Source organism: Eschrichtius robustus, chromosome 17 (assembly GCF_028021215.1).
Source record: "Eschrichtius robustus isolate mEscRob2 chromosome 17, mEscRob2.pri, whole genome shotgun sequence".
Taxonomy (NCBI): domain Eukaryota; kingdom Metazoa; phylum Chordata; class Mammalia; order Artiodactyla; family Eschrichtiidae; genus Eschrichtius; species Eschrichtius robustus.
The window spans coordinates 29,006,316-29,078,404 of record NC_090840.1 but is presented as its reverse complement, the minus strand read 5'-3'; the positions used below and the strand labels follow the sequence as shown (position 1 = coordinate 29,078,404).

Below are 72,089 nucleotides of genomic sequence, written 5' to 3'. Positions count from 1 at the left end.
CACTACAAATAACTCAGTTTTGTTTCTCTTTATGGCTGAGTAATATTCCATTGTATATATGATAACATTAACTTTTAATAGGAGTCATTAAAGGAAGAGAAAGAGAGAAAACAATAGATAGTCCCACATTGCCATTCTTCCCAGCACTCATCACACTTATAATTACAGATTGATGTTTGAGATTTCCATGAGGTCACAGGCCTTGTCTATCATTTCACTGCCACATTCCAACTGTCTGACACATAGTAGGTACTACACAAATATTTGTTCATTGATACAGACAACACATTTGTCAGTAGGTAAGTTTGTTTTGTTTTTGTTCTGAGTGAAATTTTATTGTTTTTGGGGAAGAAAAAAAAAGAGCAGATTTGTGAAATTATATAGAAAATGTCTGCCAGAATTCTAGTATGGTAGTAGCAAGGCTTACACAGACAACCCAATGGTTGTCTATGTAAGTTCTTTATTAATTTCCAAAATCTTCCATTTCCTAAACTTCTCATACGGAACAAGTCCAATTAAAGAAACATTACCAGCAAGAATAGGATGGATTGGAGTTGGGCAAGACAGGAGGAGGGGTAAACCAGTTAGCGGACAGATGAAAGCAGCCCTCTGGACCTCATTTTCTCATGTGCAAATTGATGATACTTTTTTGAGACTATTCTGAGACAACAATGATTTTTAAAGAATATTCTAAGACACCAAGTATTAAAGAATCAGAGGCAGAGTCCACATTCAATACATCTTGTTGACTCTAACGAGTAGAAATACTGTCCTTTAGAAGAGATATTTCCAGGAGAAAGAGAGAAAGTTATCTCAAGTTTACATGAGAACTAGGATATAGAAAACTTCAAGATCCCATTTAAAAGATCTTGCTAAGGGACTTCCCAAATCACTCTACGTGAAGAAAGTTCTTCAATCCTTTTCCAGTTTACTGGAATAAAGATCTTTTCTCGTACACTCTTAACCAGATTGAGTTAAGAACCTAAGTCTTATCAGTGCATGGCTTCAATTTTGAAACATCTTTCTCAATCTGTGACCTGATGGTCTTAGATTTGTTACAATTCCCTTCAGGACCTTGTTAATGGGAGCCTCTGGAAAAACAGGCTTAGAGACCAAACACTGGCTCAACCCAACCTCTTTCAAGGGACATTTCAGAAGTAACTACAAAAAATAATTTTAAAAACCTACACATTTCACTCTGTGGTGTAACATTTTAAAAGTTCACTTTTAATATTTTATTTAGATCTTAAAAGTGAATATCAGGTGAACTAAGGAATATTGAGCTCAGTTCTGCCACTGCTCCTTACTGACAGCATAAATGGCAATTAGATCATCAGGTCCTGTGTGTCTCTGTGACACCCACAGACTATGAGAGCCAAGTATATAAAGAGTCAGTGTGGAAAAGACGATTTGGACATTATAGTAACAAAGCAACTGAAAGATTATACTCTGCTGAAATTGACTCTAAGCAAATGCCTTTGTGGTGCATTAAAGTCACCATAGCATTTTTTCCTTACTTCCTGAACTAATACGTTATCCATAAGAAATGGACCCTGTTAACAAGAGCTAAGTCTTTAACTAGCAAAGTTTTTAAAAGCTGGTAGTAATCACACTGAGCTCTGAATTTGAGTGGGCGTGCCGTGTTGAATGCTCTGGAATGGAAACCTTGCTCTGATAATCCCTGAGCTAAAAAAACGACGCAGAACACAAAAGGCATCCCGACTACGGGAACTGGCAACGCTCCCCTTTTCTGTAACCAAACGAGTACGATTCGTCATTGCTGAACCATCTTCACTTCTACTCTCCCCATCAGCATTTGCTGCCTTGTAGCATTGTATCTTGCTGGTCTTCTCTAAGAAGAATTTAGAACGCTTTTTTTTAAAGGAGACCCAGAATATCACGCTAGTCTTCTGAATATATGGAGACTAGGAGATATGATGCTATATATGTGCAGGAGAAGCATCCCCTTTCATAAACAGAACTGTGAAGTTGCCATCATCTGGCATTTTCCAGGATGTGTGTGTAGAGGATGCAGTGTTGTAATACAAGTTCATTTTGTAAAATACAAATCATCCTAATGAATGAATAAAACTTATCCATAATCTTACTACACAAAGACCACTACTCAGATTTTGGTACACAATCTCTAGATAGACAAAATCAACCTGGAGAGAGAGCAAGAGAGAGAGAAAGGGAAAAGGGAGAGAGAGAAAGGGAGGGAGGGAGGGAGGGAGGAAGGAACGGAGGACAAATTGAGACTTTATGCTTTTATGATTTGCTTGTTTTGTTTGTCAATAATTTTTTAATGTTCTTCCATGTCAGTTAATAAATTTCTATAAGGTAATCTTTAATGACAAAATAGTATTCTAGTAAGTCATAGTATTCTAGTAAATGCTATAATTTATCCTTTACAGTTAGACATTTGAGTTGTTGTCAATATTTTTTTTCAGGTGACTCTGAGGTGATTGTATTGAACAACATGTACATAAATATTTACACACTGGCAGTTTTTTTCTTGGCATAAATTTACAAAAGATGAAAGAGTAGGCATATTTCAAGCTTTTTTCCTCTGAAATTTGCATAATTTCCTCTGAAAGGCACACCTGGTGTCCTAGGGTCAGTGAGGAGTCCTCTTCCATATGGGATCACAGTTGTCATTGCTCAGGGACAATCAACAAAATATAGGCTCTAATGCTTTGATAAAGAGAATCTCCTTAGGAAAAAATAATATCGGGTTTTTGCTCTCATTTGAGGGAAACTTGAGATTCCCTAAATCTTGCAGACTGGCCTTAGCACCCACAGCAGATCCATTGGGCCATGTCTGATCATCTGTGGCAGTTGAAGGTGGCTTGGGGAAATGAGTTTCCTGTCTTTAACAGGGTGTCAGGAGCTCCTACCTGCCCTAGGGGAGAAGAAGGGGATATTGTCATTCTTCATTAAGTGGGATTTAAGGAATCCAAATCCATCCTCTCTCTACAACAAAGCCTAAAGTCATAGACCTGACAATTTTGAACCATGACTTATATTCACAGAGTGCAGCTGCTTTGCATTTTCTCTATCATGTTTCCATGAATACACCCATGTTTTCTATCTTACATAATTTTTATAATCCTTTATAAACTGTATACCTCTTTATGTACACTCCCTTCTCGCCCTCTTTTATTTACCACATACACTTCCCTATTGCACAGAATTCCTACATCTATATTTTATTTCCTGTTCCTGAGTCTCCTTCCAGATGACCTGGCTCTTTCTAAGAAAGGGAAAGAGCTAGACCACTAATGATCTGGGAGTAACTTGGGGAGTAGTAGCAAACATCATGGAAAAACAACATAAATTATTTCTGTTCATTGCAGTCAAAACTTTCAGCAATTGCTTTGAGTTTAAAAGTTCATTTACACAAAGCCACAATGAGATACCACATCACACCTACCAGGATGGTGTTGATGAGGGTCCGAGAAATTGGAACCCTTGTACATTGCTGGTGGGAATGTAAAATGGTGCAGCCGCATTGGAAAAAAGTTCGGCTGTCCCTCACAAAGCTAAACATACACTACCATATGATCCATCAATTCCATAACTAGGTATATACCCAAAGAACTGAGAGCAGGGACTCAAATAGATACTTATATGCCAATGTTCATTGTAGCATTATTCACAATTGTCAAAACGTGGAAACAACTGAAGTGTCCATCAACAGATGAACGGTAAACAAAATGTGGCATATATATGCAATGAAATATTATTCAGTCATAAAAAGAAATGTTCTGATACATGTTGTAAAAGAATAAACCTTGAAAATATTATACTAAGTAAACAAATCAGACACCAAAGAACTCTACTACGTGAACTATCTAAAATAGACAAATTTGTAAAAACAGAAATCGACAGATGAATGGATAAAGAAGATGTGGCATATATATACAATGCAATATTACTCAGCCATAAAAAGAAATGAAATTGAGTTATTTGTAGTGAGGTGGGTGGACCTAGAGTCTGTCATACAGAGTGAAGTAAGTCAGAAAGAGAAAAACCAATACCGTATGCTAACACATATATATGCAATCTAAAAAAAAAAAAAAAATTGTTCTGAAGAACCTAGGGGCACGACAGGAATAAAGACGCAGACGTAGAGAATGGACCTGAGGACACAAGGAGGGGGAAGTGTAAGATTGGACGAAGTGAGAGAGTGGCATGGACATATATACACTACCAAATGTAAAATAGATAGTGGGAAGCAGCCGCATAGCACAGGGATATCAGCTCGTGCTTTGTGACCACCTAGAGGGGTGGGTTAGGGAGGATGGGAAGGAGACGCAAGAGGGAGGAGTTATGGGGATATATGTATATGTATAGCTGATTCACTTTGCTCTAAAGCAGAAAATAACACACCATTGTAAAGCAATTATACTCCAATAAAGACGTTAAAAAAAAAATAAAAGAAGTTACAGGGACTGAGAGGAGGGAGGGATGAGGAGTTATTGTTTCATGGTTACAGAGTTTCTATTTGGGGTGACGAAAATGTTTTGGAAATAGTGGTGATGGTTACACAACATTGTGAATGTAATGAATGCCACTGAATTGCACACTTAAAATGACAAATTTTTTGTATATTTTATTGCAATGAAAAAACTCAAAACTGTAATGCAATAAAAAACTGAATTTTACACTTGAAATGGGTGAATTGTATGGTATGTGAATTATGCCTCAATCGTACTTTTTTTAAGTTCACTTATAGAAGTTCTCCCTCTCTGCATCTGAATTACTGTGGTTAATAAGAAAGCACAGGTAAATTTCAAACATTTTTAATACTTTTTCAATTATCTTTCAGTGGCTTATTTTCCTCTTTCCTACCTACAGCTCCTGGTAGTATAGAAAAATGCCTTACCTGCACTATGCTATACTTTGACTATATTTACTTACAAGAGTACACATTTCTCTATGTAGCTGCTTAATTTACATTACCTGAATAAAGCAATAGCTGATACTAATGGTTTCCATCAGAGCTAGGCTTCCTGCTGTGAAAAGGGTATAAACCATTCTCAATGATGCTAAGCAAACATTAGCTAACCTAAGGCTGAGATGACTCCAACTTTTTAATTTTTTAAATATTTTCAAAAACAGTTTGGGGAAAATAGTAGATATACATTTTTGCACCATAGGTAGAAAACAAAACACAACTTTTGGAGGAAATCTTTATTGTGTTTCAATACTCAAGGATATGTAACAAGACTAAGAAAGAGAATGACCCAGTCTTACGGTAAAAAAACATCTGTTTTGAGGATGAGGAGAACCTGTAGGGCATCGTGATGGGCTCTGAGCCCTTTTTCCCCACTTTTTGGATGGACCATTTAACATCTTACCTGTAGTTTCACTTAACTTTTACCCACAGTTTTTCTCATATAAAATAAGAATGATACAAATCAGGGTAGTTGTGAAGATCAAATGAAATATTTTGTAAAGTGATCAATAGCATCTTAGTTCTCAGCAATGAACAAGTAATGTCAAGTAAAAATCAGCTAAAAAGATTTTGTTTGATCATTTCCAGATTTCCTGGGCAGTGGCTAAAGATTTTATTTTCTCCTTTTTCCAACACAACTCTTTTTTTTAAATTAAGTTTTATTGGAGTACAGTTGATTTACAATGTTGTGTTAGTTTCAGGTATTCAGCAAAGTGAATCAGTTATACAACTACATATATCCAATCTTTTTAAGACTCTTTTCCCATATAGGACATTACAGAGTACTGAGCAGCATTCCCTGTGCTATACGAGGTACTTATGAGTTATCTATTTTATACACAGTAGTGTGTATATGTCAATGTCAATCTTACAATATATCCTTCCCCCCCTTTTCCCCCTTGGTAACCATAAGCTTGTTTTCTACATGTCTGACGATATTTCTGTTTTGTAAATAAGTTGATTTGTACTGTTTTTTTAGATTCCACATATAAGTGATGTCATATGATATTTGTCTTTATCTGTCAGACTTAGTTCACTCTGTATGAAAATCTTTAGGTCCATCCATGTTGCTGCAAATGGCATTATTTCGTTCTTTTTTTTTATCTCTGAGTAATATCCCAATGTGTATATGTACCATATCTTCTTTATCCATTCCTCTGTTGATGGACATTTACATTGCATCCATGTCCTGGCTATTGTAAATAGTGCTACAATGAACATTGGGGTGCAAGTATCTTTTCAAATTACGGTTTTCTCTGGATATATACCCAGGAATGGGATTTCTGGATCGTATCGAAGCTCAATTTTTAGTTTTTTAAGGAACTTCCATACTGTTCTCCATGGTGGCTGTATCAATTTACATTCCCACCAACAGTGTAGGAGGGTTCCCTTTCCTCACACCCTCTCCAATATTTATTGTTTGTAGATTTTTTGATGATGGCCATTCTGACCAGTGTGAGGTGATGCCTCATCGTAGTTTTGATTTGTATTTCTCTAATAATTAGTGATGTTGAGCATCTTTTCATGTGTTTTTTGGAGAAATGTCTTCTTTGGAGAAATGTCTGTTTAGATCTTTCACCCATTTTTTGATTGGGTTGTTTGTTTTTTTTGACATTGAGCTTCATAAGCTGTTTGTATATTTTGGAAATTAATCCCTTGTCCATTGCTTCATTTGCAAATATTTTCTCCCGTTCTGTGGGTTGTCTTTTCATTTTGCTTATGGTTTCCTTTGCTGTTCAAAAGCTTTTAAGTTTAATGAGGTACCATTTGTTTACTTTTGTTTATGTTTTTATTACTCTAGGAGGTGGATCAAAAAAGATCTTACTGCAATTTATGTCAGAGAGTGATACTATACATAGAAAATCCTAAAGATGCTACCAGAAAACTACTAGAGCTCATCAATGAATTTGTTAAAGTTGCAGGATACAAAATTAATGCACAGAAATCACTTGCATTCTTATACAGTAACAACAAAAGATCAGAAGGAGAAATCAAGGAAACAATATCATTTACCATCTCAACAAAAAGAATAAAATACCTAGGCATAAACTTACCTAAGAAGGCAAAAAGAGCTGTACTCAGAAAACTATAAGATACTGATGAAAGAAATCAAAGATGACACACACAGATGGAAAGATATACCATGTTCTTGGATTGGGAGAATCAGTATTGTCAAAATGGCTGTACTACCCAAAGTAATCTACATATTTAATGCAATCCCTATCAAATTACAAATAACATTTTTCACGGAATTAGAACAAAAAATTTTACAGTTTGTATGGAAACACAAAAGACCCTGACTAGCCAAAGCAATCTTGAGAAAGAAAAATGGAGCTGGAGGAATCAGGCTCCCTGACTTCAGATTATACTACAAAGCTACAGTACTCAAGACAGTATGGTACTGGCACAAAAACAGAAATATAGATCAATGGAACAGGATAGAAAGTCCAGAGATAAACCCACACACCTGTGGTCACCTAATCTATGACAAAGGCAAGAATATACAATGGAGAAAAGACAGTCTCTTCAATAAGTAGTGCTGGGAAAACTGGACAGGTACATGTTAAAGAATGAAATTAGAACACTCCCTAACACCATACACAAAAATAAACTCAAAATGCATTAAAGACCTGAATGTAAGACCGGACACTATAAAACTCTTAGAGGAAAACATAGGAAACAGAACTATTAACTCCCTCCAACTGAGCGACACTACTGAATGGGAACTACCTGCCAGCAGATGGCCCCCATGAAGAATCACAATGAACTGTGCACTGCATCCTTCTCTATGAGTCAGACTCAACTCTTCTTGTCAGATATTTATAATTATTATCATAATGCATTCCTGTGTAAGTTTTCTATTGCTTCCTTAACAAATTAACACAAACTTGGTGGCTTAAAACAACACAAATTTGTTATCTTACAGTTCTCTAGGTCAGAAATTCTACATGACTCTCATTAAGCTAAAATCAAATTATTAGTAAGGCTGAGTTCCTTTTTTGGTAATTCGAGGAATGAACCTGTTTCTTTAACATGTTTCTAGCTTCTAGAGGCCACCTGCATTTCTTGGCTCATGGTCGCTTTCCTCCATCTTTAAAGGTCACAGAGAAACAAATGGCCAACAGGTATATGAAAACATGCTAATCATCAGGGAACTGCAAACTATAATGAGATACCCCTTCACACCTGTTAGGATGGTTATTATCAAAAAGATGAGATAACAAGTGTTATCGAGGGTATGGAGAAAAGGGAATCCTTGCACACTGTTGGTAGGAATGTAAATTGGTACAGCCACCATGCAAAATAGTATAGAGTATTCTCAGAAAATTAAAAATTAAACTACCATATGATCCAGTAACCCCATTTCTGGGTATATATCCAAAGGAAATGAAATCAGTATCTCAAAGACACACCTGCACTCCCATATTCATTGCAGTATTAGTCATAAATAGCCAAGATAATGGGCAACTGAAATGTCCATCAATGGATGAATAAAGGAAATGTGAATATTATTCAACCATAAAAAATAAGGAAATTCTGCCATTTGTGACAGTGTGTATGAATCTGGAGGACATTATTTTTTGAGGACATTATTTTGTTTTGCTGAGCGAAAAAAGTCCAAACACAGAAAGACAAATACTGTATAATCTCACTTACATGTGAAATCTTAAAAAGTACAGCTCAAAGCAAAATACAGATTCAATGCAATCTCTATCAAATTATCAATAGCATTTTTCACAGAATTAGAACAAAAAACTTTACAATATGTATGGAAACACAAAAGACCACAAATAGCCAAAGCAATCTTGAGAAAGAAAAACTGGACTGGAAGAATCAGGCTCCCTGACTTCAGACTATACTACAAACATACAGTGATCAAAACAATATGGTACTGGCACAAAAACGGAAATATAGATGAATGGAACCAGATAGAAAGTACAGAGGTAAACCCACGCACTTAGGGATGGACCTAGAGATTGTCATACTGAGTGGAGTAAGTCGGACACAGAAAGACAAATATCATATGACATCGCTTGTATGTGGAATCTAAAAAAAGGGTACAAATGAACTTATCTACAACACAGAAATAGAGTTACAGATGTAGAAAACAAACCTATGGTTACCGGGGAAAAGGAGGAGGGGTAAGTTGGGAGATTGGGACTGACATATACACATTACTATATATAAAATAGATAACTAATAAGGACCTACTGTATAGCATAGGGAATTCTACTCAATGGTCTGTAATACCCTATATAAGAAAAGAATCTAAAAAAGAGTCATTATATGTATATGTATAACTGATTCACTCTGCTGTACAACTGAAATTAACACAACATTGTAAATCAACTATACTCCATGAAAAATTTAAAAAAAAAACCTACACACCTACGGCTCACCTAATCGATGACAAAGGAGGCAAGAATATACAATGGAGAAAAGACAATCTCTTCAATAACTGGTGCTGGGAAAACTGGACAGCTACATGTAAAAGAATGAAATTAGAACACTCCCTAACACCATACACAAAAATAAACTCAAAATGGAATAAAGATCTGAATGGAAGGTCAGATACTATAAAACTCTTAGAGGAAAATGGGCAGAACACTCTTTGACATAAATTGCAGTAAGATCTTCTTCCATCCACCTCCTAGAGTAATGAAAATAAAAACAATACTGAACAAATGGAACCTAATTAAACTTAAAAGCTTTTGCACAGCGAAGGAAACCAGAAACAAAACGAAAAGACAACCCTCAGAATGGGAGAAAATATTTGCAAATGAAGCAATGGACAAGGGATTAGTCTCCAAAATATACAAACAGCTCATGCAGCTCAATATCAGAAAAAACAAACAACCCAATCAAAAAATGGGTGAAAGATCTAAACAGATGTTTCTCCAAAGAAGACATACAGATGGCTAAAAAGCACATGAAAAGATGCTCAACATCACAATTATTAGAGAAATGCAAATCACAACTACGATGAGGTATCACCTCACACCAGTCAGAACGGCCATCATCAAAAAATCTACAAACAATAAATGCTGGAGAGTGTGTGGAGAAAAGGGAACCCTCTTACACTGTTGGTGGAAATGTAAATTGATACAACCACTATGGAGAACAGTATGGAGGTTCCTTAAAAAACTAAAAATAGAACTCCCATATGATCCAGCAATCCCACTCCTGGGCATATATCCAGAGAAAGCTGTAATTCGAGAAGATATATGTACACCGATATTCATTGCAGCACTGTTTACAATAGCCATGTCATGGGAGCAACCTAAATGCCCATCAACAGATGAATGGATAAAGAAGATGTGGTACATATATACAATGGAATATTACTCAGCCATAAAAAAAGAATGAAATAATGCCATTTTCAGCAACATGAATGGACCTAAAGATTGTCATACACAGAAAGACAAATATCATATGATATCACTTGTATGTGGGATCTTTAAAAACGGTACAAATGAACTTATCTACAAAACAGAAATAAAGTTACAGGTGTAGAAAACAAACTTATGGTTACCAGGAGGTAAGGGGTGGAGATAAATTGGGAGATTGAGATTGACATATACACACCACTATATATAAAATAGATAACTAATAAGAACCTCCTGTATAGCACAGGGAACCCTACTCAGTACTCTGTAATGGCCTATATGGGAAAAGAATCTAAAAAAAGAGTGGATATATGTATATTTATAACTGATTCACTTTGCTGTACACCTGAAACTAATACAATATTGTAAATCAAATATACTCCAATAAAAGTTGTTTAAAAATATAAAGCACATAGAAGCAAAGAGTAAAATGGTGGTTTCCAGAGGCTGAAGGATTGAGGAAATGAGAAAATATTGGTCAAAGAGTGCAAGCTTTTTGTTATAGGATGAATAAGCTCTGGGCATCCAATGTACAGTATGGTTAAAAATAATTTAATTAATAATACTGTATTATACACTTGAAATTTACCAAGACAGTAAATTTTTAGAGTTCTCACCACCAAAAAAAAAAAGGTAACTATGTAAGGTGATGGATGTGCTAATTAACCTGAGTGTGGTAATCATTTCACAATGTATATATATTAAATCATCACTTTATACATCTTAAAAAACTTAAATGTATATAATTTTTATTTGTCAATCATACTTCAATAAAGCTGGGGAGGGGAATTATAAAAAATTTTTAATTAATATTATAAATCACAAAATGTAGCATCTCTCTGACCTTGCTTCTTTGGTCACATCTCTTTCTCTAACCACAGCCAGATATGGTTCTCTGCTCTTAAGAATTTATGTGATCAGATTGGACCCACCTGAATAATCTGGGATAACTTCCCAACTCAGTGTCTCTGCCTTTATTCACATCTGTGACATCCCTGTTCCCATGTGAGCTAATATATCCATAGCTCTGAGCGTTCAGATATGAGCATCTTTCAGGGCCATTTTATAACAATGAGGATATACATCTCTATGCAATGTCTGCTCTGAGGATGCTTCTCCCTACATCTATCTCATAGAGCGCTCTGATCTCAAACCCATAACCTAGTCCAAATAAGCCTTGGTTTAAGTTGTATTCTTCCATTACCAAGCCAAAACTTATTGTCATTACCCAGGTCAATTTTTACAGCTTTGGGAAAGCTGACAAGGGAGAGAAGAAAGACAATACATTAAATAGTTGAAAATAATACCACAGAACTGGTAATTAATAAATATTATTACTTACACTATGAAGAGTTTACTGTGCCTTTGCAAAAAAAAAAAAAAAAAAATCTTAATAGACTCTTCTGATGCTCCAGTAACCCTGGGTCTATAGTTTTGCATTTGCACATCTGGAGCCAATACTCACCCCTATACTCCCAAGGAGACTTCCTCCTACAGTAGAGGTGACATTTGTTTCTACAGTATCTTCAAGAGCTTGCATCTCACAGTGTTGTATTGTACCACATCCTGATAAAATAGATGCAACATTGTATTATCTCTCTTAATTAGAAAAAAACACCTCACTCTCAAGAGATGAACAAAGAAAACTGATAATACAGGTAAGAAAACTGTAAAATGTCTTAAGAGTTCCTTGCTGTTCTAGAACATCAGCTCATATACCACGCAGGTGTTAATGAGCCATTTGCTGGAAAAACATTTGGCTTCCAAAAATAGGATCTGGTTTATTGAGTTCATTTTCTTTTCTCTTGGTTTTTTGAATGATTGAATGTCCTCCTTCTTAAAGGCAAGGGCTGAACTGCTTTTCCTCCTGATGTTCCCTTCTAGTCTTATAATTCTATGCATCTAGATTTTCCTCCTTGTATAGTGGACAAATGATTGTTGCCTCTGCACAAGTCCTTTTTTTTAATTTATTTAAAAAATTTTATACAATTTTTTAAAGTTACTTTCTATTTACAATTATTACAAAGTATTGGCTATATTCTCCATGTTGTACAACACATCCTTGAGCCTATCTTACACCCAACAGCTTGTGCAATCCACTTTTTCACCCCTTTATTGCCCCTCCCTCCTCACTGTTAACCACTAGTTTATTACCTATATCTGTGAATCAGCTTCTCTTTTTTTATATTCACTAGTATGTTGTAATTTCTAGATTTCACATATAAGTGATATCATACAGTATTTGTCTTTCTCTGACTTATTTCACTTAGCATAGTGCCCCCCAAGTCCATTTATGTTGCTGCAAACGGCAACATTTTTTTCTTTTGTATGTCTGAGTAGTATTCCATTGTATATACACACGACATCTTCTTTATCCACTCATCTGCCGATGGACACTTAGGTTGCTTCCATATCTTGGCAGTTATAAATAATGCTGCTATGAACATTGAGGTGCATGTATCTTTTCAAATTAGTGGTTTTGCTTTTTTTGAATATATACCCAGGAATGGAATTGCTGGGTCATTAAGTCCTTTTATAGTAACCTCTGACCTTTACTAAATTCCAGTTGACTATCTCAGGTTGTCCTTTTATATGTCAGGGTTCATTAATAACTGGGACTCCTTGTCTCACACTGCCAAACTAGAGGAAGGCTCTAGCAAACACTCACTCCAAGCCTATAAGGTAGGGTTATACTGAAATCAAAGACTAATGCAAGACTCTCTTCTAGTTATCTGGTTAAACTCTCACTTTACCAGAAGAAGGCTGAAGATGTTTGTGGAGGTACTATTGCTTTGCTGCTAGGACTCCTGTAACAGTAGAGAGTCTCAGCAGGGTTCTGGCAATGAAGGATGCAATCTCTTTCTCTCTCTTTCTGTCTATCTCTCTCTCTCTCTCTCTCTATTTCTAGCACCACTGCTCTTCTCCCTGGCATTACAAAAACACCCAGGACTGTGCCCCTGCTGGTAAAAGAAAGAGGTATTACTCTTAAACATATATTTTCTGAGTAGTACAGGCCAGAAATTAAATATAGTTTAGATGTTTTTGCTACTTACACTCTTAACATACCACTACTTACTCTAAATTCATGCAGAAGAAAATCCAAATTTAAGAACCTTTTTCTATATCAAAGTATAACTACTCTCCACTTGCCCTCTACCCTGCCTCCTTAAGGAGCCCATGTGTGAACTGCTCAGCCTCAGGTTCGAACGGGATACCACTGACCTATAAAGGAAAGGCAGGGAACGCCTCTCAGGACAGAACTAGTGGGCACAGGAGGGCAAGAGAGAGGCAAGCTGCAGCTTGAGAGAAACAGGAAAGGTATTTGTGGGGAACAGCTGTCATGGTGACCGGGACTTGGGAAGAGATGTGCCTCAAGAACATTTCAGCAGGATTTTGTCTGTGTTAGATGGTATAATTCCCTGGAAGGTACTTCGGTAAGACCTACATTATGTCTCAAAGTAAAATTTGTGCTTGTTTTAGGTGCAAAAAAAAAAAAAAAGAACCTTTTTCTATTTTGCAAAATAAATAAATGAATATATTCCACACGTATATGTCTATCTCCCTCACAAGGCTGTAAACCCCTTTCAGATCAGGAGCAATGACTTAGTCATCTTCCAATACCAGTGCTCATCACAATGCCTGGCACATAGTAGGGACTCAGGAGAGAATGGTTGAATAAATAAACAACAAATATTAGTAAACAGCCATTACTTACTTTTTATTAATTCACCAGTAACTATAACCTATTTATAAATAAATGAGTTTGTTCAAAAATATTAAACAAACGCTATGTGTCTGAACTGTGTTAGTTCTGGGGGTAAAAACATGAAATGGACACACCCCCTGCCCCAGAAGAGCTGCAGTCTGCCAGGAGTGGAAGAGGTAAATACAAAGAATTGTATTATAAGGCAGGCATGCTACAAAAAAAACACATGGTAACAGAGTTGAAAAAGCTCTTAGTTCTGCACAACAGAGAGAGATGGTCAAAGGATTCTGAGAGGAGGCTACATTTGTGCTGGTACTTATAGGACAAAGAAATAGAGAAAGGGAACTTAATGGAAAAGAAGAAAGCATGAACACGAGCAAAGGTAGCAAAGAGCAGGGGTTGCTTAGATCTTGGCAAGTTGTCTGAAGAGTCCAGACGCTGGGGGATAAGGGTGAGGTGCTGGCCAGGCACGAGTGGCAGGAAATGAGGCTGGAAAAGGGGGTTGGAGACAGAGAGAGTAAGCTTTTGAAGGCAAAACCTCTTGAATGTTAAGATTCTGTCGACTGTGTAGTCCTCATCAGAGGTGTGTAGTCAGAGAAGAACCACCAGCTCTGTGTGGTAAAGAGATGATCAGTACAGCGGTGAGGCATTGGACTGAAGGCAAGACAGTGGGAGGTGATGACAATAAAGACCTGAACTTGGGCAATGGGTGTGAGGAAGAGTTCCTGCTTCCAGAGGCCCTCATATTGCACACAGGATTCCCAGGGTCACAGATCTGTGTGAATGTGTGAAGGGGGGTATTCAATGGACCCATTCGTCCAATCCCTACTGCATCCCACAGAACCAAACTTAAAATGAATTTCTCTATGCAAAAAGGCAAACATATGACTTTTGCCAGTTAAAATCCTGGCATCTCCTTGCACACAGATTTAACAAAAAAGACATATTCTTTCCTTGTTTGCTCCACCCTTAATCCTAGTATCTGTGTGACACCATAGACTGAATGTTTCTGCTTTATGAGAAGAGAGTTTAGCACCGCAGGGCACTGTGTGACATTCTTCAACCATTTACCACCACCCTGCCATGGATGGTGTCATGTGGAGGTGAGGAAATAGTACAATTTTTCCTCCCATCCTATTTTCTGCCTTGCAGGCAAAAAAGCCTGCTGGAGGGTTTATATTTGACTGAGGAAAGTAAACTAGTGCTTTTGGATAAAAAACAGCCTTTATCCTTCATATTATACAATACATTGTAACCTACTGCAAATATGGAACTTACAGGCATGGAGTTACACCCAATTTATTTGGTCCCTTCAATTCTCCACTGCATGATCCAATTTATAAAAAGTAAAACAAATTATCAAAACTTTATAAAAGCAAGATGCACTACAGAGTCATTGTTTTAAACCAAAAATGGCAAAATAGTCTGAGTGATATTGGCGTGGAAGTAAGAATATGAGTGATCTTTTTCTCTTTTTTTTTTCTTGTCTTTGATAAATGATATTTTAAAGCCACTATCTGCATGTGGTAAATGCATTAACATTTTCCCAATAGAGCCTGTGAATGAGCTGCACCAATCAAATTCTGCCTGTCTAACTTTCAGAGGCAAGATATCTTCTGGGGAAGTCCAGTTGCCCAAGGTGGACATCCCTCTAGGATGGCCCTTCACAATTCCAGGAGGAACAGGGTCTCCTACCTTTTCGATGGTCCCTGAATAACCTTTTAGGAACGGCTCCTGACAGTCTTCTACTTCCACAGACTCCTTGGACAGAGTTATACCATTTTCGCATGGACCCTCTGGCCACCCTACCACAGCCAACCCAGCTCAGCCATGGTCAACTTCCAGCTGGAGGCACCTCTTAAATTAGGCTATTTTAAACACACTAATTTATGTTGCTGATTTTTGTATTGTTTGGGGTTTTGTTTGATTTTTGTTGTTGTTGTTGTTTTGTTTTTTAAAGCTATTACTTTTGGGTTGTGGGCAAACTGCATGTGTGCTCACGTTGCCATTGGCAGTGTAAATTGTAAACTGCCTTAGACAGGGCCACTCGGCAACACTGCCTAAAACGCTTATAAACGTCCATGCCCTGTGGGCCTAAATCAACTCTTGGAAATTTAAAGTAAGGAAACAATTTAATTAAAAAATTAAAACAATTAAAAGGAAAAAAATTAAAGGAAAAAAAAGAGATGCTTTTAGGAGTATTATTTATAACAATACAAAAAAAACAGAACTAACCTAAATGTTCAATAGAAGAATTATAAATTATGATATATTTTAAAAGGAAAAATTAAAACAAAAGGAAAAAATTAAAGAGAATAAAAGATGCCCTTAGCAATATTATTTATAAAAATAAAAAATGGAACTAACTTAAATGTTCAATAGAGATATTATAAGTTATGATTTAGTTAGTGCTATTTAAACTTGGTTTAGCAGCGGGAACCTGTCCTCACTGAAACACTATACATAAGCTAAATACGCAAGTTGATGTAAAATATTTTATTTTTAAAGAGCAACTCCTCTAAGTGAAGCAGGGGATAGGGGTTGGACCTGAGGCCTTCCTGTTTGTGCTCCCACCCACGCTCCATGGGGCCCCAAACCACCTCTGAGACATCCGTAGAGCATCATGAAGCACCACGGTATACCATTTCTGTTGTCACTAAAAATAAGTGTATAGCCACACAAAATATTTCTGAGACAATGCTATAGAGTGGTGATAAATGAAGAGAGTGGAACACAGGCACACTATACATGCATATATACATACAACTGTATAAAATGTACATAATTAAGAAGTTTGGAAAGATGGTGGATAGATGAACATAATTAGTCTTATCTTACAAGGTTGTTTTAGAAACATACACCATGACTTAATGGAAATATATTTTAACAACATCACTGCTTAGCCCTAATGCTTTAGAAAATTAACCTGATCTTCCTCAGCATTCTCATCTGTAAAATGACAATAATTATAGTACCCGTGTCATGGGGTTACTGTGAGCCTTGAATGGGTTTATTTTTGTACAGAGTTTAGAGCAATGCCTCAACAGATATTAGCCATCAGTAGTAATATTATCAGTCCCTTACACTCAATTGTAACATTTTTGAGGTAAAGTGTGATAGCAAAAGAGAAAAGTTCAGATTTAGCCAGCTGCCCATCTCCTTCCTCTTTTGCTAAACCCAGTAAATGCCTGCCCATGCTGGCTATGGAGGGCCACCCCTGAGCTAAGACTCTCCGCTGCTGTAGAGGAACCCCAGGAAACAGTGTTTATGAGGTTTCTAGACTCCCACCCACCCCCTTTTTAATATTGTTCTTGATAAAAATAGTATTTCCCTCTAAGACCTCTAATGCGATTAACATAATCGGCACAACAACTTGAAACTCCATTCTTCTTGGGTGTATACTGAATTCAGGAATTTTTACTTTAGAATATTTTCACTTAATCTGATATTCTATACACATACAGATCAAAGAAGTTACTTGAAATAAGGCTACAGTGTTTAAGTACATTGACTAAATATTTAATGGGAAGAAAAAGACCTATGTTTATATGACGTCACCTGTCATATAAATACACGGTCAGTACGATGATTTATGTCTTATTGTTTTACTTCCTTCTGTTATTCATCTGTTTGCTAACATTCCCTCTCCATCTTCTCATCCAAGCCTCTAATTTCTGAGGCTGATTTCCTTGTTTTAGGCTTATATCAGAAGCAGCAGTATCTTAAATATAGTATCAGTATATATTTCTTATCAACTTGAATCGGTTAATCAGCAAACCATAGCTGGCTTACTTGATGTTTAAATATGTTGATTAAAGCCTTATGACTTTTCTAAAGCTGACTCACTTTTATTATGATATTTAAAGGAATGCTTCCAGGCTCATGTTCTTAAGAAAGCAATCCCCCCACCCCTATCCCTTTTTTTCCTTTAGAACTTTTTTTTAACCTTCATTTGGAAAGTACCAAACATTGGCAGTGACATCTAGTGCCTAAATCTAAAAGGAATCTGGAACCACTAGATTGTTCTTGTATCTCCCTCATTGACAGACTGTGTTTATTCAAGCCATGAGATTTCTTGAGTTTCCCTGTGATGATTCTTTTAAGTGTCTCTGCTTGTCTAAGATGCACAACCAACTTATTATGTTGAAACTCTTCTCCTTTTTTTGTGGATTAGCAAAGTGAGACCTGAAGAAATTAAGAAACTTGCCCATGCTCACAAGCCATCACACTTTGTCCTCCCTCCTTCTGATTAGAATCAGTACTCCTAGGCGGCCACTGTCCCTAACCTCAAATCTAATAATGTGCAGAATGAAGTGCTCAGATTGGTCCCGGGTGATTCAGCATGGGAGGGTAGGGCCAGAAACCCTGAAGGCTTTTCAAAAGCCTTTATCTTTTTGAGAAAAGATTTTTTTTAAAATTGCTTTTTATGAGAAAGCAGTAACCTGATTTCTCTAGAATTTTATGGCTAGAAAAATCCTAGTTATGCTCCCCTTCTTGTGAATATTTTTGTGAATATTTTGTTTTTTAATTCCCCTAATTGTAAGAATAGCCTGGGAGGAGAAGAGGTGTGTGTATGGTGAATGGATGTATGGGGATCTGAGGGAGAAAGCTAAGCTTAGCAAGGCAGTAGACTGCCTTTCATGAAATCTCTGAGCCTTGAAGGCAGGGATGAGATTATTTTTGTTTGTTTGTTTGTTTTGAATTTTATTTTATTTATTTTTTTATACAGCAGGTTCTTATTAGTTTTTGACCTAACAGAGAATGAGGATTGAAGAAAGAATACCAGCTGGTCTCCTAACCCCACCATGAATCTCAACAAGACTGAGGCCATGCTAAAGAGAAAGACTATGTGGTAAAAATGACACAGATGCCTTTGTAAGTAAGCCTCTGATAAGAAGGCTTTTAATAAGTAAGTCTCTTATATCTGCTGATAAATCCTGAGCACTGCTTGAAGACCCCTGACTTAGTCCATCCCTTTTGCATAGAAAGAGAACAACAGTCACAGATGACACTCTATGCCATTCATTAAAAAAAAACAAAAAACACACAGGAAAGGATGACATTTTTACAGAAGTACAAGTGAAACATTAAAGCAGCCTTGACTCCAGGAAAATTTCATGCAAACTCGTTTCCACCTGAGGCCGCTTCCCCTGATTACGTGCTAGTAAAAATAGACCACAGAGGGTAGGTACATCAAATGTTTACTGTTAACGAGTACTTCCTCAGCTTTCTCTCCCTTGGCAGGGGCAGAGACACTGTGCAGTGGGATCTGCACAGTGCCCAAAGGATTAACAGATACCCAGAGCAGGTGACAGAGATGTGCCCAGAGGGAATGGTAGCCTGGAGATGCACCTGGGGGAGAAGGGAGAAAAGGAGTTAAGAACAAAAGAGAAGGAATTACAGGACACCAAGTATGAGCTGACTTGACTTATTCATGAGCACAAATTAGACACTCTCTGTCTCGTACTAAAGAGTAAAGGAGAGGAAGCCTTTGGCAGGGACTAGAATCCAGCACCAGCTGATGGAAGTGAAGCACGGGGTTCTATGTTAAAGCCCCATGGTGTGCAGTCTCCCTGCGGTCTGTCCACTCCCAGGAGAGCACATTAGCTTTTCTTCTCCAACAGCACCATCTGGAGGTTAACGATCACTGCTGTCTTATACCTTCTTCATTTTTCACCCTTTTATGGAGATTATGCTCAAATAAATTTTTCCTCTGAAAGTTTTTTTAATTCCTGTTAAAACACTCTTCTTCCTTTACCATATACTCTGCATTTCAAATATTGACCATGTACTGAGAGAACATCCCCACCCTCTCCTGTGCTTCCTTTCTCTTAGTGTGTCTCTCACACTAGCAATGTTGTTCTGGAAGATTTGGTGTCCAGGACAAAGTGACCACCTGAATTTGGAAGTATGGTATCCATTAAATTGTGATCAAGAGTCTTTGAGGGAATCACCTACTTGACAGTAAGATTTATACATTTATACATTGCATGAAAACTTATAGGAGCCTTTCAAAGTACTAAAGCACTATTGCAAATAGCTTGTGAACATGCATGTATATGTATTGTTGTACTCACATCTTAAAGACTGCAAAATCATGTAAAAGTTTTTTTAAGGAACACTGCACACTCTATATGTTACCAAAGCTGACATACAATTATAAGTCTACACTCAATCTTCTACAGAAGCACAAAACTGCTGCAGAAAATTAAAGATTATATTGTGAATCTCTGTGTTATTTTACTTGTTTTTCACTGAGATATAACTGACATACAACATCGTGTAATTTTAAGGTGTAAAACGGGTTGATTTGATACCTTTGTATATTGCATTAGCTAACAGCTCTCTCATGCCACATAATTATCATTTCTTTTTTTTATGGTGAGAGCATTTAAGGTCTAGTCTGTCAGCAACTTTGAAATATATAACACAGTATCGTTGGCTATAATCACTATGCTGTGCGTTAGATCTTCAGAATTTATTCATCTTCTAGTTGCAAGTTTGTACCATTTGACCAACTATGTTTATTTTAAATATGCATGAAAAAATATTCATTTGTTCATTAAATAAATATTTATTGATTTCTATCATGTGCCAGGGAATATTTCAATGCTCGAAACACTGGTTAACAAAATGAAACCCCTGTTCTTAAGAAGGTTAACATTCTTGTAGGAGAAGGTGACATTAGAAATAAACAATATTATGTTATATTAAGTCCTATGAAGAAATAGTCAGTCAATCAGAGTAAAGAGAGAGTAATGGTGCTACTTCAGAGAGCATGGTCAGGCCCTTTGAGAGGGTGACCTTTGAACGAATGGAGGAGTGGTCCATGTGAAGATCCATGGAAGGGCTTTCCAGGTGAAGAGAATATCAGATGTAAAAGCTTGAAAAAGCCTGTTGGAGGAACCACAGGAGTGTGCGGACAGTGGAGTGCAGTGGGGAAGGTAGTAGAGAGTGAGGACAGAGAGGCAGCCAGCACACAGTTCCCACAGAGCCCCACCAGCCCCCATAAGGACTTTGGCTTTTATTCTGAGTGAGAGGAAGTCATTGAAGTGTGGAGCTCAATGGAACGAAGCACTTTGATGTACATTGTTTTAAAGATTCACTCTGGCTGCTTTGTGGAGAAGAAGGAGGTGAGAATAGAGCTGGGAAACCAGTTAGGAGCTATCATTTAAGAGTAGAGTCCATAGGACTTGCTGACAGATTGACATGGTTTGAGAGAAAGAGAGTAATGTGAGATGACTGTGAGTCTGGAGTGAGAAAGTGGCACCACCACTCCAGACGTGTGAGTGCCATTTACTGGGATGAGCCTCCTGGGAGAGCGAGAGGTTGCAGGGAAGAACACGGGGTCTTGTCTGGATGTGTTATTGTGAGTGTCCATCAGAAATCCCATGGAGCTGTCCTACAGGCAGTTGGATGCATGGAATTGGAATCTCAGGGGCAAAGTTGGGTATCATCAGTATAATTAAATGTTGTTTAAAGTGATGGTGCTAGAAAAAATTCACCCAGAGAGAGAGTGAAGTAGAGACAAGGGCAGACAAGAAAAAAGCAGCTGGAAAGGAGGGAGGAAACCAGGAGGTGTGCCTCAGGAAAGTGAAGAGATGCATACACGTGTGTGTGTGTGTGTGTGTGTATGCATGTGTGTGTAGGTGTGTGCGTGTGTATATGCATGTGGATGTACATATATACGTATGTGTGTGTATAGGTGTGTATGTGTGTGCATGTGTATGTATATATGTATGTGTGCGTATGTATATCCATGTCCAGTAGTAAATAATTAAATTCATAATTAGGCACATAGTGTTTCTCTGATTCTCTGCCAAGACTAAAGGAGATTAAAGGAAGGTGAGGAAGAAGGAGAATAGACAATTTTTGGCCTTGATTTATGACTTTGTTGCAGAGCCTTCATGTGTAAGCCCACCCATATGAAATTATTATAGAACAATGGCATGTGATTAAGTTTTACTAAGTCATTTGTAACATACTATCTGACCTGGTGATAAATTGACACATCTACAATAAACAATAATAAGTTATAGGGACTAATTCAAGAATTAACTGTTGTTGAATATTAGCAGTTCAGAGATATATCTGAAATGTTTACTTTATTAAAAATATTAAAATAGAATATGTCTTCATAACCTTGTCAATCTTACTAATTTTTAAAAAGGATACATCTTCATTAAATATGACAGGGATTTTTTGCTTGGGTAGGAATGAAGTGTATCCTCATAATAAAGAAAGTAATTAGAGCTCTTTGCTTCCTCTCTTACTTAATACTGGTTGGAAAGCCAGATTTGGCTTTGCTTTTTCTAAATAGAATCCTTTATGTAAAAGAATAATTGGGGTTCAAATTTCAAACTCTTGTGATAAATAAGTAAACTAAGCCAAAAGTGTGCTTCTGGGTAGCTACAAAGCTACAAAAACTTCCATTGTTTAAGGAAGGAGCACTTCAAGCTTGTGTTTGTCCAAGTTCCCATTTCTAAAGGGAAAAACACAGAAAGTATATTGACTACACAGCAAATAAAAAGAGCAAATAGATGTGGGTTTAGGAATTGTTGTTTCCCTGCTTGATCTCAGGATGTCTGGGTCGAGTGGCGGCTGGAAAGCCCACACAACAGAGTCCCTGTACCAAAAGAAAAAGTCACGGTGAGGTAAATGATATTTGGGAGACCCCTTGGGATCAGGGCTGCAGAAGTTTCCTGGATTCCAAAGATTATTATATAACAACCCTGAAAATTGTCTTTAAAAGTCTTTATACATGCACAGTCTTTACTTAGCCACAGAATTGTGATTAGTCTGATTCGTATTTACCACAGTCAATGCCTCCCATCTGTAACCCTGATTTTATCCTTTTGTTTCTCATCTCAGCTGGCTAAGAAAACAGTGCATCTACTTATAACAAATGTTAAGTTTTCCTAACCTAAATCCATCGACAGATAGATCTTCGAAACAGAAACAGACTCACATAGAATAACACACTTGTGGTTGCCAAGGGGGAGGAGGGGTGGGCAAGGGATGGATTGAGAGTGTGGGATTAGTAGATGCAGACTATTATATATAGAATGGATAAACAATAAAGCCCTGCTGTATAGCAGAGTGAACTCTATTCAATATCCTGTAATAAACCATAATGGAAAAGAATATGAAAAATAATATATACATATATGTATAACTGAATCACTTTGCTGTGCAGTAGAAATTAATACATTGTAAATCAACTATACTTTAATAAAATAAAATTAAATTAAAAAGTTGTTTCCCTAGAGGAAAATTACCATAAAAATAAAACAGGATAAAATTAATAAACAGGCTATATTGAATTCTTTTAGGTATGCTGTCTCATTTTTTGTTTTCTTTTTTATCCATTCAATAAATAGATTTAAATGATACCATTTTCAGGCCTTGGAAGATTTACTGAGACTTTCCAAAAAAAAAAAACAAAAACTTGAGAATAAGAAAAATAAGTTTAAAAGTTTACATATCAGCTGAATAGCTCTAAAGTTGGGCTTTATAATCTATGTATTATGAATAAGAGCTGACATTTGGAAACTCTCTTTAAAGGGCAGAGTAGCCTTCAGATTTGAAACTCTTACTTGGGTGAATGTGACATGTCCAAAAAAAGGATGTGCCAACTAGGGAAAAGGTTGATTTGTCACAACAGAACAGAAAAATGAAAACCACGGAAGTATTAATAAAGATTATCCAAGCATGATCCAATGTTGAGAAAATATTAGCCAACAGACCACATCCTTCTGCCAAAATTATCTGTATTTTAGAGATAATGCTGTGGAGATACAGCGAACAAAATTCTATCATTATGGTCTCATTGTTAAAAGCACCCTTTTAGTGAGTTGGATGTTTCATACTCTTCCAGCACTAATGCTTCTATTTATCTTCTTTGTTCTGAGTTCCATGCTCACCAAGCAAACTTTTGATTCGGTTTTCTGTGTATGGTAGTCTTCCTAGTGGAACTCCATAAATGTTCCTTGAATGAATGGTCATGTTGACTTGGGTATTCCAGCTAATGTAAGACTCATATTACTCTTGCTAAATTAATAACTTGACTTTTGTTTTGTATATCAGCCTTGTAAGCTCACTTATGTTGGGTCTGCGCCTCTTCTTGTATTGATCCCTTTATCACTATATAATTCATTGCTGTGACAAATTAGGTTTCTGACCCTGCAGAAGGTCTCTAGACTTGGAGAGCTCTATCAAGGTATATATATCAGCTTGTGAGACTCCTTAGGAAAGTGGCGTGATGGCCAACATCTGACCGCACATCCCCATTTTGTACTACTTTGACATAGCAAGAAAGCTGAATTCTAACTAATCTGCCAAGATAGATTATTACTCTTTTTGAAGAGAAGAAGCAAGAACGAAGGTAGAAGCCTTAGAGAGATAATTCCCTAAGGGCGGTCTAGAAGGAGTGATGGAAAGGGGAAGGTCACAATAAATGTAAAAGATGAGGTTAGGAAAGGATATGGGAAAGAAACTTGCAGTTCATGGTCAGAAGCATTCAGAAACACACAATGAGAAAAAGAGAAAGATCTGAAAAGAAGTTTTTCAAAACTGAGTGCTGAGAACAGGAGGAAGAGCAGTTTCCTAGGAGCAAAAAATAGGTGGGAAATTTCTGTTAGCAGAACCTAGGGAACAGCTGGACCAGGACCTCAAGTGACTATAATAAGCAGTTCAGCCTTGAATTCAAGGAGTTAACCTAAACGTAGAGAAAATTATAATGTTAATTCAGCACCTAAACAGGAATTAATGCAAATTTCCTGGCCTTGAATTTGATGTTGGGAAGAGTAAATCTAGAAGTACCTGTAATTGAGCGTAATCCTATGCCAAATATTGCATTCAGTCTGTTGTGATATGTTGTTTTGGTTGAGTATATGAAGAAAATCTATTCTTACAGGTACATGAACGTGGAAAAGGGAAGAGTTTCAGGTAATAGTGGGTATTCTTCTTTGATATTCCACCAAAATTTATAAGTAATAGTTCTTCAAGGTTATTTGCAATATGCAATATAGTTTCATTAGAACTATATCAATAAACTTTTTGTACTCTGTTTCATTAAAAGAAATCCTATGTCAAATAATGTGAGATTATGTGACTACAGTTTACCTTTTTTATATGTGAGTTACATATATATATATATATATATGTATATATATATGGTTTTATTACAACATAAGCCAGTCTGTTTATTAGAACTGATTACAACTCTTTTAGAGGAAAGGAGTGCTGAGAAGAACAAGGGATGGGACACTGAATCATGGTATGGTCTACGGGGGTGGTTGGGTGGTTCTCAATCCTTTGGTCTCAAGATATTTTACACTCTTAAAAGTCACTGAAGACCCCAAAGAGCTTTTGTTTATGTGGGTTATATCTTATTGATATTTACTGTACTAGAAATTAAAGCAGAAGTATTTATTAATTCATTTAAGGATAATAGATTCATATCGTAAATTAACATAGCAGATTTTATAAAAAATAACAATATTTTACAAAACAAAAAATGTAATAAAAAAGTTGCACTTACATTTTTTAAATCCCTTTAATATCTGCCTAAATAGAAGATAGCTGGATTCTTATATCTGTTTCTGCATTCAGTCTGTTGTGATCAGCTGTTTTATTTGAACTACTTGAAATAAATCCAGTCTCACACTGACGTGTAGCTAGAAAATGGAGGGGCATATTAACAGCCTTTTCAGTAACTGTGGATAGTATTCTCCTTCAGTACTACACCAAAGCTTAACAAGTGGTAGTTTCTTAAAATTTGTGCATAAATAAACCATATGAATGAAATTTTCATACTCTGTTCCATTAAAATCTATTGGTCTATCTCGTATTTTGAATAGATATTTTACTTGTGCATGATTTTGTAACACCATATACTGTCTCATTAGAAAATATTGATTCACTGAGTGACACATATGTTCAAAATGTTGACATGACTCATTATACAATATCAAAAAATCACATTTGTTAAAATTACTACTGGTCTCACCAGAAATATCTTTAAGCATTGAGAAGCGGGCATGCTCACAGAGGCAGATAGAAATTTTCCAAAATCCTAATTTTCTCTTGAAAGTTCTAATTTTATCTTTGCCACAAATACTTTTCGTTGCTTTTGTTGAAGTGACAAACTCACTTTGTTCATTTGCAAGAAAATATTTGCCAGTTACCCAAGTCTGAACATCTGTAGTTTGTCAGTTGCTCTTTCAAGTCAACATGATGCTCCATGAAAAAAGTGGTTAATTAAGTTTGCAACTCAAACCATCATGTAAGTGCTTTCCCTAAAGAAAACCATCGTGCTTTAATGTGCATCAGGATTTAATGCAGACATTCCACATATTTGATATACATCAAATATTAAAAGAATACGTCCTCAGGGTACATGCCCAGTAGTGGGATTGCTGGGTCATAAGGTAGTTCTTTTCTTTTTTGTTCTTTTTTTAACATCTTTATTGGAGTATAATTATTTACAAAGGTGTGTTAGCTTCTGCTTTATAACAAAGTGAATCAGCTATACATATACATATATCCCCATATCTCCTCCCTCTTGCATGTCCTTCACACCCTCCCCATCCCACCCCTCTAGCATTTCCCTCACACACTCCCCATCCCACGCCTCTAGCTGGTCACAAAGCACTGAGCTGGTCTCCCTGTGCTATGCGGCTGCTTCCCACTAGCTATCTACATTACATTTGGTAGTATATATAAATCCATGCCACTCTCTCACTTCGTCCCAGCTTACCCTTCCCCCTGCCGTGTCCTCAAGTCCATTCTCTACATCTGCGTCTTTATTCCTGTCCTGTCCCTAGGCTCAACAGAAACCTTTGTTTTTAGATTGCATATATATGTGTTAGCCTACGGTATTTGTTTTCTCTTTCTGACTTACTTCACTCTATATGGCAGACTCTAGGTCCCTCCACCTCACTACAAATGACTCAATTTCGTTTCTTTTTATGGCTGAGTAATATTCCATTGTATATATATGCCACATCTTCTTTATCCATTCATTTGTCAATGGACGCTTAGGTTGCTTCCATGTCCTGGTTATTGTAAATAGAGCTGCAATGAACATTGTGGTACATGACTCTTTTTGAATTATGGTTTTCTCAGGGTATATGCCCAGTAGTGGGATTGCTGGGTCGTATGGTAGTTCTATTTTTAGTTTTTTGAGGAACTTCCATACTGTTTTCCATAGTGGCTGTATCAATTTACATTCCCACCAACAATGCAAGAGGGTTCCCTCTTCTCCACACCCTCTCCAGCATTTATTGTTTGTAGATTTTTTGATGATGGCCATTCTGACTGGTGTGAGGTGATACCTCAATGTAGTTTTTTTTTTTTTTTTTTTTTTTTTTTGCTCTGTTGGGTCTTCGTTTCTGTGCGAGGGCTCTCTCTAGTTGCGGCAAGCAGGGTCCACTCTTCATCACGGTGCGCGGGCCTCGCACTATCGCAGCCTCTCTTGTTGGGGAGCACAGGCTCCAGACGCGCAGGCTCAGTAGTTGTGGCTCACGGGCCCAGTTGCTCCACAGCATGTGGGATCTTCCCAGACCAGGGCTTGAACCCATGTCCCCTGCATTGGCAGGCGGATTCTCAACCACTGCACCACCACGGAAACCCCCCTCAATGTAGTTTTGATTTGCATTTCTCTAAAGATTAGTGATGTTGAGCATTCTTTCATGTGTTTGTTGGAAATCTGTATATCATTTTTGGAGAAATGTCTGTTTAGATCTTCTGCCCATTTTTGGATTGGGTTGTTTGTTTTTTTGATATTGAGCTGCATGAGCTGCTTGTAAATTTTGGAGATTAATCCTTTGTCAGTTACTTCATTTGCAAATATTTTCTCCCATTCTGAGGGTTGCCTTTTCGTCTTGTTTAGTTTCCTTTGCCGTGCAAAAGCTTTTAAGTTTCATTAGATCCCATTTGTTTATTTTTGTTTTTACTTCCATTTCTCTAGGAGATGGGTGAAAAAGGATCTTGCTGTGATTTGTGTCATAGAGTGTTCTACCTATGTTTTCCTCTAAGAGTTTGATAGTGTCTGGCCTTACATTTAGGTCTTTAATCCATTTTGAGTTTATTTTTGTGTATGGTGTTAGGGAGTGTTCTAATTTCATTCTTTTACATGTAGCTGTCCAGTTTTCCCAGCACCACTTACTGAAGAAGCTGACTTTTCTCCATTGTATATTCTTGCCTCCTTTATCAAAAATAAGGTGACCATATGTGCATGGGTTTATCTCTGGGCTTTCTATCCTGTTCCATTGATCTATATTTCTGTTTTTGTGCCAGTACCATGCTGTCTTGATTACTGTAACTTTGTAGTATAGTCTGAAGTCAGGGAGCCTGATTCCTCCAGCTCCGTTTTTCTTTCTCAAGATTGCTTTGGCTATTCGGGGTCTTTTGTGTTTCCATGAAAATTGTGAAATTTTTTGTTCTACTCTGTGAAAAACACCATTGGTAATTTGATAGGGATTGCATTGAATCTGTAGATTGCTTTGGGTAGTATAGTCATTTTCACAATGTTCATTCTTCCAATCCAAGAACATGTTATATCTCTCCATCTGTTTGTATCATCTTTAATTTCTTTCATCAGTGTCATAGTTTTCTGCATCAGGTCTTTTGTCTCCTTAGGTAGGTTTATTCCTAGGTATTTTTTCTTTTTGTTGCAATGGCAAATGGGAGTATTTCCTTAACTTCTCTTTCAGATTTTTCATCATTAGTGTATAGGAATGCAAGGGATTTCTGTGCAATAATTTTGTATCCTGCTACTTTACCAAAATCATGGATTAGCTCTAGTAGTTTTCTGGTAGTGTCTTTAGGATTCTCTATGTACAGTATCATGTCATCTGCAAACAATGAGAGATTTACTTCTTCTTTTCCAGTTTGGATTCCTTTTATTTATTTTTCTTCTCTGATTGCTGGGGTTAAAACTTCCAAAACTATGTTGAATAATAGTGGTGACAGTGGGCAACCTTGTCTTGTTCCTGATCTTAGTGGAAATGGTTGTTTTTCACCGTTGAGAACAATGTTGTCTGTGGGTATGTCATATATGGCCTTTATTATGTTGATGAAAGTTCCCTCTATTCCTGCTTTCTGGAGGGTTTTTATCATAAATGGGTGTTGAATTTTGTTGAAAGATTTTTCTGCATCTATTGAGATGATCATATGGTTTTTCTCCTTCAATTTGTTAATATGGTGTATCACATTGATTGATTTGCATATATTGAAGAATCCTTGCATTCCTGGGATAAACCCCACTTGATCATGGTGTATGATCCTTTTAATGTGCTGTTGGATTCCCTTTGTTAGTATTTTGTTGAGGATTTTTGCATCTATGTTCATCAGTGATATTCATCTGTAGTTTTCTTTCTTTGTGACATCTTTGTCTGATTTTGGTATCAGGGTGATGGTGGTCTCGTAGAATGAGTTTGGAAGTGTTCCTCCCTCTGCTATATTTTTGTAGAGTTTGAGAAGGATAGGTGTTAGCTCTTCTCTAAATGTTTGATAGAAATTGCCTGTGAAGCCATCTGGTCCTGGGCTTTTTTTTGTTTGAAGATTTTTAATCACAGTCTCAATTTCAGTGCTTGTGATTGGTCTGTTTATATTTTCTATTTCTTCCTGGTTCAGTCTCGGAAGGTTGTGCTTTTCTAAGAATTTGTCCATTTCTTCCAGGTTGCCCATTTTAATGGCATATAGTTGCTTGTAGTAATCTCTCATGATACCTTGTATTTCTTCAGTGACAGTTGTTACTTCTCCTTTTTCATTTCTAATTTTGTTGATTTGAGTCTTCTCCCTTTTTTTCTTGATGAGTCTGGCTAATGATTTATCAATTTGGTTTATCTTCTCAAAGAACCAGCTTTTGGTTGTATTGATCTTTGCTATTGTTTCCTTCATTTCTTTTTCATTTATTTCTGTTGTGATCTTTTTGATTTCTTTCCTTCTGCTAACTTTGGGGGTTTTTTGTTCTTCTTTCTCTAATTGCTTTAGGTGTAAAGTTGGGTTGTTTATTTGAGATGTTTCTTGTTTCTTGAGGTAGGATTGTATTGCTATAAACTTCCTTAGAACTGCTTTTGCTGCATCTCATAGCTTTTGGCTCATCGTGATTTCATTGTCATTTGTTCTAGGCATTTTTTAATTTCCTCTTTGATTTCTTCAGTGATCTCTTGGTTATTAAGTAGTGTACTGTTTAGCCTCCATGTATTTGTATTTTTTACAGATTTTTTCCTGTAATTGATTTTTAGTTTCATAGCCTTGTGGTTGGAAAAGATACTTGATATGATTTCAATTTTCTTAAATTTACCAAGGCTTGATTTGTGACCCAGGATATGATCTATCCTGGAGAATGTTCCTTGAACACTTGAGAAGAAAGCGTATTCTGTTATTTTTGGATGGATTGTCCTATAAATATCAATTAAGTCCATCTTGTTTAATGTGTCATTTAAAGCTTGTGTTTCCTTACTTATTTTCATTTTGGATGATCTGTCCATTGCTGAAAGTGGGGTGTTAATGTCCCCTACTATGATTGTGTTACTGTCGATTTCCCCTTTTATGGCTGTTAGCATTTGCCTTATGTATTGAGGGGCTCCTCTGTTGGGTGCATAAATATTTACAATTGTTATATCTTCTTCTTGGATTGATCCCTTGGTCATTAGGTAGTGTCCTTCTTTGCCTCTTATTATAGTCTTTATTTTAAAGTTTATTTTGTCTGATATGAGAATTGCTACTCCATCTTTCTTTTGATTTCCATTTGCATGGGATATCTTTTTCCATCCCCTCACTTTCAGTCTGTATGTATCCCTAGGTCTGAAGTCAGTCTCTTGTAGACAGCATATATACGGGTCTTGTTTTTGCATCCACTCAGCCAGTCTATGTCTTTTGGTTGGAGCATTTAATCCATTTACATTTAAGGTAATTATCAATATGTATGTTCCTATTACCATTTTCTTAATTGTTTTGGGTTTGTTATTGTAGGTCTTTTCCTTGTCTTGTGTTTCCTGCCTAGAGAATTTCCTTTAGCATTTGTAGTAAAGCTGGTTTTTTGGTGCTGATTTCTCTTAGATTTTGCTTGTCTGTAAAGGTTTTATTTTCTCCGTCGAATCTGAATGAGATCCTTGCTGGGTAGAGTAATTTTGGTTGTAGGTTTTTCCCTTTCACCACTTTACATATGTCCTGCCACTCCCTTCTGGCCTGCAGAGTTTCTGCCTAAAGTTCAGCTGTAAACCTTATGGGGATTCCCTTGTATGTTATCTGTTGTTTTTCCCTTGCTGCTTTTAATATTTTTTCTTCGTGCTTAATTTTTGATAGATTGATTAATATATGTCTTGGCGTGTTTCTCCTTGGAGTTAGCCTGTATGGGACTCTCTCTGCTACCTGGACTTGATTAACTATTTCCTTTCCCATATTAGGGAAATTTTCAACTATAATCCTTCAAATATTTTCTCAGTCCCTTTCTTTTTCTCTTCTTCTCCTGAGACCTCTATAATTTGAATGTTGGTGCTTTTAATGTTGTCCCAGAGGTCTCTAATACTGTCTTCAATTCTTTTCATTCTTTTTTCTTTATTCTGCTCTGCAGTAGTTATTTCCAGTATTTTATCTTCCTGGTCAGTTATCCGTTGTTCTGCCTCAGTTATTCTGATATTGATTCATTCTGGAGAATTTTTAATTTCATTTATTGGGTTGTTCATCATTGTTTTTATGCTCTTTAGTTCTTCTAGGTCCTTGTTAAACGTTTCTTGTATTTTCTCATTCTATTTCCAAGATTTTGGATCATCTTTACTATCATTACTCTGAATTCTTTTTCATGTAGACTGCCTATTTCCTATTAATTTGTTTAGTCTGGTGGGTTTTTACCTTGCTCCTTCATCTGCTGTGTGTTTCTCTGTCTTCTCATTTTGCTTAACTTACTGTGCTTGGGGTCTCCTTTTCACAGTCTGCAGGTTCATAGTTCCCTTTGTTTTTGGTGTCTGCTCCCAGTGGCTAAGGTTGGTTCAGTGGGTTGTGTAGACTTCCTGGTTGAGGGGACTAGTGCCTGTGGTCTGCTGGTTGAGGCTGGATCGTGTCTTTCTGGTGGGCAGGACCATATCTGTTCGTGTGTTTGGGGGTGTCTGTGACCTTATTATGATTTTAGGTAGCTTCTTTGCTAATGGGTGGTGTTGTGTTCCTTTCTTGCTATTTGTTTGGCATAGGGTGTCCAACACTATAGCTTGCTGGTTTTTGAGTGGAGCCGGGTTTTAGTGTTGAGATGGAGATCTCTGGGAGAGCTTTTGCCTTTTGATATTACATGGAGCCGGGAGGTCTCTGGTGTACCAATGTCCTGAACTTGGCTCTCCCACTTCATAGGCACTGGCCTGACACCTGGCCAGAGCACCAAGACCCTGTCAGCCACACGGCACAGAAGAAAAGGGAGAAAAAAAGAAAGAATGAAAAAAATAAAAAAGTTAGTAAAATTAAAAATAATTATTAAAAAAATTTTAAAGTAATAAAAAACAGGAAAAAAAAAAAAAAAGAAAGAAGAGAGCAACCAAACCAAAAGACAAATCCACCAATGTTATCACAAGCGGTAAAATCAATACTAAAAAAAAAAAAAAAAAGTACGGACAGCCAGAACCCTAGGACAAATGGTAAAAGCAAAGCTATACAGACAAAATCACACAAAGAGGCATACATATACACACTCACAAAAAGAGAAAAAGGAAGAAAATATACATATCTTTGCTCCCAAAATCCACCACCTCAATTTTGGGATGATTCGTTGTCTCTTCAGGTATTCCACGGATACAGGTACATCAAGTTGATTGTGGAGATTTAATCCACTGCTCCTGAGGCTGCTGGGAATAATTTCCCTTTCTCTTCTTTGTTCATGCAGCTCCTGGGGTTCAGCTTTGGATTTGGCCCCGCCTCTGTGTGTAGGTCGCCTGAGAGCATTTGTTTCCCGCCCAGAAAGGACAGTGTTAAAGTAGCAGCTGTTTAGGGAGCTCTGGCTCACTCAGGCCCAGGGGAGGGAGGGGTACGGAATGTGGGGTTAGCCTGCAGCGGCAGAGGCTGGCATGACGTTGCAACAGCCTGAGGCGTGCTGTGTGTTCTCCTGGGGAAGTTGTCCCTAGGTCACGGGACCCTGGCAGTGGCAGACTGCACAGGCCCCCGGGAGGGGAGGTGTGGGTAGTGACCTGGGCTTGCACACAGGCTTCTTGATGGCTGCAGCAGCAGCCTTAGCATTTCATGCCTGTCTCTGGTGTCCGCGCTGATAGCCGTGGCCCGCGCCCATCTCTGGAGCTCGTTTAGGGGGTGCTCTGAATCCCCTCTCCTCTCGCACCCCAAAACAATGGTCTCTTGTCTCTTAGGCAGGTCCAGACCTTTTCCCGGACTCCCTCCCGGCTAGCTGTGGCGCACTAGCCCCCTTCAGGCTGTGTTCACACAGCCAACCCCAGTCCTCTCCCTGGGGTCTGAACTCCAAAGAAGCCGGAGTCTCAGGTCCCAGCCCCCGCCCGCCCAGGCGTGTGAGCAGACAAGCCTCTCGGGCTGGTGAGTGCTGGCCGGCACCAATCCTCTGTGTGGGAATCTCTCCGCTTTGCCCTCTGCACCCCTGTTGCTGCACTCTCCTCCATGGTTCCGAAGCTTCCCCCCCGCCACCCGCATCTCCACCAGTGAAGGAGCTTCCTCGTATGTGGAAGATTTTCCTCATTCACAACTCCCTCCCAGTGATGCAGGTTCCATCCCTATTCTTTTGTCTCTGTTTTTTCTTTCTTCTTTTGCTCTACCCAGGTACATGGGGAGTTTTTTGCCTTTTTGGAAGTCTGAGGTCTTCTGCCAGCATTCAGTAGGTGTTCTGTAGGAGTTGTTCCACATGTAGATGTATTTCTGATGTATCTGTGGGGAGGAAGGTGATCTCCATGTCTTACTCTTCCGCCATCTTGAAGGTCTCCCTCTGGTAGTTCTATTTTTAGTTTTTTAAGTAACCTCCATCGTGGCTGTATCAATTTACATTCCCACGAACAGTGCAAGAGGGTCCCCTTTTCTCCACACCCTCTCCAGCATTTATTGTTTGTAGATTTTTTAATGATGACCATTCTGACGGGTGTGACTCGTTGTAGTTTTGATTTGCATTTCTCTAAGAATTGTGATGTTGAAGATCTTTTCATGTGCTTTTTGACCATCTGTATGTCTTCTCTGGAGAAATGTCTATTTAGATCTTTCACCCATTTTTTGATTGGGTTGTTTGTTTTTTCTGATATTGAGCTGCACGAGCTGTTTGTATATTTTGGAGATTAATCCTTTGTCAGTTGCTTCGTTTGCAAATATTTTCTCCCATTCAAAAAGGCACATGCACCCCAATGTTCACTGCAGCACAATTTACAACAGCCAGGACATGGAAGCAACATAAATGTCCATCAACAGAAGAATGGATAAAGAAGATGTGGTGTGTGTGTATATATATACACACACACACACACACACACACACACACACAATGGAATATTACTCAGTCATAAAAAGGAATGAAATTTGGTCATTTGTAGAGACGTGGATGGACATAGAGACTGTCATACAGAGTGAAGTAAGTCAGAAAGAGAAAAACAAATATCGTATATTAACTCATATATGTGGAATCTAGAAAAATTGTATAGATGATCTTATTTGCAATGCAGAAATAGAGACACAAATGTAGAGAACAAACGTATTGACACCAAGAGGGGAAAGGGGGAGGGTGGGATGAACTGGGAGATTGGGATTGACATATATACACTATTGATACTATGTATAAAATAGATAACTAATGAGAACCTACTGTATAGCTCATGCAACTATAAACAGTGCTCTATGGTGACCTAAATGGGAAGGAAATCAAACAAAGAGGGGATATATGTATACATATAGCTGATTCACTTTGTTGTGCAGTGGAAACTAACACATTGTAAAGCAGCTATATTCCAATAAAAATTAATTAATTTTAAAAAAGGCCATAAAAAAAGAATATGTCCTCAGGAGTTGAGATTAATAATTAATCTCAAATTAATTTTTAATAATATGAATACAACTAATCATTTTTACCTAAGGACATGGACATTCTTAAGAGAAAATGGCATTTTAAACTATGATTTCATGGTGATGAAGAAAAAATTACTACAAATACCATTTACAGTCACAGCCCGGGTGCTAAGAAACCAGCAATTTTAAACATCAATGCTTTTGCACCAGCATTGCAAATGTCCAGTAGTGAAAAAGGCAAATAGCACCCTGGGACTATTAGAAAATAGTTTTGACTTCACTGACCCTTAGAAAGTGTCTCAGGACCCTCAGGGGTCTTCTGAGCAGACTTTGAGAAACACTGGTCTCTGGCATGGGCTGTGGAAGAAAATTCCCCGGTTGTCCAGATGATGGCAGTAGAAAGTTTTACTCAGAGGAGAGATATGAGGACCTTGGCTTTTACAAGAAGAGCGATACTTGTCCGGAGATGATCTTGGGGGAGAGGGTGTACCCATTTAGTTACAACACAACAGTGCAACCTATACCCCCCTCCCATTTATCTTGGATTAGTTTCACAACTGATTAACATTTCCTTAGGTAACAAATTGCTTGGATTTTTAGGTCAATAACTTATGAGCAGTTGTTATTTTATTGAGAAAGAATAGATTTCAAGATGTGCTGATTTTACACAAAATCAGAGCACTCTTATTCATTCTTGTGTTCACTCATTAATTCTTTCAACCAAAGCTTCTTGAGCCGCCTGTAAAGACAAGGCATTGTGAACAGTAAGCATGATCAATCCACATTGGTTGCTAGACAAGTTCAAAGGAGGCTAAAAGAGGTGAGGACTAGTTCTAACAAAGACACCTCTGCCTCCTTGGAACCTGGGAAAGCCCAGCAGGAGACAGACCACAGTGGTCAGAATCCAGTGTCTACAGGTGAACCCTACATGGAAGACCCACTGATTGGGTCAGCAAGTAGTTCTGTCCCACTGAAAATGCCAGGTTCCCCAATTCCAGGTTGGGTACCTCACTCTGACAATCCCTGTCCTTCCTCATCACTGTGGGAAAGTATCAATTTATCATTTCATCAAAGCATTAGTAGAAAAAATTTAAATCTTCTGTCCTTCTTGAAATGCTGACCTTGCATTTGACTTGAGGCACTTGATTCTCTTTAGATAGATGATGGTTATTTCCTAGAAAAACTGAACTATCTCCTGAGTTTTATTCTTTTCAGGACTTACTTCAGCCACTCTTTTATTTCAGAGTAGACAATCTTTTGTTTTTGCCACCCATAATCTTTTTTCCATTCTTCAGGTACTAACCCCAGTTTTCCTTTACTGCAGTCACCCACCCCCAACACAAACATACACACACACACACACACAAACACGAACACTCTTAGTCTGTGCAATTTGGAAAGGTGTTAACTCCACATGCTTTCCCGAGCCAGATAGAAATCCACTGGCCAAGATGACTTGATTAAGGATGGGCATGTGACTCAATGTGGGCAAATGAGAATTCAAGTTAGATAGAAAAAATTGTAAGTCTTTGGAGAAAGAAGCTTTCCTTTTGTCACTGGTGTGGCTTGCAGGAGATGTTTAAGTATATAGGTGGAGGCTTCCATCCTTCCAATAGGAAAGGCGAGTCTGACTATTGATGGCACCCACAGAGATGGAGGCGTCCAAAAGGAAAGGAGATTGAGCCCTGATCTTAATCCCTGGTTTCAGCATGATGAAAGTACGCTGCACCCCTGGACCTTTCAATTATGTGAATCAATAAATTCCATTATTTGCTTTAGCCATTTTGCATTGAAGTTTCCATTGCTCTCAAAGGAGTCCTCATTGACACATCTCCCTACCCAAGCACCAGGTACAAAACTACATAGAAAACCAGAGAGCCCAATTTCCAAATATATCACACTTGCAAATCTTTATGTCTTTGTTAATTTCTCCAGAATTAATTGCTCCATCTTCTCCATGTTCCCTTAGCACTCTATACAGATACCTAAAATTAAAATACTTAACATTTTGTATGATGCAATTTGTTTTTATAGTTGTCTTAGATTTTGAGCTAAGAGAAGAAATCACATCTTAATCATCTTTATATCTCTAGTACTTAGCACAACATTTACCACATAGAAGATGCCTGAAAAACTGTGATCAAATTAAATTTCTGGAGTAGGAGAGAAGTTTGGCAATGGTCTTTCATCTCTGGAGAATTCCAGCCTGGCATCATAGTCACTTGCTTGACCTGCATAATAGAGGTTCCCAGCCGTTGGTGCCGTGGATGGTTTTAAGCCCATTTTTTCTCAGATCTGTTCCCGGACCTTTCCATTGGTCTGCTCTGTATAACAGGGGGATGACCTTTCATGGTTCCATGTTATCTGACTTCTGGATAGGTTCTACCAGTGGGTATCAGTAGGAGTTTAGAGGATGGAATAAAGGGAGAAGCCACAATATTTCTCCTCCTCTCTCTACTTCAAGCAAGGACTCAGGTAGTGGCTGTGTCTCTCCAAAAAATAAGCAGATCCTCCTAGTCAGGACAACGTTTAGTTTAAACTCCAGCTTTCAGCTTGATGGCCATGGCTCCTGGGCTCCAGGAACATTTCCTCCTCCTGAGGAAACTGAGAGCTTCCTGCTCTTGCTAATCTCTTGGTTGCCTGTCCACTTTGGTTTTTCAACATCTTCCATTACTTGTATAATCAATTCCAAACATTTAATACCCTCTGCTTGAAATACTGGGTGGTTCTGTTTTCCTAATGGAACCTGACTGATACTGTCATATTTTTTAAATGCCAGCACCACTGAATTATGTGTTTGTGTATGGGGCCCTCCCACACCCTCCAGTATAAGCCGATAACAGATCAAGAACTACCTCCATAAGGACAGTTATTCTCAGAAGTCCCTGTTAACATACAAGTCCTTTGTGTAACAAGTCTTTTTTTCTAGGTCATACGTTCCATAAGGAACTCGGGGTTGACTTATGATTCATCTGATCTCATTGAGTCACAATCCCAGAATTTCTGCAACTCTCACTCCATGAGCACAGCTAAGACAAACTGGCCCTCTCTCCATCCAAAGGTGCTTGTAATGAAAACACACTCATTTGAAACAAGAAACTTTAATGTACCCACTTTCTTGCACCGGGTGACCTATGGAGGTGGAGTGGTGAAGCAAGGACAGGTCGGGAAAGAAGACACCTCTCAGCCCATGACAGGAGTTGGGGGGAACTCTGCTTGTTATCATTCCTCTCTAGGAAGGTAGAGGTGAGTTCCTAGCCACATCAGAGAAATCTACAATTACTTCAATAAAGAATGCATTCCATTTACCGACAATGAGTATTTGTTACACATCAATCATGGTGCAAAGTGTAAGGGTGCAGGTAATAATGAGGCATGTAAGCAAAATTGTGGAGTAGTTCAAGTTCATCTCGGTTATCCAAACACTCAGACCACTGACTCTTTTATATCATGTTGACATTCCGCTGTCAGTCTTTATTCCCACCAAAACCTGTCATGTAAAAATCAGTTATACTAAAGTGTAAATGATTTAAAAAATTATCCTCTGAGGGGAATTTACATTTCAGTGGGTATCAAAAACCTCAACATAAGGGATTTAATCTTCTTCAGTAAACGTAAAATAAGAACAACTTGTGATACTTATCCAAGTGCCTGGACGGCTTTCTAGCCTCTGAAATGAGCCCACTATTCCTTGGTCTACATTTTCTGCAGCTCCACTCAGAGGTATTAAAAACCTTTTACAAAATATTGCATTTCACTGCCACCTATGATAAAATGTGTATAGGCAAAGCCACATTTTCAATAACCTTGTGTTAGAAATAAAGAACCTCCCCGTGAACAGTCCAGTATTTCAAAATGTAACCTTGCTTTTCACTTTCCGCTCCTTGCCCCCCGCTCCTCTCAGGAGACAAGGCAGCCCAGTGCAGGACATCACAATCCAAGCTGAGAGAAGAGGGCATCCATGCCTGTGGGGGTGAGAGATCGGAAGTGGTAATGGGATACTGGTTACACACAGAAGAAGTGGCCAAAGAAGTAAATGTATTGAGGATAATGGGAGCCAGGTTTCTCACTGTTGGAGAAGGGGATTAGAAATATGGAAATGGAGAACTAGAATGAACCCTGTAGTATTGGATTGAAATTAGAGATATGAGTGTGAAATTGTGATTTTTTTAAATATAGATGTTGTACATGTGAGTACACATTGTGCGTGTGTGTTTGTGTGTGCATTCCTGACCTCTGTTCACTGAGAGGATCCAGGAGTAGCAGTGCTCCAATAGCCATGCACTCATCTAGCACCCAGATGTTAGTTTTTTCAATACTATTTTCCACTAAAAGAAACCAGGGTTCCTTGGAGAAATGTTAGATTCCAGGGCAGGGGAAGGTGCAGAATGAGCTGAGCCAGGAACATCACACTGCTGTCAGAAAGTAAGAAGGCGGGGACGAAGTGTCAAAAGGGCACAGAAGCCAGCTTGGAGGTGCTCCTCCTGGCCAATTAAGAAAAATATGCATGTGAGGATAGATGGTAATAGTGATAACAGTCTTACAGCCCACTGAATAAAACAGTGATCCCTTAAATCCATAGTGGAAACAAATGAATAAATTGGAGTTTAATCAGAAACAGGATATTTACATAGTCTCAAAGTACATCCCCACACAAATATTTGTTAATTACAAAGGAAAAAAGAGTAACTTTGCAGTGGAGAAGCCTAGCAGACACCATCTTAATCAAGTGCTGAAGTGAATATACTCTATTAGAGGACAAATCAATTTGCCTGATAGGATCCAGCATTGCTTTTGTGATCTTCCTGCCAACAATGCAAAATTTGGATCTAATCACAAGGAAATCTCGAACAAGCCCAAATTGAGGGGCATTCTGTAAAATAACTAGCCTATCATCTTCAAAAGCATCAAAATCATAAACAGCAAAGAAAGACTGAGGACCAGTGGCCGACCAAAGGAAACACAACTAAGTGAACGAGTTACCCTCGAATGGCATAGTCAGTGATAATAAAGCAAGGTTAACCTCATGGTTGTTTTAGCTGTACTATGGCTCTGTAGGATAATGTCCTAACTTGTGAAAATATACACTGAAGTTTGTGGGATGGTGCATTAACAGGTTGGCAACTTACTCTCAAATAATTCAGCGGAAAAAATTGTGTTTGCAATTTCTCTGTGAGTTTGAAATTGTTTTCTAAATAAAAAGTGAAAAAATGTAATCTCATTCTGTATCTTGCATATACAAGTTCCAAGTTTGTCTTGTAATCTTTATTGTGGTTGAATCCAATTTAAGTTAAAATACAAAATGCTTAACAAATATAAATCCAATACAGGTGGGAAACAAAAGATTATCCATGCTAGTATTTACAACCCTTTAATCTTTTCAAAAGATAACAACTTAGACTTTAGATAACACTTAGACAATTTTGCCTCTAATTATCAGACAATCTTCAAGGAAATCAGTGCTGTGTAGACGTTTCTAGTCTACTAAAGTCCAATCCAATCTGTAGCATAGAACTGATGGAATACTGTAGCAGAAACTGTAAATTACAAAGTGGTAATGCTCATACACAGTAATTAGAATCCCCATCCTACATGCTATTTACTTTCTCTGAGAAAACAGACTTCTTTCTCTGACTAGGATACTTCACAACATGTCTTTCCAAACTAAAGAAATTCATTCAACACTGGTATTTTTAAAACCAGTGAGAACTTCTCGTTACACAGGTAGATTTAACAAGTATTCCTTTAAGAAAAAACAATTTTAAAGGGATAACTTGCACTTTACTTGTTACACGAACTTACAGTGCATTTGATTGCAAGCAGCAAGATAATTACCAAAGATACAAAATAAAGTTTTTAAAATATTCAATTAATTAAATATTTGCTACTTGTCAATCTCCTGCAAGGCCTCAAGCTAGATACTGTGAAGGGGAAACAAAAACCAAAGGAGCTTTCATCTTCAGGAACTCATCTTAATGCAATCATATCTATCATTATTACACAATTTACTGATAATCGGTGATCCTATCAAGAACTATCACAGGGAATTCCATAGTGGTCCAGTGGTTAAGACTTGGTGCTTTCACTGCTATGGGCCCGGGTTCGATCCCTGGTCGGGGAACTAAGATCGCACAAGCCGTGTGGTGCAGTCAAAAAAAAAAAAAAAAAAGAAGACTATCACAGAATACTTCCAATTATTAAAATCTACATTCAGGGGAAGAGCGGTGTCTTAATAAATCATCAAAATAAGGAAACTCAGTTAAACTTTTCTCAGAAGATGACAGAAGTGTAGCATGTGTTCAAGTCTTAAACGTGATTATTAAGTTAATGCTTAGTGTCACTGTATTTGCACCAGAAAGAGCAGAAGGACCTCCTCCATCCTCTTTCACCAAAAACAAACAAAAATATACAAGAGATAATAGGTTAAAGTGAATATCTAGAGCCAACTTACAAAATTAAGAGATGGAGGGACACGTGTGTAAGGGGAGAGGGGTGTTGCCATGGAAGTGGTTTGAAGGGCTTGTGACTGATTATATCTATGAAACTCAAGTAATTTTTCCCCATCAATTGACAAAACAATGACCTTCACAGGACTGCTCCCTGCTCTGTTGCCAAAACACAGGACAAAATTAGCCAACCTGCGCCTCATGCCCATGGGCAGCTCTGCCTGCACTGGTACCTTGTAATCTGTTTCAAACCATGCTAATGCCATAAATTGACAACCACTGTGTCTGATCAATTATTAGCCAGTTTATCATTAACATCACCAAGTGAATGAGATGTATGGCATAAGTCATTAAAGTTTAAATAGCCATTTATATCCTGGGGAATTCCTCACCAAAATTGTATTGACTTTTTGAGCTGTGGAATAGATGCTTTAATTCGCTATATCCCATCCCCACCCCCGTAACTCTCCTCTTGTTCATTTTATTAGAGGTATCCTGCAGTGAGAATAAGCAACACGATCCAAACGAAAATTCACTTTAAAAGGAAACAGTATCTACTTTTATGAATTGGAATGACATCAAGATATTAAGCGGAATCACTTGTTTAGGAAAAGGTACCACAATTCTATCATTCTGGGAATGAATTTAAGTTTTTCACCAAACATCACTGAGAGATGTGACTGATCAGTCTTTATGGCAAGGGAAGATTTTTAATACATTCTGAGGTTTGCAATGCCCGCCACGTTGTCACGCAGGTTGAAGTAGATGTATTCCATGCATTTTAAAACACACCAGTGTTTACTGCTTATATACCCAAGTATATACTGCTTATATACTGCAAATCTGAGACAGGTGACTTAAGTTAGTTTGATTAAAAAGATCTGATTTTCTTTGTGTTGAAGCTGATAGCAAAATGGCACCCCATAAATTAGAATTCTAGGAAAGAACTGTTAGTAGGGATTTTTGTGTTTGTTTTGTTTTGTTTTGTTTTCTCTCCACAGACACATTTGGGGTGGTCTATTGGTGACAACTTTTAATGGAAAGAGGCTCTCACTTTTCGGCCCTTCAGAGGCTGTGGTGGACGGTGATTGCTCAACAAAAAAGCCGCAGCTTTGCCCTCCCCTGTACACAAGAGGGTGCGGAATGTGGCCAGCTGTTGAAGAAAAGAGAAGAGTTAGTTTTAGCGTAGAAAGTCACACCAATGTTAATGAATTGCCCTGCACAGAAAGTTAAGAAACTTATAAGCTTTCTTCTACCGGGAACTAAATGTATTTCAATGAAAATTTTCTAAGTTATGGGTCATACATCATAAAGCAACTCTTCTGCTAGATTCTTATCACTATACAAATACCTATGGGTTCAAAAATTAAGTATATAAGCTTTCTTCATTTGAAGATCAAAGTGATAAGAGGAAACAACATTTAGAATGTGGTTTAAAGAGTACATAGCTAGAAATCAGAGAATGTCACCTGCAAAGGCATAATGGGACAGTGGAAAGGGTTTTCCAAGCTGGGTCCCAGTCCTGGTTCTGCCACTAGTGAGCTGTGTGACCTTGGGAAAATCATTTACTGTCTCTAGTTTCCTCATCTATAAAGTGAAACATTGGATTAGATTACCTCAGTAGGTGTCATCCAGCTCTTGGAATTACACTGAATACTCACCAGCACGCCAATATAACATGGCCCAAATTTTCAAGGGGACCATGTGGTACTCATCCTACAGAATTTTCATCTTTTATGCACTGTTTTCCTTAAACAGTGATTTTTCTCTCACCATATGTGTGCCTTGTCAGCAACTAACTCTGGGAAAAGACTAGGAGTCTTCAACCACTTATATTTCAATACAATTTAAGTGATATAGGCATATTTCTCAACACAAGGGCTTACTTTTTCTTATCTCACACACACACACACACACACACACACACACAATGCTTAATTATCTTACAAACTTCATATAGTACACAGTGTCAAGAAGAAAATAGAAATTATGAGAAATCACATCACAAAATATAACCACTGTTAACATTATGGAGTATATCCTTCTAGATGTTTCCTTATGTACAAGCACTATATGCACATGCACCAGTACACACGCTTGACATGTTTTATTGCAAAATAAGTTCAACTATATTTACTCTTCTGAAACCTTATTTTATCACTTAATATATATCCTTCACATGTCAATAGATATATCTATGTCACTATTTTTAATTGCTGAAAAGTTTTCTATTATAAGCTTGCTTTATAAATTATTTAGCAATTCCTTTGTGATTTAATATTATTTTTTAAGACTAAGCACAGGTCTATAGTAGTAAAATGAAGACTGGGTAAATTACCTGAATAATTCTACTATCTCAAAAACGTTCACTAAAAACATATTGCCACACAAGTAAGTTTTTGGTGTCTGTTTTGCTGTTTTGAGTGAGTACAAAGTATTAAATTGTTGAGAATGAGAGCCTTCATTCTCTAAGTTTCGTTAGTCACCTAATCAAAGAGTCAAGGAAATTCAGACTAGGACACATATATTAGGTTTCCATCATCATCATTTACCTGAAGCCTAAAATATTTCTCTTAACAGTACTAGCCAGGATGGGAGACAGAGGTGATGCAAGTCCTTCATAATAAATAGGCAATAGTTTATAACCGCACTCTATGGAGATATGTTCAGGTATCATATACAAGCAGCTGTGTATTTCCACAAGTCATATTTTGAGGTGTCTTTTCAAAGAGTATAGATATGGGAAGAATAAGACAAATATTTACAACTTGCTATTACTCATGTTTCATTAGACCAGATCATTATGGCTAAAGCCAGACGAGACATATATAATTCTCTGGTAAAGTCAAGTAGCAGAGGCTAGTGAAATCTAATCTCCACAGCCACAGAGAAGATGTCCAGCCTTCTGCAGATCATGACGATCCAGGTCTATCTCGAGTGGCCACTCCAGGTGACTGTGCTGGAATCCCAAGTCCTGAATCAGGGCACTGATTTACCGGCCTCACCGAACACAACTAGCCTCCCAGGGAAACTGCCTATTCCTCTGAAGATCTTGGCTTTATTTATCCCCCTATCCCCCTTTGACTCCTCTGCAAATTGATCGTGGCTCCCTACCTCTGCAACACCTTAGCCTCATCCATCTGGAACTAGAACTTACTCTAGATCTTTCTCTGACCAGCCTGCTCATTGTGGTAAGAGTCTCTGAACCTGTCCTGATGTCTCATCAAACCCCTTCCTTTTTTGGTGCTGGATCGTCCTCCTGGTCCCTTAGCCCAGCTAGGTAGACCCTGATCTGCTAGGCTCTGCTTAGATTGGCCCCTATCAGTGTCATGCCCTCACCAGGCCTCTGGCTTCCTTTAGGCAGAAAATCTGTCCCTTTGTCACTAAGGCTGACTCAGTACCTACACAGTTCCTGGCAAGAATCTCCCCAGCTCAGCGTGAAGGCTGTTCTGCTGTTTTCTTTGGCTCTACTACTGAAAGTTTAAATTTCTTCTGTAGTGACCCCAGTAAGCAGAAATACCCTTTTCTAATGTTTTGTAAACAGCTTTGATTAGTCACTCTGGTGCTCAAATGTCTTTACTAGCTCTCCACTGCCTGCCAAAGTTGAGTAATAATAAAAATAAGCTCTCTCTTATAGAACATGGTGGGCCACGTACTATGCTAAGTGTTTTACATTACATATCACATTTAATCCTCCAAACAAGCCTATCAATAATATACCATTATACCTATTTTAAACATGAGGAACTCGAGGGAGAGTTAGGAAATTTCAATAAATAAGCCATCTGGCAAATAAGCCATGCACTAACCACAGCACTACACTGTATCAGTAAGTGTTTTTCTTTTTTTCTTCCTTTTTTTTTTTTTCATTTTCCCCTAATCTCTTCTTATTTGCTGCTTATTATGGAAACTGGCAGATATACAGAAGGGTAGATAGAGTAACATAATAAGCCATCACCCAGCTTCAACAGTCATCAACACGTGGCCAATTCTCTTTCATCCACACTCTCACCCATTCTCTCTCACCACCTCCGAATCCTGCCCAACTGTATTATTTTGAAGCACATTCCAAATATCTTATCATTTCAGGTGTAAACATTTCAAAATATATCTCTAAAATATATAACATTTCAAACCCTATTAAGGCTCTAAAACAAAGTTGTTAGCATGGCTTCCAAGCCTCTTGACCACCCAATTCCAACTAATCCTTCTAGATTATTTCCTATTATTCCACACACAGGTCCCACTCTAGGTCAGTTTTGTGAAGGGGGGGTCCAAGAGCATCTGAATGAAAAGATTTTGAGGTAATTCTTAAAACTTGAGATTCCTGGACCCCCCCCCCCAGACTTTTGAATCAGAGTTTCTAACAAGGCCCAAGGATCCACATTTTGGTAAGCTTCATCAGGTGATTCTTGCATACTCTCAATTTTGACAACCACAGGTACAAAGTTGCCCACATATTTTTTGCACTTCTCTTTTTTGCCTTTACTTATGCTATTCCTTCTTGAAATTCCCCTTTCCTTTATACCCCCAACCTGTCCCCACTTTTTGAACCAACCCAAATGTAAACTCTTTCATGAAGTCTCTTCCTGATTTCTCCACTGAAAACTAGTCTCTCCCTTTCTGAACTTCCCTTACACCTTATATTCTCTTACAGTACCAAGCAAAGCCACTGTGTTACAGTTTTTTATGCATTTATTTTATCCCCTCTGTTAGATTATAAACTACGGGAGGACAAGGGCCTTTTTAACACTTGTTTATACCTCTTGCATCACGCCTTGCAAAAATTGGCAATTATTAAACAATTCTAGAATTGACTTATACTGTCTTCTAAAATTTAAAACTTTAATTTCAAAGATAATTAGATAGTTTTATATAGTAAGTCAAAATTAATATTCAAGTGAATTAATTCTTTCCTCAATTCACACAGAGTCTGAAGATGCAGAAGTTAGGGAAATTTTCCTAGATTGTTAATTATCAGTAATTACAAAATAAAAAATTGTACTATTAAAGCAGAACATTAGAGTTTTGATTCCAGATATACTAGACTAACACTCTGCAGACAACCTTCCTGGAAAAAGACAAGTGTAAAACCCAGACACAATACAAAAAAACAACCAGCTGCAGGTACTAAAGAGTGAACATAAGTAAAGGGATTCAGATGGGGAGTTCATGCTCACTTGGAGAGATGGGAGCCCTCAAGTGAGTTCCTGTCTCTCCAGTTTTTCACTTGGACACGGTGGAGTCTGCAAGGTGCATAGAGCTGCTATGGGGCATACCTGTCTTGCAAGGAAAGAGCCAGAGAGAGGATCCCCAAACTCATACCCAAGAACCACACATGTACTGAGACTGAAGCTACTGCACAAGAAGGAAAATCTGCAACTCAAGCCCAGCCAAGAAAATTACCTGCCAACACAAAGGAAACAGTACTGATCAGAGAAAAATAACAGATCCAGAATCTCCACAACTTAATGTTCGTAACATCTAGAATGCAATAGAAAATTACTCAATATACAAAGACTCAAGAAAATGGAATACATGCTTAAAGAAAGAAAAATCAACAAAGTGAGACTCAAGATTACCCAAATTTGGAACTTACAAGGATTCTAAAGTGGCTACTTCAACTACCTGTGGGTTATATGAAGTTAAACAAAGCATACTTTTTAGTGCATGAGAAATCTCAGCAGAGTAACGGGAAGTCTCAGCAGAGAAATAGAAATAATAAAAAAGAATCAAGTATAAATTTTAGATCTAAAAAATATAATTTCTAAAACAAAAATTCACTGGATAAAATTAACAGACAAACTGACACGACAGAGAAAGAGCAAATGAACTTGAATATAGGTCAATAGAAATTATCCACAGTGAAGAACAGAGATTTTTTAAAAAGATTTCAAACTAATAGAGCCTCGGAAGGAACCTGTTAGATGTTATTAAAAGGTCAAATGTTTGCATAATTAGAATATCATATATGAAAGCAACCTAAGTGTCATCAAGAGATGAATGGATAAAGAAGATGTGGTGTGTGTGTGTGTGTGTATGTGTGTGTGTGTGTGTGTGTGTGTGATGGAATATTACTTAGCCAGAAAAAAAGAATGAAATTTTGCCATTTGCAACAACATGAATAGACCTGGAGGGTATTAGCTTAGTAAAATAAGTCAGAGAAAGACAAATACTATATGTTTTCACTAATATGTGTAATCTACAAAATAAAACAAATGAACAAGTATAACAAAGCAGAAACAGACTCAAGATAAGAGAATAAAGTAGTGGTTACCGGAAGGGAGAGGGGTTGGGGAAGGGCAATATAGGGGTAGGGGATTAGAGGTACAAACTACCAGGTATAAAATAAAGAAGTTACAAGGATGTAATGTACAGCACAGGGGAACATAGCCAATACTTTGTAATAACTTTATGTAGAGTATAATCAATAAAAATAATAAATCACTATGTTGTATACCTGAAACTGATATAATATTGTAAGTCAACTGTACTTCAAATAAAAAAAAGAATATCAGAAGGAAAGAAAATGGGACACAACACACATAAAAATTAACTCATAAATAATAGAACACTTAAATGTAAAAGCTAAAACTATTACTTAAAGTAGGAAAAAATATTTTGTGGTATATAGTTAGGCAAAGATTTCTTATCAGGAAACCAAAAGCACAAACGATGAAAGATAAATTGATAAAATGACCTTCATCTAGATTAAGAACTTTTTAACTTTTGCTCTTCAAAAGATATAGTGAAAAAAAAAGAGAGGCAAACCACAGACTGAGAGAAAATACTGTCAGAGTGTTTTGAATGCTCCCTCTTGGAAAAGGCCTTTAACTCCAAACCTGGAGGAGCAGGAGTGTTTATGTACTATATGATTCCATTTAAATAAAATTTTAAAAAGATAACGTTCTAGTGACAGCATCTCAGTGGTTGCCTGGGGCCATGGGTGAGGAAGAAGATGGGGTACAGAGGGGCACAAGGAAACTTTTTCAGCCAAGGGATCCATTCTATATCTTGATTGTAGTGGTTGTTACAATAACCAAAATCATCATCTGCACACTAAAATTCATGAATTTTATTGTATGCAAATATCATAATAAACAAAAAAGAAAAAAATTTCTTTAAAAAGGAGTACAGAATTAAAGCCAAGTATTCTGCAAATTTCAGCAGGTCAGTAAGCCACTTTTGATAATCTGGCATAAACCAAAGAGATTGGCATGAGAAGTCAGCCTTCCAAAGAATGACAGATCTGTTATCGGAAGCAGAAAAAACAGTGTATCTGTTTACTGGCCTGGCAGTTAAATCAAGCATTCCCGTAAATGACTCTTTTTCTTTGGGGAGAAAAATGGACTTGTATCAAGAAAAAGAAAATGAAAACCATCTGATTTGCCCTTTAGGTCAAACAATGACTTGGCAAGAAATAGCAGCAGGAAAAAAAACCTAGAAAAAAACTGGCACCAACTTACTAAAAAGAGGATTTAATCTTCACAGACAGTGACATTATATGGTGGAATTGAAAAATAAATAAAAATACTATTTTCCAGTGGTTTCTAAAATAAAGAGCTGCTAAAATTGAGATTAAAAATTATCTTTTGAAAAGTAATCCTTAAATCAATGGTATACACAAAAGACATTTTCATTTTACTTTATATAAAACAGTTAAGCAACTAAATAATCTTATCAACCCTTTCATGCTTTGGATTTTTAAAACATGCTTTTTATTTTAGAACAGTTTTGGATTTACAGAATTCTTGCAAAGACAGAATAATTAGTTCTCGGATACCCCACACTCAGTTTCCCCTTTTATTTTTCTTCATTCACTTTTAAGGACGCACACAAAAGTTTCCCGTTATTAACATCTTGCATTAGTATGGTACATTTTTCACAATTCGTGAACCAATATTAATATGTTATCATTAACTGAAGTCCATCCTTTTTTCAGATTTCCTTGGTATTTACCTAACATCTTTTTCTGTTCCCGGATCCTATCAAGGAATGGCATCATATTTAGCTGTCTTGTCTCCTTGAGCATTTCGTGATTATGACAATTTCTCAGACTTACCTTGTTTTTGATGACCTTGACAGTTTTGAGGACTACTGATCATGTATATTGAGAATGTCTCTCAACTGGGCATTTTCTGATGTTTTTCTCATGGTTCAAATGGGATTTGACTCTTAAAATACCTTTTGCTTCATTCTTTAAATCTTAAAATCACCATAATAATTTGGATTATTACGATATTATAATCATGATAATTTGGATTATTAAGATATTATAATCATCATAATAATTGGGATTATTACTCAGATAATCATTTCAATCTGGTTAAAAATAAAATGTCTGAAAGTGTTCCTGCTACAGTAGATTTAAGTGAATTCCTCAAAGTGAATTACCACTCACACTAAACCTCTAAAACACAGCTATTATTTTATAAACTCTTAACTGCATAAAAACCACATTAATAATTAACATTAATGAATTAAGCTTCAAATAAGATACAGTAGTGAGTTCACAGCTAGGCAGTCAGTCACTCCTAAACTTGCAGGGAGTTATTTTTGATTCGGTTAACTTTATGTATTTTAAGTAACTAAATATATATTTTGATACATATTGTTTTCCAAATCACAGGTGGATTGAAAAAAAAATTATTTTCCAACTGGCTTTAAGGAATAAAGAAATTCTTGAAATATGAGGGAAAACATGATTCCCTTAATATTACTAACTTGATGTTATAATGTATTAACTCTTACTATTAACCTATTCAAATTTAATAAAAGAATGTAAAAGTAAACAGTTTAGCACGTGAAGGGGAGGAAAATGAACCCCATTAATAAAGCCACTGAATCTGTGACAGGTCATTTTTCTCATGATGCAACTCACCTTATTTCTGATGGAAAAAATTCACAGGAATTTCTGTGTCAGTCAAGCTCCGGATTTCTACCCAGACTTTTATAAAATGTTTTAATAAGTATGCCCCAGATTATTATTTGGCTTTCATTCTAAAGACAAGGTCGACAGAAGTTGGATGTGTTCAACACCCCAAGGGGAAAAGTTACCTGATATGACCTTCGTAAAGGTGAACCAGCTCTAGTCTTTGATTGGAGGAAAGATATAGATCGCTAGGCAGGTGGGCCAGCTCAGGATAGGAGTACTTTATTAGATGCAAAAATTACTAGGCTATGTTCTTACTAAGAATCTCGCAGCATATAATTCGAAACGGAAAACAAAACAAAACCCGTTAGGTACAGCATCCCAGAGCACAGAGCATCCACCCGGCAGATTCGTCAGTCACAGCTCTGACCAGAGTCTCTGGGCATCAAAGACATTCCGAGACTGACTGACCGACTGACCATGGGGGCTCTATAAGCATTTATCAGAAGAACCAGTGAGGAAATGTCTTCACAAGAAGAGCACAGGCAGCCACCCACAGCCTCTTAGCAAATGCTTAAAGCCCCTCAGGCAGCTTCACAACAGTTTTGTCAATAAAAGCCAAAAGATCAGATGGACTTCTAAAATTTAACAAGTACACACATTTCTTAGGGTGCTGTTCTCGCCGTTCCCCTTCTAAATGTGAGATCTGTAGGAGAGGCAGGTCCAGGGACTGAGGTCAAAAAGGAGACTATCACCTTTTGAGAGAAGCCTCTCTCCTGATTTTCCCATTTGTATCCCAGACTGTTAATATCTCAGACCACACAAAAGAAAATAAAAACAAACAAGTATAGCCCTTAAAGTGGCACTTCACTTCCATCCATGTCTGTTTGCACATTGCATTTCTAGGAAATGGGAAAGAAATCGTCTAATCATAGAAGGTCAAATAAGAAAGGGACATAAATCTCATCTGGTCCAACCACCCATCTGATTAATGAAGAGAAAGATAAAGCCTAATTTCAGGCTTCACAACAGCAGAAATTAAGGGCAGGGTTTGAAAAAAAAAAAACCACAAGATTAAGCCCAGTTTCCTCTAGTGAATCAGGATCAATATGGAAAAAGCGATATACCTGTTGAGAGCTGATGTTTATAGGTTGTTTTAAAACGATCCATGTGACGCTCTCTAGAAGAGGTGGGACTGTAAGGGAACCAGGATACGTCCAATAATCCCAGCGTGGAGGAAGCAGAGATAATGGGTCAAAGTTTGTGAATCGAGTTTGTTTACCCTGAGGAAGAAAAGAGAATTCCCACAAATTACAATGGGAAAGTTTTACACAGACCTCAAAAAAACATACATCCATTGAAATATTATTTCACTGGAATTCTGTAATTCATGGAATTATTTAGTATCTGCTTTTCAGATCTTAAAAAAAAAAGAATCTGCCTTAATCTAAATTTTTAAGATGAAGTAGCGCATCACCTAGATTTATTTAAGAAGCTCAAGATTTATTTTTTAATGTAAGTGGTCTTTAAAATGTGTTGCAACTAAAGGCTTACTCTGCAAAACTCCAATAAAAGAAACTAATTATGCAAAAATAGATGTAATAGTGATTGTTTTAGATAACTTAAGACCCCTTCATAATTTTCAACAGATAAGTGGTAATAAGCTACTTCTGTTCTATTGGTCAAGTATGTTCCAAACCTGCTTCCAAGCCGGCAGCATATGCTATGTCAAAGTCTGAATTTTTAGAAGAAGATAAGAGAATTCAGGAGAAACCAAGGTATATATTAGTCACTAGTAAATAGTAATTAATTTTACCTTTTCTTTAATGGAATCCAAAATGTCAGTAATCTTTTGCAGTTGGGGATTATGCTCACCAATCTGAAAACACAAAATTTCAGAAGAAATGGTTACTGTAGCACATCAGGTCTGAATCACTCCATTTCAGTCACTATTTTTAAATTCTTTTTTTTTTTTAAAAAAAACCTAAGCCAGCCCAGAACAAACAAACAGTGATTGTTCTATAGTGAGGCTCTCTTTCACCTGCCAGCCTTATCACGCCAGAAAAATCTAAACAACAAGATAATATTACAGGGCTCCTTGGCTGAACTATAACTTCTATTCCAAAACTAGCAGTAACAGCTTCATATTTGTCAGCTTTATGAATGTTCAGGGTACAGATTCTCTTGAGAGAAACTTTGCTTAGGAAACTCTTACATAACACCTGCACTATTAAACCAGATGTGACTTTCAGACCCTAGATCCAAACCGACTATTGGTGACAATCAAAACATTAGATGAAAACATCTCCCACTTTCAGCTTAAAATGACTTGAGGTCCTGAATCAAGGGAATATATCATCATGAGGAGAATCCTTCAGAAAAATATATGTACTTCTTTTCATTTATTTGGGGTGTCCTGAATCTATCTGAAGGTTTTAAGTCCTTGGGATTCAAGTATAATGCCTTGCCCCACTTGGATCTCACTGCCACCACCAGACTTGGGGACCGAAAAAAGGAGCTACTGCTATGCATGCCAGTCTCTGCTCTGCCCCATGCTTCCCCCTGTCCCAGTGCAACGACTTACAACATCAACATCACACAGAGTCAGGGGCATATCGAAAATGCACACCCTAAAGAATGTGGTCGCAGTGGGAGTTGAGTGGCCCAGCCCACCCACAGGTATTCTGACAGTGATACCTCCTGTGAATATCAGACAAAGAAAAATACAACAGAATCTTTTAAAATGGTCAGTGTGTTTGGGACAAAACACTATTGTGGTCAAACTAGTGCTTCAAGAATCAGGAACTTGAATTTTACCCTACCCTGTATCTCCAAATATTGAGCAGTCAGGAAGAGCCTATTATAAAGATTTTCTTCTCAAGATCTCAGTTGTTACTTCTGCTACTATTGTTGCTGCATCTGCGTTTGCTATTCACAAAAAAATGATCAATGGACAATGAGACGTATCATAAGACAATGTTCCTAGGGTAGTTCTGGGCCCTTAGATGAACCATCAACTAATATACAAAACTTTAAAATTCACTTCAAAAGGAAAACATTAAACCTAGAACTAGTTTACTATTAAAAAATGGTAGACTGTCTACCCCATGATTGAAACTCTTTACCCAACATGGTTGACTAGTTATTCAAAATGAAATTAGTGATTCTCACCTGCAAAAATACGCCCAAGACAGCTAGTCCATCTGGCTCATGAGCTGCCTCAACAAAGCTGGGGTATTTGTCTGAATTCCAGTGAACAACGTGGAGCTGAAAGGGAGGAACACAACATAATTCAAATGTTTTTTTTAAACACCCTTAAAAAATAAATGCAAATAAAACATTTATATAGATCGTCTGGTATTGTGCACTTATATGTATAATGTCCAGAATCCTCCTCTTTACTTTTGTCTAAAAACTAAAGTACACAGGCGAAGGACCATGTCACTTTGGTCTGTGGTGTTCTGTGCTGAAGTCCACATCACTAGAAGGCTCTGGAGCATCCTGTCAAGCCTCTCTAGCCCTAACAATCTCCAACCATTGCTCCCAAGTGACTCAGGGATCCCCCATGTCCGCAGATGGGACTGCAATTGTGCAGCCTTCAATTAGACCCCAGCTGGCGGCTGAGTCCAATGCACGAGTGCAGGGTCATAGGCAAGTGGAGAAGTCACCCTCCACACAGTAGGTATTCGGGGACAATCCTGCTGCTGAGGACAGTGCCAGTTGTTCCTGAAACTGCCAGTCAAATGTTCATCACTGCAGTTTAAGACTTTTTATGGCTTGAAAATGCAAATTCTCCTTAGGGGTAATTATTTTTAGTGGTATTTACACATTTTCTAATTTCTAAGAATATGTTCAGATCCTCTGTTGAGAGCAAGTTTTAATAGGGAAAAAGAGGCTTCAGGGTCTTGTAAACAGAGGCATCTGAGGAAGAAAATGAGAGGCAGCTGGTGTTACTGATGAGGGGGAAAAAAGAAGGAAGAGACAAGGAGTTGGAGAACCCGGAACTCTAGAAAACAGGCTTCACCCACTTCACAACTTCCAAAGGTGTCCTAAATGTCCTACAATAGTAAACAATGCAGTATCCCAAACTCACAAACAAGTGTGAAGTGTTGTAGAATAACAATAAGGCAGAAGACCATTCTTAGAGGGTCTTCATTCCTGGTTAAGGGAAGGACAAACTGAGATAGAATCCAGAGGGCAATGCAGGTACCCAAATGACTTGGCCAAGATCATGACTCGGCCATGTTGTCCAAGGACCCTCCATGAAGGATGGACTTCAAATAAGATCTCTTTCAAATGAGTCCTTTTGGCACCTCGGGGAGGAAACACTTATTTACGAAGGGTTTCATGCACAAATCACTTTTCTGGCTGTTACAGAGAGAATTTAATATATTCAAATGAATGTTTTTACCCCTTCCTTTAAATATAACTTCACATCTTACAGGCAACTAATATGGGAGGATTTCTAGATAAATAAGAGTTACCATAAACTGGGAACTATAAAACTATAAAATAGTGCACCATTCACAAACAATCAAGGAAGACTGTGGCATATCCAGGTGGAAAATACAAAAGCAGATTCTTCTGGTGCCATGTTCTATGTTGATGTCAGATAGCTGGGAGAGGCACAAAGCCTGAAAATATTGGATGATGAAACAAAATTCATTTGGCTCACATGAGACAGATGATATTCCACTGTAAGGGAGAGGTAGGAAAGTATACTAAAGTTGTTTTAAGTGGCTCCTTGCCAACATAGTTCACTTAGTAAGAGATGACACCAAGGAGATAGAAAGATGTGAAATGCCCTCTCTATGTTCACAACTCCAACGGATTAGAAAATGAATGTGTAACTAAAGAGACATAAATCTATCTGTATATCCTTCCACTGGTTAAAAACAACAATTGTTTGAAATATTATAGGAGACTAAAGCAAGAAAAATGTTTTGTTTTTTTTAAACAAGTCCTTCTCTCTGCCACACACTTTGCTTAACTGGCAGCAGTATCTTCAGAGCAACTGATATCAACTTTATTAGCATTTGTATTTGAACTAAAACTCAAACAAACAACAAACTCACATTTCCTAACAGTGACAGCCACAGTGATTTGAACTGAATGACAAGAAGTTATAGTAGCCACTGCAAAAATGGAAATAAGATTCTTCCCTATTGGAAAGCAATTTCTAAATAATAGTATTATTCAACTTTAGTATTTTTTTTAAAATTTATTTATTTATTTATTTATTTATTTTTGGCTGTGTTGGGTCTTTATTTCTGTGCGAGGGCTTTCTCTAGTTGTGGCAAGTGGGGGCCACTCTTCATCGCGGTGCGCGGGCCTCTCACTATCGCGGCCTCCCTTGTTGCGGAGCACAGGCTCCAGTCGCGCAGGCTCAGTAGTTGTGGCCCACGGGCCCAGTTGCTCCGTGGCATGTGGGATCTTCCCAGACCAGGGCTCGAACCCGTGTCTCCTGCATTGGCAGGCAGATTCTCAACCACTGCGCCACCAGGGAAGCCCTCAACTTTAGTATTTTTAAATTGCATACTATTGCTACATAAAATGTGCTCATTAATGTTGAAATCGTAATTTTACTATCAACTACACATTTAATATGCTCATTATGTATTTGGCATAAATTGTAATCAGATAAAGTTCCAAATATGCAGTGAACTATTAGCCTACTTTTTGTAGATAGGTGACTCTCGGGATAAAGTCTTTCATGATTTAGATTACTTTAATCTCTGTAATGTCACAAATCATTAGATTAGGCTCCAAATTAAATTTTTAAAGGTTACAGCTTTGAATGTTTTTTTTTCCTTTCATTTTTTCTTCATATTTTTATTTTTTAAGAGGACACAACTTGATGGTAGTCCTGAAGTTAGGTACAAAGGCAGCTGGAAAAACTAAACAACCCCTAGGAATCACTTCGATAGCCAAGCACAAAGGGATCCTTTTGAACCTGAAACCAAATGCAAATGACTCCCAAATACCTTTATCTCCCACCCTGACCTCTTCTTTAAACTCCAGGTTTGTATCCAGTAGCCTACTTGAACACGAGACTAGAATACCTATAGTTGTCTCTCCAACTTAACATGTCCAAACAGACAATTCATTCCTGTTTGCAGCCTGCTCCTCCCTGGACTTTCCCATCTCAGCAAATGGCACAACCATTCTCATGGTTGCTCAAGCCAAAATCTTAAGAGTGTTTCTAGATTCCTCTTTTTCCTTCCTTCAATCTTGACATCCTTCTCCTTGGCAAGTCCCATGTATTTTACCCCCCAAACATATGGATTCGTCTAGCTCTCTTCATCTCCACCACCCCACAGTACAAATCACCATCATCGCTCATGTGAACACGTTCATAGCCTTCTAGTTTGTCTCCCTGCTTCTTCAATGTTTGCCCAAACTCTTAGCCACGGAGCAGCTAGTTATATTTTATAAAATATAAAGCAGAACATGCCATTGCCCTGCTCGAAACCCTCCATTGTCTTTGTCCTGCTACATGAAGATAAACTCCAAACTGCTCACCAAGCCCCCCAAAGCCCAACGTGGTATGGCCTCTGCAGGCCTCTCTGGAACATGGCTAATAATTTCTCCTCTCTCATTAATTCCAATCCTAGAAGCCAATGTCTTTCTCTTCTAGAACATGCCAACCTCATTTCTGCCTGAGAGCACCTGTACCTGCTGTTCCCACTTACCAGAAAGATCTCCCTAGGTTTCCTCAGAGTGGCTTCTTCTGGTCATTCAGTCTCAATTCACTGATCATCTCAAAGAGGCCTTTCTTAAGCACCCAGTCACTCTACCAGATCATATGGTATTGTTCCTATCAAAGAACTTACCACATCCAATTTATTTATTTGTTTATTGTCGACCTCGAACACCCACCAACCCTGAGGTCTGACCCAGACTTCCTCTTCTTCCAGTTGCATTCCTATCTCAAGCCAGAAACACTGACTCCTTCCCTCCCTCACCCTCAACCCCAAGTAATCACCAAAGCCCACTGAAGCGGCACTTCCAGCTAGCCAGCCCTCCAGCTGCACTATGTCCTATTACCTGGAACATTCCCGAAAGCCTCCTGACTGGTTCCCTTTATCCACTCCTGCTTCAATCCAATCTATTCTCAAACTATAGCTTGAATGATATTTTTAAAACACGTGTATGATCACTTCCTGATTCAAAGCCAATCAGTGGCTTCTTGTTGCACTTAGAATAAAGTTTGCAATACTTACGTGACTTACCTTAGTAAGATCAGATGCCTCTAGCCTCCCAACTTTACCCCTGACAACTCTCCCCTTTTACTTCATGATCTAATCACACTGGCCATTCTGTTCTTCAAATATGTGATAATATGTTATACTCTTCCCCACCCCCAGTCCTCACACATGATTCTATGCAGGTGCTCTCCCCTTTGCCTGGCTCACTCCTGCTCCTCCTTCAGGTTTGGGTAAAGCCTTTTCCATGAGGAAGTGTTTCCTGACCCATCCCTCCTCCTTCCCAGCACTCCCTTCAGGATGAGCACGAGTAAGTTGGGCCAAGATGGGGACATGCTAGGATCTCAATGAATTCTTAAAAGAATGAATGAATGCATACATGCATGAACAAATGAAATAAATAGCCTTAAACATACATTAAAGAACAGTGTGAAATTCCAGTCAACGCTTCATCTTCTTCAGGAAGGAAAACCTACAAAGATGGCCCTTGCTCTGCAAGTAAGGACTCTGCACCTCTGACTAATTTCAGGATATGAGGGCCCTTTCCAGGAAACCACTTGCCAACTCAGAGTCAACCTCTCTGAAAGTATACTTTCAAGTTTATGAAGTTAGAAGGTGTAAACATAAAGCAATGTGACCAATTTTCCTAAGTGGCTTAGGAAAATTACAGTTCAGTGATCCAAAGCCAGTTCTTAATCTGCACAAAACTTCTGAAATTTAAAACATGTCAAATTTAGAACGCAAAACTTTAGAAAGCAAACATGAAAACTATTCAGTAGGTGATATAAACTGAGACACTGTACAGGTTCAGGAGTCCTGCTTTGTACATTCTTGGCATCTTTGGTCCACTTTGGATGTAGATTTTATTCCTCCACCCCAAGGACAGAGCAGGTCCCATACCCTAAGCACTCGGCCTCAAGCAAAAGTGTTTTAGTAGGCAAAAAGGACGTTTTGGTTGACAGTCTCAGAGAGCAGATGTATAAGTCAACAGAAAAATAAAACTGGAAAGAAGTCTGTTTGCTGAATCTCTCTGAGCAGCAGGGCTATAAAAGAGTGTCTCAACTCCACAGCTCCGTAATCACAAGAAACATGAAGAAAAACTGTACTTGCCTGGTAACATTTGCTCTGTCTTGCCTAGACGACTCACAAGCCACATTATATATTTTCACATAAGTAGCTTTGGTTGAGTCATACAATAATTCACTTTCCTCTCATGGTAAAGCTGGGTGTTAGCAATATTTAACTGTATTAAAACTTGAAGTATATTATGCTTTGTCCTTTAACCAGAGGATTAGAAAAAGTAGAATATTATTAATGAATATGATTATAAGGAAAAGAAGTTAACTCCCCAATGGAAAAAAACAAGTCAATGAACACTTCATCCTATTCTGCTTTACCAACGACCTGAATAATTACAGACTCCATTTTAATACCTGGGGTTGTAGAGGTAATGTAGAGTTTAGGAGAGTTTGTGACTTTACTTTTTTTTCCCTAAGAGGAACTTGGCCACTTACTATTAACTATATCATATGGACTTTACGTGATCTTAGTATATATTTGTGTCTGGACCAAATGTGTACACAGTTGGGCCTAAACCAAATGTTTCTTTCTCTCCCTTCTCACTGGCTTTTCAGGAAATACATCAGAGTTTATAATTGGTATCAGACAGACATGGGTTTCAAGCCATCTCAACTGCTTCCTAGCTGGATAAGTTACTTAGTCTCTCTAAGTCTCCAGTTTATTCATTTCTAAAATGGGCACAAAAACCCTAATCTCTAAGACTCAGGAGGGCCAAACGTGTGGCTCTCATGTTGATAAACTCTCATGCTGAAAGAATAAAGCAATTTCAGCCACTGAGATACCTAATCTGGCATAAAGAGAGTTGTCTTCTGTGTCCCCAAAATCCCGTCACATAGAAAAACTCTGAATGATGAATACAAGTCTGATGGCTCACCTCTGCGGCATATCTCACGCCGTCCACCACGTGTTCAGAGCCGTGATCATCGGTGGACCCCCAGTGAAGGTGAAACTGTCGTAACCTGTAGCTTCCGGTGAGAGGACCCCCACGCAGAACTAAACATCAATACATTTTAAATTGTCAGCAAGAAAAAAAAAATTTACACATCCTGTCACAACCCACAGCATCTCCCTGGATCACTCAACATCTCCATGTCCTCCAAGGAATTTTTTATAAATGTCATTCAGATGGCTGACAGGAATACAACTTTTAAATATATGAGGAGTAAAAACAAACATTTTAAAAGGTTAAAGAGTCCACAATACCGATTTTTATGGAATATCTTGGAAATTAAAACAGACACACTGGTTAAAAGTAGCAGAAACTGGGAGTTTGTAGAGGTAAAGAATTGCTCCGTTTAATGGAGGATGTCAGCCTCTCTAAATAAAAATGTGATGTGCTAAGAGCTCCATCTTGAATATGGTAGAGCAGCCTAGCAATACGGTCAGAGAATAGGCTTCAGCGTTAGGAGAACGCTGAACGCTCTATTTACTAACTGTGTCATCTTGCACAAATCCTTTAACTTTGAAACCTCAGCTCTCCTGTCTATAACCTCCAGAGAGTAACGTTACCTCCTCCTGATGCTGTTGTGAAAACAGAAGAAAAATTGAACACAAAGCACTTATCATGGGCTTCCCTGGTGGCGCAGTGGTTGGGAGTCTGCCTGCCAATGCAGGGAACACGGGTTCGAGCCCTGATCTGGGAAGATCCCATATGCCGCTGAGCAACTAGGCCCGTGAGCCACAACTACTGAGCCTGCGCGTCTGGAGCCTGTGCTCCGCAACGAGAGAGGCCGCGATAGTGAGAGGCCCGCACACCGCGATGAAGAGCGGCCCCCACTTGCCGCAACTAGAGAAAGCGCTCGCACAGAAATGAAGACCCAACACAGCTATAAATAATAAATAAATAAATAAACAAATAAATAAATAAATAAAAATAAAAAGACAAAACTGTAGTTCCCAGAGGCTCTCATTATTAAAAAAAAAAAAAAAAAAAAAGCACTTATGACTGCCTGGCAGAAAGTCAGCATGCTGGACACGTTAGCTATTATTACTATTTTATTGCTGTTATGATTATTACAAAAACTGGCAAAGTAAGCATGTCTTTTATACTTGAATTCTATGTTCTTGGGGAAACATGAAATACAGGACAAAATTAACTCTCTTAAAATAATCCGTCATATCTTTGTCACTTTGGCAGAGTATATTTTAGTACTTTGCCTCAACACATATGATCTCTAAAATCGTGGCAATAGAATCATATCTTAAGTATACAGAAAAGCTTTTTAGTAGAAAACATAGTCCTAAACTGTCTCCTCCCAATTAATCTTTATTGAGCATGTTTTAAAGGATATGTGAAGATATGGAAGCATCACATGCTGATTACATCAAAAGCACTGCTAATCTCTCATTGACATTCCAACAGGATTAAGTGTTGGATTGGTATGGTGCAGCCTTAAACAATAGTTTGATTTAAATTACCCTCCTCTTCAGAAGATATATATATATATATATATATATAATCTCAAAATTTGTCAAGAATGATCCACCTTATATAAGAAGCAAAAGATGTTAAGAGGTATCGCATGCAGTTTTCTACAAACAACAACAAAAAAAAGGACAAGATAATACATTTGTCTAAGGCACACTCCTCTTTGAGCTATACTGTAGGAGAAAGAATGATCCAGACTGCCATCTGTATTGACCAGTACAACTGAACTCATTTCTCCCTTACTTGGTTTGACTCGGCTGAAGTTGAACATCAGTAATTAAGAGTTGGTATAGTAGTTGGAATCAGCAGACGTGGGAATAGTCCCAGCTTGGCTACTAAAGTATGCCACTTTTCAAAACTCATTTAAGCCTCTATGGGCTTCAGCTTTCTTGTCTATATTTGTGATTGTTTGTCTCTGTTTAATTAGGAGATTGGACTGGATGTTCTTTAACTTCTACAATTCCCGAAACTGCCTAAGGAAAAAAAAAAAAAAATGGGAGCGTATGTAATAAAATCTTTTGTAAGGTTGAATGGTTGGGGCTTCCTTTAGACTCATCTGCATCCAGATTTCTTTACAATAAATAAAGATAGCTATGTTCAGAGCCCTCTGAAAAATAAAAGAGAAGGGAGAATCACTTACACCAGACTCTAGGGCTCGCTCTTCTGTTACTCTGTCACGAACAGATAATTGTACTGTTTCTTCTCCCACGGAACAATGTTCAAGAGGGCAGAGACCGTCTGCTCGGGTCTCTATTGTACCCATCCCATCACCTAGCACAGTAACCATCACAGAGGAGATGCACAATAAATATTTGATGAAGGAATGAATAAAATATTTGATTTGTATTTAAACAAACAGTTTCAAAGATGATTCACAGATAAATTAATTTAAAAGGCACATTTCCCTGACTCCATATAGCATGGATGCAGTGGCATTCCAAACAAAAAGAAATCAACAGCTCTATTGTCTCTTTTTCCCTTGCTATTGTATAATAAGACCTGAACTGAACCATGAAGTCATTCCTTCACAGATAAAAAGCAGATTAGAGAGCTTGAGTGATAGATGTGGAATTGACTTTGGGAGAAGATGCAAACAAGCTGGCTCAGGAGAAAGAAAGTGATACCAAAAAACACACACATTATTAGGGAAACATCCAAGAGTACTGGTTGATCTCTGGAAAACCTCCTCTGAATCCAGGGTTTAAAGCCAGATTAGCACGGCTCTGCTTAGTTAAGCAACAGAGATTGCCTTACTCTTTACATATCTGGACTTTGAGTGTTTTAACTAAAATATCCACCCTGGGACTATGATGAGCAAATGTTTAATCATGAAGACCATTCTCTTGGAGCAGTGCTCTACCAAAGGAACACAGAGTGGGAAAAAATGAGTCACAATACCAAGGTTAATCACCAGTGTTGAGATGGTCTATAATAAAACAACTGAACAGCTAAACTATGAGATAAAATGATTAATGGTGACAAAAATTATTTTTTAATGAGGATAATTTAGTGTTTTCAAGAGTCAAATTATTCATCTTACCTTCCAACCTAGATGAATAAATATATATTGTTTCCATCTTATGTTTGAAAACTAGTAATTATTTCCCCAAAATCACACTTAGCATATATATATATATATATATATATATATAATACCTCATATATCCCTCCATTAAGATTTTTAAAAAAGTCTATTCCAAATAAAACTCTCATATAAGAGGTCTATAGAGATCAAGAAACCAGAGTTAATTTTTTTTTTTTTTAAACAAATGCCCTCGGTATTGGGTTTTTTTTTTTCTTAAAGGTGTAGGCTTATTTATTCATTTATTTTTGGTTGTGTTGGGTCTTCGTTTCTGTGCGAGGGCTTTCTCTAGTTGCGGCAAGTGGGGGCCACTCTTCATCGCGGTGCGCGGGCCTCTCACTATCGCAGCCTCTCTTGTTGCGGAGCACAGGTTCCAGACGCTCAGGCTCAGTAGTTGTGGCTCACGGGCCCAGTTGCTCCGTGGCATGTGGGATCTTCCCAGACCAGGGCTTGAACCCGTGTCCCCTGCATTGGCAGGCAGATTCTCAACCACTGCGCCACCAGGGAAGCCCCAGAGTTAATTTTAAAGTCTGAGAAAATTTTAATAACTTAGTAAAAGGATTTCTGTCATTTGCTATATGCTGCAAAGACCAACTAGGAACATATGCATTACACTATTAAACTTAACTTTTTTTTTAATTGTTAGTAATTTGCTTACTCTACTCACTTTCTGAAACTACACTGTAGTCAGTTGCCTAAAATGATAAGCAAGGCTGGCAAAACAAAATCAGAAAAAAATTCATTTAAAAAGCAAAACACTTGGCTGTTCACACATTTACTGTCTATCTCACTAGGATACAAACTCCTTTAAGGCAGGATTGATCTCATTCTCTTGTATACCCAGTGCCTAGGACAGTGCCCGGATCAATAAATGTTACTAACATAAAGTAAGAAAGAGACCTCACCTGTAGAAACACTCCCCCACAAACTTCAGTTTGTAAGGATGCTACTGAAGTGACCTGGGCATCGCTAAAGAGTATAGTCTTAGGACCTGTGAATCTAATAAAAGTCAGGGACTGATCACTGTATGGTAAACAGTTCTCTGAAGTAAAACTAAATGAACATCACATCTATGTTTTGCTTGGAATCTAGGAAAAGAAGAAACAAAGAGCACAAATCTGCCAGGATTATAGTGAGAGAGAGAGAGAAAGAGAGAACGAAGATAGGAATGGTCCTAGCTACTGGGGCTTGAATTCTTTTCAGAGCCAGGACAGTCTTCATTAGTCTGGCTTCTGGCTTCCTTTGCTCTGAGCATATGCACATCAAGTTACTCTCTGATCACTCATTCATTCAACAATTGTTAAGAGCTTATAATGGGCCAGCAACTGTGTTCAATGTTAAGTACACAATGAGCAAGTCCATCCCTATCCTCAAGAAACTTACAGAAGGAAACATAATTATAATCAAGTTTTATAATACATCATTGTCAGATTACCAATTTAGTTTCCTGTATATCTTGGCTTGGTGCGGGGTGGGGGGGTGGATCACAGAACTAAGGTATGCTTACCCCCCATCTTTTTCTGTTTTTTTTCTTTTTTAATATATAATTTAAGATCTTGTACATTTGGTTAACTTCAGGCAGTTACCTAGAACTAGATAACAGGATTATAACTAAGAAATTGACAATTTTTAGAGATGAAAATTAAAGAACAGTCACTGAATCCATCAAGTTACTAGCATTCCTAGTAGGCCTTTCTTAGCAAGAAAGCAACTTCTTTCCTTTGGACATCTTTTTAAAATTTCAGCACAACATATTTTATCCACAGAAAGGACATAGACCATTATTATTTATTATTATTTTTATTACTAGTTATTAGTAGTTATTGAGTATTTACTATATGCCAGGAACTATTTCATTTATTAAAACTTAAAAATTAGTACCACAGCCTTTAAAATTTAAATGTTCAAACAATGAATAATCCAGCAATGTTTAAACTATTTAGGTGTCAAATGGTAAACATTAATTGATTTCTGGTGGTTTGTAATTTTATCGGGACTTCACCTACATATACTAATGCATTCTGTACCCTAATGCCATACCATGGTGTTTTCCATATCCTCCAAGAAACATCATACCAAAAAAATGCTTTTAACTGAAACATACGTTTATTGAGTACCCTCTGTGTGCCAGGCACCATGCTCGGTAAAGGAGTAAGACACAGCTGTTGCTTACAGGGAGCCTTTAGCTGAGTGGAAAGAACCAACTGGCAGTCACAATGCAGTGTGGGAAGTTCTGTAAGAGGACAGGCCTGGGATGCCACAGGAGGGGTGATGGGGCCAGTCAGGTGTGATTCCCAGAGAGGTGGGACCTTGTCTGGGTTCCGAAAAACCAGAAGCTAGGGGGAGAACACTCTTGTCTGCTACAGCCAATAGGAGTTGTCTCTAATGAATTTCTTCTTGTGTGAATTTCACATCTACCTGTCACTTTTTAAAGGACTATTAAAATTCTGAAGAGTGGCTCCCCACAGGTTAACCACTGGTTGTGCAGCTGCCCAGCCAAAGAAGCCCTGCCAGGACCATGAGGAAAGTTTCACGCCTGTGGTCTCTTGACTGGTGGGATTGAGAGTTAACCTTGGTAAGAATGGCTTCTTTATAAAATGGAGAATGTTTTACTCAAGTTAAAATGGCTTGTTACAGAAGTATCTTTGTGTTTTTTATAGTTTGTACCAAAGAAAAAGGAAAACCAGCAACAATTTATTTTAGCCATAGCAGTTTCTACGTTTTAATTAATTTAATCCCCCAAATCACCGTGAAACATTCTCTTCATTTATCTTGAGACAAAAGAACGAGAATCATGACCTATATTTATGTAGCTTCTGTCTCAGAGGAATACTAAGTACTTTATGGATATTTTCAATTAACTCTGGTAATTTCATTGTGATCTAGATAGAAATGAGACCTTTGCTTATGGGAGAGGGCACACACTACCCATCACAGACGCAGCGTCAAATCTGGAAACACAGACAAACTAATTCCACTGATTAACCCAAAGTAGAGGGAAAATGAGAGCAAGAGAGAGGGAAAGAGAGAGAGAGGGAGAGAGAGAAGACCAGGATCATCACTGAGCAAATTAAAGTAAGGTTTTTTATGAGAAAGTTTTAGATGAAGTACAATCTAATCATTTCTTATTCTAAAAGTAGGAATGGATAGCCTCAGTTTTTTGTTTGAGAGATCATAAACAGTATCAAACTACCATTATGGGTGGTATAAACTTTGTACTTAGAAACCTCGGACTACTTTTATAATGTACCCATCACATCAACCATATCTATTAATACAGATTCATAAAACTGAGGGACTGAAGGAAAGACAATTTAATATATGTAAAAAGTGAGGTTACTTCTCCACCCACCCAAAAGTTGAAAAGTATCAAGTGTTAATCTTTCCTTATGCATTTTTTAAATTGCTCTGATGAAAGCGAATCACTTTTATGAATTTAACAAATATGAGGAAGAAATGTAATGGGCTTATAATTTTTGCTAACAATATAGCACTACATAAACACAAGATATTATTACTAAACTAAATCTGAACTTAATGAATAAGTGAAGACTTTCTTCCAATTAAGGATTTTTTAAATTTATTTTTCATTAATAGAGTAAATACAGCATTATCCTAATATTAGACTTAAAATAAAAATAATTTGTCTGAAGCCTTAAAAAGTGTTCCAAAATATGATTCTCTCTGATCTTCTCTTTAATCTTACTTTTAAACTTGATATGATCTATTCTTTGGGCAGGAGGTATACTTGAATAAGGATTAAATGTTCATTTTAAAAGGAAATGTTCTTTTCTACTTCATTCAGTTTTTAAATTAACAAATAAACTAGTTTTTTTTTTTTTTTTTGGTTGGTCTATTATTTATTCACTGTGTGAAAGACATTATTCCATGAACTAATCAAACAAAACTTTTATTACAAGTTCTAGCAAAGTACTAATAAGGAACACACAGTGCATAGGTAGTTCAGATATGAAAGATAAGAGTGTGCCATCCAATCAACCAAGCTCCTCACCCCAACCGAGAAAAAAAAAGAAAAGCCAACCTGATTTGTCCTCTGTGTCATCAAAGTCAACATTGAAGGAATGGCCACTATTACTGATGATTTTAGCTGAGCTTGTGTCATACTTGATACTAAGAGGTCGTAGGGAAGAATCATATTTCACTTCTTTGGTTTTAATCTCAATTGGAGATTGTTGATCTCCATCAGCAATAGGGAAAAATTCATTCCAATGAATAGGACCTTTAACATATAGGATCAAAAGAAAAGGACTGAATAAGTTATATCATTCAACAAATACTTGTTGAGCGCAATGCACTGTACTTGACATTGAAGAAAATACAAAGATTAATAAAATACGATCTTTACCCTCAGCACTTTAACATCTAATTGTTTTGTTTTGTTTAACAAGACCAGCTGCTTTTATTATAGGTATGGAAACTTCCCAGTTTGCCTTAATTCATCTTCAGAATTAAACTCACCCTTGTAGACAAAAGAGCATGCAAGTTTTATAAAGTACTTCACAAATGCCTTCTACTGAACTAAAAACAACAGTATAATTCATCATTGAAAACAATGAAATTCAGTCTCAGCTCCAAGAATGAGCTGTGATAGCTCCACAGGTCAGGTTTATGGGCTGAAAGAACTAACGGAGCTGAGAAAGCTGTGTAGCGAAAAAGGGTGTAGTTCTTTAAAATGCTCTCCCTACTTCTATCACTCACTGTATCTTCACATGTCACCCAGCCCTCAGCTCAATTTCCTGTGAATGTGCAACAGGCAAACTAAGGAAATATGTAAAATTTTCACATATAAAATGACTGCACCATGTCAGGAAATGTAATATTGTTGGTTTTCTGCAGCAGAGTCAGGCAACAATTTATTTCTCTCTTTCTATATTTCGGAAGGTCCTTCCAGGGTTGTTTTGCCAATATTACATTTGAATTCCAATACAAGGTACAATTGTCATCCCGGTCCTCATTCACAAAGTCAAAATCGCATTAAGTTCCCGAATCAAACACATGTTTGATAAACTGAGGTGAAGCGATAAACTGACAATTCCCTTGTCTACTCTCATTTCTCTGGGAGACTCATTCAAGTTCTGCCTCTCAAAATCAACAGCAAGGTTGCAGCTTCAAGTAAGCTCCAAGCCAGTCTACAGACTTTACAGGTTAGAGGTTCTTATTTCCTCCTCTACTCTGCCTGCAATTTACACCACCTCCACCAGGTCTGTAGAGCATGGCTGCTGACCAAGCTTTTCCCTACTCCACTAACCAACTAACTTGATTTCTCGAAAAGTCAAGTACTAACTAAAATGACACAGCATGACAATGAATTAAGCATTTGTTACTAACAACAACAAATATGTTTTAAAGATAACATTTAGAATGAAATTTCAAGAAATGCAAATATATCACAATTATCAACAGCTTCAATCACTAAATCTAACGCTCGTTATTACTCTTCTTTGCAAAAGAGAAAGCATAAATTCTTTCCTTTACATATGCTTCAGGTATAAAAAAGTCATAGCATGAATACATAACCACACACATAACTTAGAAATTGCTCTCTTATGAATCATACACTTTGGACTTGAAAGCAACTTGAACATCAAAAGTCCTTCGTTACATCTTATTACAGAAAAGGCATTGCATTTCCTTATTTACTAAGTACTTTCATTTACCTTTCTAACACTCTTTTTGTATACAATCTCGTCCTTTTTTCATGTGAAAAAAATGTTCTATTTCACTGCCCACAAGTATAAGTTAACCTAATGAGAATCGGATTTCAAGTATGCAACACATACGTCATAATATATTAACTTTTTTCCAATCAGGAAAGAGCATCTTTCTCCTCTTAATTCCTTTATGCTCCTATTTCCAGTCCTTTATAACCAGAACTAATTTTAAAAGCAGAGGCAAGCCAAAATAAGATAAAAATAATAGCACTTTGCGTTAGTCAATATTATCTATTAACCATGACGGTAGGTTCATTTCCCTTGCCTTTTACGTGCAACGTTAAACCCATTTAAACATAGTTATAGAGATATACAGAAGTTCTTCCATTGATTCAGGAACTTTCTGAATATCCATAGAGATAGGTAGTTTTCAGTGATTGTCACATTTCCTGAACTAAACTAATAAAACTGTCAAAGGTTTGTGGAAGAAGTTGTAAGCTGTTTGTGAAGGTGGTAACCACTTCCAATGCCTCACTTCTTGATGTTCCATTTTATCATTGCTACTGTTCCCAGCTAAAGTTTCCTTTTATCTGCTCATTCACTGCTCTTGCCAGTCTAAACTGAAAACAAGCAACAAAACTTGCCCAGTCAGGATACAACACATTTCCAATAGGATTTTGCCAAGGTTGATTTACTTAAAGGTGTGGTCCTCAGAAAGCTATTGAATCTAAAAGCAGGGAATGGTCCTACAATTCTTAGTCGAAATAAAAAATCACTCCTTGTTATGGCTTTTCTAAGATGAATTTTTTTTTTTTTACGTTTTCAAATTTTCATTTTTTTCTTCGGTTTTCTCCAATTTTATTGAGATATAATTGGCATACAGCACTATGTAAGTTTAAGGTGTACAGCATAATGATGTGACTTACATACCCCATGATATGATTACCACAATAAGTTTAGTGAACATCAATCATCTCATATAGATACAAAATTAAAGAAATAGAAAAAATATTTTTCCTTGTGATGAGAACTCTTAGGATTTACTCTCTTGACAACTTTTATATATAACATACAGCCGTGTTTATTATATGTAGCATGTTGTGCATTAAATCACTAGTACTTATTTATTTTATAACTGGAAGCGTGTACCTTTGGACCACTTTCATCCAATTCCCCCTTCCCACCCAGAGTGATCCCACTCTGGTAATCATAAACCTGGTCTCTTCTTCTCTAGGTTTGTTTGTTTGTTTTTGAAGCATAATTTACCTACGTTAGTACCTAGTGCACAACACAGTGATTCAATATTTTTATACACTTCAAAATGATCATCATGATAAGTCTACTTACCATCTGTCACCATACAAAGACATTACATAACTTTTTACTTTAGGTAAAAAGTTTACATAACTTTATTCCCCACACTGTACATTTCATCCTCATGATTCATTTATTTTGTAACTGGAAGTTTGTACCTCTTAATCTCCCTCACATATTTCTAAGATGGATTTTTAAAATTTCAGATACACTTCATTGGAGCCAATATTTTCTAACATATTAAAGAGTAATCAATACTCATTGATTGAAAATACGCTTCTCCTTCCTAATCATAGTGAGGGCACTGTTAACACCCAGTGACTATTAAATAACAATAACAGAAATTATTCCAGCAGAGAGGGAAATTAAAAGAAATTTGTTTTGTAGGTTTTTTTCCCCAAACATAAATTGAAAATTAGCAAAATGTAAGATTATAATTGTAGTCTCAAAGAGAAATCCACCTAAATTATACCTTTTATTATTAAAACTCTAACTTTCACTTGCTGCCATTTTTTAACTGGCAAGTTAGTCATAGCCTCAAAAAGGCTACAATTAGAAATGAAACTTTTGTTTCTTTGTGAAAGTAAGCTTTCTATAAAATTAACTATACAGTACTGCTGAATAATATGCATGTTAATCCAAGAAAGTATTATTATTATTACTATCATTATTCTCAGACCTAATTTTGACAGTGATTCACTGTAAGGCTTTTGTGGTGTCACTTTGCAAACATTTCAAATAATGGTTATTTGAAAATAATCAGTTCAGTTTAATACAAAGACAAGAAAAATGGTTTACTTTTGATAATTTAGGATATACAAGAAGAAAAGTATACATCTTATTATTACTGTTAGTTGTATCAATAAACACATTTTTACCAACGTGTTACAATGTCAATGATCCTTTGCTAATTCCTCAGTCTCTGAAAGGATGTGTAGAAGGAGAAGGAGAAAGCATGCAGACGTAGCTTAAAATATAACTTCATTTCTAAGAAAGAACCTAAAATCTTGCTAAAACCAGCAGTACCAGTCAACCAACTGCAAGTTGCTGTGGGAATATTTTATAGTTAACAGCTATTAAGAAAGTTGCGGTACATTGGTTGACAAGAAGGCAACGTAAATCTTCAATGTTGAAATTCAAGTCATTAAAATTTCTTAAGTATCTTTTCAAATATTTTCCATGATTTGTTTCCCCGTAGAGATAATGAGCTTAGAAGACTGAAAGCAAATTTGTCCTCAATTCATTGAAGTATGTCCTCAGATTTCTAAACTCGGTGCCTTTGATTGATAAATAGTTACTACTAGAGAAAGTTTTCGGCTTTTCAAATGAAAGCGAGGGGACATATCTGAAGATTTCGGGGTCTGGGGTATCGTGACAGGGCTAACGCACGCCAACTCACCCCCACTATCAACAGCCTCCGAGACGCTTTCCCTGTCCACGCAGGACTAAGCCTTCCCTCCGCTTCCTGCGTTTGGCTCCGGGGAGCGCTGCTCATTCGAAAGACAAACCGAAAAGTTTCTCGCCAAGTGTGGATTGGCAGAGTGCGGTCGGCGGACTCCGGGAACCGGGCGGTCCCCCTCGGCGCAGAGCCCCCTCCCTCACCCCTCCCATTCGCGGAAGGCGCTCACCATTGTGCTCGCCGTATCCCCAGCTGAACCTCGCCATGGTCCCTCGGGGTGGCAGGCAGAAGAAGAAGTGGCGGGGCAGCGAGCAGAAGGAGGGAGCGGGTCGGGCGAGCGAGCTTGCGTGGGGAAGGCGGGGGCCCAGCTTAGGGCGGGGGCCGCGGGGGACCCGGAGAGCCCTTGAACCCCGGGGCCAGGGCGCTCTCGGCCTCGTCCGCCAGGGGGCAGTGGCGGGCAGGGAAGGCGCCCGCGAGGGAGGGCGAAGGGGCTGGGGGTGGGGGCGCACGGAGCCGGGCTGAGTCCTGCGGTGCGAGTCCTCTCACTGTTTGAACTCGGGAAAGAGATAGTGCTTGATAGGTAGGCGGGGAGATGGAGAGGGAGGGAGAGAGGGAGGAGGGAAAGAAAGCGAGAAGGGCTTCCAGAGGGGCTTTCCTGCCTTCTGAGAAGCGGTCATCCTAGAGAGGCAAGTGTTGCCTAGCGGGCCCTCCGGGGAATGAATGAGCCACCCAGGCCGGGAGCCGCCAGGCTGGGAGGTGAGGATCCGGCTGGAGAAGTGAGGAGGGCGGGGATGGTCGTGGTGGCGGTGACTGCAAAGACAATACAGCGCAATAATGACAATGATAAGAGCCACAAAAAGAATTCTGCTGCTATTTATTAAGGACTTACCACAGTCCAGGGTCTTAGCCAAGACGTTTACCCGCATTTTCCCATTAGATCCTCACAACAGTCTTTTGTGGAAGACACTATAAGTTCCGGATAGTTAGGAAACAAGGGAATGAGGCTTAAAAACTAAGTAACCGGCCCCAGATCAACGCAGC

General features: G+C 37.8%; 1 protein-coding gene across 2 annotated transcripts; it reads right to left on the bottom strand.

Annotated features, from left to right (window-relative positions):
* Positions 1-40,375: 40,375 nt before the first annotated feature.
* On the bottom strand, positions 40,376-71,455 carry CA13 (carbonic anhydrase 13). Of its 2 annotated transcripts, XM_068525994.1 has the most exons (7): positions 71,278-71,455; positions 66,706-66,903; positions 59,528-59,646; positions 53,540-53,635; positions 52,185-52,247; positions 51,496-51,651; positions 40,376-42,649 (listed from the first exon to the last, which is right to left on the bottom strand). In XM_068525994.1, the coding sequence occupies exons 1-7, from the start codon at positions 71,312-71,314 to the stop codon at positions 42,530-42,532; spliced, it is 789 nt and encodes a 262-aa protein (XP_068382095.1). In that variant the 5' UTR covers positions 71,315-71,455; the 3' UTR covers positions 40,376-42,529. The 2 variants fall into 2 exon arrangements, with proteins under 2 accessions (XP_068382095.1, XP_068382096.1); XM_068525995.1 differs by lacking the exon at positions 66,706-66,903.
* Between the last annotated feature and the right edge of the window lie 634 nt (positions 71,456-72,089).

Coding starts and splice junctions, on each gene's coding strand:
- CA13 (XM_068525994.1), bottom strand. CDS start 71,314: ATGGCGAGGTTCAGCTGGGGATACGGCGAGCACAATG. Junction 66,904..71,277: donor GGGATACGGCGAGCACAATG/GTGAGCGCCTTC, acceptor TATATGTTAAAG/GTCCTATTCATTGGAATGAA. Junction 59,647..66,705: donor TGACACAGAGGACAAATCAG/GTTGGCTTTTCT, acceptor ATTGATGTTTAG/TTCTGCGTGGGGGTCCTCTC.